The following is a 72,089-nucleotide window of genomic DNA, read 5'->3' as shown; positions in this document are numbered from 1 at the left end:
ACTTATATAATTTTTCGTTTCTACAGAATTTTTTGCTCCGAGTTGTAATTTTACATCTTTTCAAAAACTAGATTTGGTACACCCTTTTAAAGGGGTTCTATTGCTAAGAAACAAAAATCCAACTTCAAGAGAAAAAAGCTCTTGAAAAACTCTAAAAATGAATTCTATAAAAAGGGTGAGTAGAAGAAACCCATGAAAAGCAGAGAATTGAGAAGAAAAGAATCCAATCCCAGACCAACTTCTATTGCAAAGAACAATTACAAAACCCTAAGGAAATTAAATTGGATAAGGAAAATTTTCACCGAAAACTATATTGAGATAACGAAACTACAACATTGAACGCAGCATAGATCTAAATAAAATAAAGAAAGCTTTCGAATTTCGAACAAACAGAAACAGAAAACCAATAAGAAAGAAAGAAAATTGAAATTTTGAGAAGGGAAATGAGTTATGTTAATACATACCTGTAACAAGAGAGCTCAACCAATCAATAACCTGTCGCCGAGATCTGAGCTTGGGAGAATTTTCAAAAGGTATATCAGACGACGGAAATAACGATTTGTCACGAATTGCGTATCGATACCGATACGGGGAAGACGAAGACGTCTTCGTTTTGGAGGCTAATTTCTTCTCTTTGCCGACAACTGCCAAATCGGAAGTCCCATCCCGGCGTTTCAAATAATATCGTACCTCTCTTCTTCCTCTATGATTTGTCGAAAAAACTTCTTCCCAGTTCACAAACGCAGAAGACCTCTCCATCTTAAATCTTCCAAACGAACCCTGGTTTCAATCTATACACATACAAGCTTGGAAAATTTTGATATGGATTAAATAAACCTTTCTCTTTGAAATTTGAAATGAAATTGAAATTGGGGGTTTTCCCAACCCAAACTTTTTATAAATTTCGAAAGCGGTAACGCCTAGAAGAGATCTGAAGGATTTAAAACGGGTATTTATAAGCAAATAAATGGAGAGAGAAAGTTTGGGCTTCCTTATTTTGTTTTTGAATAGACAACCGGGGAAGGCACGAAGGAACAGGAATACAGGATGATAACGGGAAGGTCAACCCATCTTTTTCTCTACATAGCATATATAGATTAAAATCTTAAAAGAAAAAAAAATCCAATTCATATTGAAAAATGCACACACATACATAGATACTATTGTTATGGGATTCGGGTCGTTGAGAGATGGTCGATTTTGAAATGGTGCTCGATAATGTTGGTTGAATGACCATTGAAACAGCACAGAAGATCGTTTATACGGTCAATTTAGTTCGTGAGGAAGATAAGTTGATACGCATACGAACGAGTGTAATAAGTATGAGATTACAGGGAAGTCATACCTTAGTAGATTGTAGATTATGCTATTTATACCTGGGTGAGTGTGTCGTGGTTACGTGTGCTAGTCGTGAGAATGTACGTCCGGCCTTTACTTATGTTCATGTAGCTTTTATCGTACGTATTGTTGTCGTTTTGTCATTAATACTTGATTGGCCGGAGGTACATCAATGCTAGTTGGTAATGGCATATCTATTGTCTTAGCCCAATTCCTCGTTCTGACACCAATAAGTAGCTCGACCCTCATTTAATGTATTTGCATAAGAGATATATAAGGTCAGTCGGACTTGGCTTTGTTTCGATGCTCTCTTACTTGGGTTTGAGTGAAGGATTTTGGGGAGAGGCTATGTTAACATCTAACTATGGTTTGAATCGAGGCTATGTTAACATCTAACTATGGTTTGTATGTGGATGACATGTTGATCTTTAGTACAAACCAAGATCAAGTACATGATAAAAAGATATTGTTGTCATCTAAGTTTTCCATGAAGGACATGGGGGAGGCTGATGTGATCCTTGGGATGAGGATTAAATGGATAAACAAAGGGATTGTTATGACTCAATCACATTATACTGAGAAAAATCTCGATAAGTTTAACTTTGGTGATTGTTCTCCGGTGAGTACCCTTATGGATCTTAGTGTGAAATTGATGTCTAATACCGACAAGCCTATTTCACAATTGAAATACTCCAAGGCATTTAGGAGCTTGATGTATACTATGACAAGTACCAGGCCTGATATTGCTTATGTCATAGGAAGATTAAGTAGATATTCTAGTAATGTTGGATTATGTGTCTAAGCTCATAACTAAAATTGGTATATACTTGAATTGATAGTAGCACAGTCCTTTTGGGTTGCCCTCAAACCTATCAATTGGACATGATGATTTTTGGAGAGTGAGAGAGAGAGAGAGAAAGATTAATTTATTATTAAATAAATGGTTTATTAAAGTGTTATGAAAATAATATATTAATTAAATCATAATATTTAATTAATAATTAATCAGAAATTAATTAGAATTAATTTTGGGATTAATTAGATCAATTAAAAGTACATGAACTGTTTTGTTATTTATTAATAATTGAGAAAGGAAGGCTCTACAACCTCATGAAAGAGGTGGACGAAAATCACTAGGGAAACCCTAGGAGATTTCGTCCAAGGCCCCTTGGACAAGGGGATTGGGTTGCTTGGATACCAAGCAAGGGATCTAGGGTATATCCTTTAAACCCTAACTTTGGCACCAAGTTTCCTCAACTATATAAGGAGTCCCCTAGCCATTGTTTCCGTCCATGTCTTCCCTCCACAAGCCTTGGACAAAATTCTCTCCTCTCTCTTAATTCATTTTCTTGCTAGTTTGGTGTGATTCCATTAGAGGCACGACACTTGTGGTGATTTCTTCCAAGAGATCAACAAAGAAGAATTCTAGTTGCTTGCTATAACAACGAAAAGGTATGTAATCCTAAAACCATTTCATCACAATTTCGAAAAGACCGATTTTTTTTATACTTTATAAAAATCAGAGTACCTCTTTTAATAAAACTGTTGCGGAATTTGTTCCCAGAAAAACATGATAAATACGTTATCAAATCATTTCCGAAAAAAAATATTTTTATCCATTTTAAAACTTTTGGGATGTCATCGTCAATACAGAAACATAAGCATAAACAGAACTTAAATTCATTTACACTAGTGATCTACATCTCTTTTAAATCCCTCGGTGTAAAGTAGCTTCATATCGACACATGTGATACAAATAAGCTTGAGTGGGTCAGGTTAGGAAACCTGGTAGGGTTTTCAACCCACAATAATATAATTATTATGTTAAACATCAAACAATCAACCCAATTACCCATCCCCATTATCTTCTTTACTCTTAAGGATCTACCCTAAGATTCAACTATTCCTCGTTCATTCATTCCTAAGGAGTATCCTAAGGAATCAGCACTAAGTCGGCATAGTCGCCAAGGTTTATCTCGTTTATTGACAGTATCGTTTTCGAGAGTCCACTCGCAATACCTGTCAATGGGTTTTTAGAGTACACCGGGTGAACACATCGTTCACAACACCTACATGTTGCGAGTCTGCTAGTGTTCCACTAGACTGTCTAGAATAGTCTGTGGTTGTCATCCATACTCTGCTAGATGACGGGGCCATCGTTTGGCTCATCGTTTTGGCTCATCGCTTCACACCATATTTTATCACTCATATATCATCGCTCATCATTCATCTCATCTTTCATCGCTCATCATTTTTCTCATTTTTCATCGCTCATCATTTATCTCACCTCTAATCTATCCATGTTTTTCCCAACACATTTTGTAGATATAAAATACATATACAGTTTAGATCATTTAAAACATGTATAAAACGTTTCATCCAGCATAGACAACAAGTATTCAGACAGTATACACACATAGCACGTAATTTATATAAAATACTTCATATCTATGTGTAAGATGAAAGTAACTATGCACTCTCTTGTTAAAGTGATGATTCCCAAACTCGAGCAGCGCTTCGCTTCTAACGATTCTATTTTCCTCCGACGAAACCTAGTATTATTACCACTAGATTTTAGTCTAATATTTACCGTGACTAATTATTAGTCTTAGCATTATTATTATTATATAAGCGCTTAAACAATATTTTCCAACACTATGTACAGACAGGGGCCAGACATAAAACACCGGAGGGCAGGACCATTTTGGCATATAGCACTTCTGAAATCCAACAACCCTATGCGGCCCTTTAAACCAGATTCCCCGTACCGCCAGTGGTTAAAAAGATATTATAACGACACTTATATAACTCATAATAATAGCCCAAATACTCATTAAAAGGTCCTAATAACATTACTATATTAGGACATAAGCTATACTAAAGATGGGTTAGGCATAGCTCACTTACAACGGATTTTCTCGAAAACCGGGCTTCGCTGGAGCAGCGTTCCCGATCCAAAAGGCTCTTTTCTCGGGGCTTCGGGAGCCTCGGGGCTTCCTTCGGGTGCTAGGGGGTTTACCTAGGCTTAGGGGGGGTTTTGGGGGCTAGAGAGAGAGTTTAGAGAGAGAGAAGAGGTTGGAATGGTGTGAAGAATGAGGGAACCTGACACCTCTATTTATAGGCTGGAAAACAGCTCTACTCGTCGAGTAGGAGGTCCTACTCGTCGAGTCCATGCCACATGTCACCTTCTGGTGGCTAGCCTTGGGGAGGAAGCAACGACCAGGATTGCGCCACGTCACCCGATTTCGCACAGCAGCCTCCCGACTTAGAAAAATCATAAATCTCGCATACGAGCCCCGTTTTCGACTTTCATTATATCCACGTGTAGGTAAAAACAAGATCTACAACTTTGATTTAGACTTCGTCGGCTAATTCTCGACCGATCTTAAATTTAACAGTAGGAGGAGATTAGACTGTTAAATGACCGCGAAGAATTTGTAACTCCTTCATACGGACTCCGTTTTTGTCTGTCTTTTTATAGTTGAGTTCCTATTAATGAGATATTCATATCTCATTCAGGTCGCGTAGGCCAAAAATTGCTCGAACTAAAATTCGAGTTTCGGACCGTGCACTGCTATGCCAAATCTTAGAAAATTCATAACTTTCTCATACGAAGTCAGATTTGGGCGTTCTTTTTTTGTATGTTCTCGGTTTAACGTATACTACAACTTTTGTTTAGATTACTAATGCTAAAAACTCCTCTATCATAAATTCACTATTTACGTCTCCTGGTGCCGTGCCGGTTTTGCCGAAAACTTCGGCGGGCCATAACTTTTTCGTTATAACTCGGATTTCGGCGTTCTTTATATGTACGGAACCCTTGTAACATATACTACCACTTGGTTAAGATTATTCCTTATAAATAATCTTCCATCAAAAACTCATTTTTGATGTTCATTGTCTCTAAATTGAGTAGCCCGGATTTACGGGCGTTACAAAAATGATCATCGGGCCCCGTCCGGTAATCATACAAGTACATAACACATGTAAGAGTCATGCAGACATCTAGCACCCTAACATATCATAATCATCGGCCAGAATTGGTGCCTTCGATCCGCTAAACACAGTGAGGAAACTCAACTCGAACTGTTGAATCACACTGACAAATCTCTGGCTGCTGGTCCGAAAAATCCCCGAGCTATCAATACTAAATAACATCCAATTAATAATTGGATTTTCAATCCATAACCATCAGTCCGAAAATAGGGTAAAAGGACCATTTTACCCCTTACCTAGTTTGGTCCAAGACTAAGGCCCAAACATACAATCTAAAAGGCCCAAATACCAAAATAATCATCCAAGGCCCAATCATGGCCCAATTTTCCAAATTGGGCCCAAATCCCTTCCAGGGCCTTTTCCAAGAGAACCCAAAACTTGATGGCCCAACAAGGCCCCAAGCATCTAAGTCCAAAATGGCCCAAACCGAAGCCCAAAACGTCCGCAGCCAAACTGATTGAGTACGTGGGGTGTAGTCAGCTCGTACGCGCAGCGTACTCACCTTAGGGCTTGTACGCCCAACGTACTCCCTCATTCAGCCAACTTTCATTTCCATCTCTTAATCCATAAAGACTTTGCTCCAAAACAAATATTTGACTTCCTTGGGTTGAATTATCACGTAAAGTTGCCAACTTTACGTGCATGCATGGATTAATGAAGTTCTTAAAGCTCAAAAGGACTTAATAGATGACTTAATGCATGCATGAGACCATAAAACCCATAAAGTTTGCACCTTTAAGCATAATGAACCCTCCAAACATCCAAATCTACAAGATTTAGCTATTAAAACGACCTTAACCCATCAAGACCAACCAAAAGGAGACAAAGAAGCATAAAACCATAACATGAAGAGATCTAAGCAATAAGAAGACAAAGGTATGAACTTGATACCTCAAAAGACTTGCAAAATAAGTGATGATTTTGGATCTCTAAGCTTCACACTAAGCAATGCACCTTCAATCTTCTTTAATCCCTTCAAACTGAACAAAATAAGTACCAACTTCTTCTCAAGAGCTCAAAGACACAACAATGGATGCTAAGGGTCGAAATTTAGGGTTTTAGGGCAAAGGAGGCTGGTAAAGAGGCCAGCCCTAGGGAATTAAGGACCTTATATAGGGTGCAACACCCTAAAATTAGGGTTTCTTATCCTCCACATACGCCATGCGTAACCCTCGTATGCCCATCGTACGAGGCCTCACACTCGCGATCAAACTCATCCTTAGTACGTTAGGCGTACCGTGTGGTACGCCCCGCGTACTAACTCCAAGCGCTAATAATGCAAAACCTTAAAATATAAAGGGCAAAAAGGAAACAAACTCATAACAAGCGCTACACGAGTGGTTGGGAATTCTTGCTTGTGGGAAGAATCGTCTCTTGGGCTTACAAGAAGTAAACTTGCATTACAAGCTAGGGTTACACCATGTAAACCCTAATGTGTCATGACTCTTCATTTCCATGACCCATGGGTTTGTAACTCCCATGGAGCATCCATGGAGCATCCTATGGGTGGAACCCAACTTGATAATCCATGAAGCCTCTTAGCCCACTATATAAGATATGGAAGATTTACATAATCTACCCATATATTTAATTAGTTATCTTTTGATCACTTAATTAATTCTTGATCAAACTAATTAAATAATATTATTAATATATTAGAACTTATAATATATTAATAAACCATAAGTGTTATTTCTCTCATTTTAGTTTATCCAATTGCATGGTGCCATGCAACCCAAATGGACCATGCCGGGTCGGGTCAAGTATATACCAGAAATAGTTATGGACTTAGACACCTTATCCAACAGTCTCCCACTTGGATAAGTCTAATAACTATAACTGCAATACTTCAGGAACCGATTGACAATCGTAGCTCTTTCAGGGTCTCTCGGAACTGAGAAGATGATGATACGTCATTTAAGATAAGTGATCATATAATCCTCTGTTCTAGATATCAGCCGGACAAATACATGGAACAGTGTCTTACTTTGTGTCCAGCAGTTTGTTTCCCGATTTCCGATTTGTTTGACAAAGAACTTAATTGAACACATCAACTTAGTTCTGACCGGGCCCGGTACATAGGTCAAAACAAAATCATCGAGGGGCCCAGATATCAGCTTCTAATCCAAGAAGGAACAGATAAACTTCGACTCATATGTTTGTTCTACCACTCATTGAATTATACACAAAAGCACGTTTTATAACATCGAGTTACCAATGCGTTAACGTACAATCAATGCATAACCAACTCATAAGTAACAAATCATATCTCTAGGTTTGAAGACTTATATGATATTACCGTCTCACGATCACTCGAGATAAATTCCATGAAGTGATTCCAGTGAGCGTGGGTTGAGTCCAATGCTCAGAACTTATGAGCACTCATGAGTGTTGTAGCCATGTCCAACAACTTAGACCTCTGCAACCAATCATGACAGTCTTGATTCATACCTACTTCCGACATATGACCGACTGTGGAGGTTCGAATAATATGATATACCAAACATAATTATTCTGGAAGTCAAAACATGCAAAAGAAATATAGTAAACGATCGACAAGAGATAGCAACACTTTACTCATAAATAAAACACCTTTTATTCATCATCTAATGTCAATTACACTTTACAAATTTCAAGGTTATCTAACTACTAAATCTAATATCATCCTTCAGCCCTATGCTCCGAGCATGCTGGATTCTCATCCGATGATACCCTCTTTGCCACGAGGAGTCCTTCTTCTATTCGATGTCTGATGAAATGGTATTTTCTGTCGATGTGTCTGGATCTCCCGTGATCCCTTGGTTCCTTGGCTAAGGCAACTGCACTTTCACTATCACAGAAAATTTCCATTGGCTCTTTAATAGCTGGTACAACTCCAAGGTCTCCAATGAAGTTCTTCAGCCATATCGCCTCCTCTGCTGCCTCGCTAGCTACTATATACTCTGATTCGCAAGTTGAATCAGCTACTGTCTCTTGCTTGGAACTCTTCCAAGAAATTGCTCCTCCATTTAAGGTAAAGACCCAGCATGACTGAGAGCGGAAATTATCCCTATCAGTCTGAAAGCTAGCATCACTATACCCTACAACTCTCAAGTCTTTACTCCCACCGAGGGTAAGGACCCAGTCCTTAGTCCTCCGTAGGTACTTGAGGATATTCTTTACCGCAGTCCAGTGTGCCTTGCCAGGGTTCCCCTGATACCTGCTAACCATGCTCAAAGCAAAGGTTACATCAGGTCGAGTACACGTCATAGCATACATGATCGATCCTACAACCGAAACACAAGGTATTCGACTCATTTCTGCTATCTCAGCCTCAGTACTAGGGCTTTGTGTCTTACTCAATCTGGCATTACTCTGGATGGGTAACTCTCCTTTCTTGGAGTCCTGCATGCCGAATCTCTTCAACACCTTATCCAAGTAAGTACTCTGACTAAGTCCAATTAGTCTTTTACTCCGGTCTCTCAAGATCCTTATCCCTAGAATATAGGCAGCTTCTCCTAGGTCCTTCATAGAGAAACACTTCCCAAGCCAGGACTTAACTTCCTTCAGAGTTGGGATGTCATTTCCTATGAGTAGTATGTCATCCATATACAATACTAAAAAGCTAACTATACTCCTACTAGCCTTGACATATACACAAGATTCATCTTCACTCCTAGAAAAGCCAAATTCTTTGACTTTCTCATCAAAGCAAAGATTCCATCTGCGAGGTGCTTGCTTTAACCCATAAATGGATTTCCCAAGCTTACACACTTTATTAGGGTACTCTGTGTTGACAAAACCCTCTGGCTGACTCATGTAAACATCCTCAGCCAACTTTCCATTAAGGAAAGCGGTTTTGACATCCATTTGCCATATTTCATAGTTATGAAATGCGGCTATGGCTAACAGAACCCTAATAGACTTAATCTTGGCCACTGGAGAAAATGTCTCATCATAATCAACTCCCGGAGTTTGTAAGAAACCCTTTGCAACCAGTCGTGCCTTATAAGTGTGTACATTACCATCCATGTCGGTCTTCTTCTTGAAGATCCATTTGCACCCTACAGTCTTACGACCTGGTACATTCTCAACCAAGTTCCAAACTTGATTGTCATACATGGACTGTATCTCGCTGTCCATTGCCTCTTTCCACTTGGCTGACTCAGGGCCTGCCATGGCTTCCGCGTAACTGTTAGGTTCATCCAGACCTATCAGTGTCTCATCACTGATAAGTGTATCACCTTCCGCAGTAATATGGAATCCATAGTAATGCTCAGGTGCATTCCTAACCCTTGTGGAACGCCTCAGAGGTACAGACTTGTCAATTGGCTCAACAGGAGTTTCCTCCTCAAGTTGAGTGCTAGGGTTTGAAGTTCCTTCACCACTTGACTCTTGAATTTCTTCAAGGTCAACTTGCTTCCCACTGTCTCCTTGGCTTATGAACTCTCTCTCTCTCGAAAGAAATCCCTCCTAGCTACAAAGACCACATTCTCACTAGGTCTGTAGAAGAGGTAACCAAAGGATTTCTATGGGTAGCCGATGAAAATACACCTCTCACTTCGAGGTTCGAGCTTATCATGAGTCTCGCGTCTCACGAAAGCCTCGCAACCCCAAATCTTAATGTGGTCTAGTTTGGGTACTTTACCAGTCCACATCTCATGAGGAGTTTTGGCAACTTTCTTTGTGGGAACTAGATTAAGGATATGGGCGGCAGTCTCTAAGGCATACCCCCAAAATGAGATTGGTAGCGAAGCTCGACTCATCATGGAACGAACCATATCCAACAATGTTCGATTACGCCTCTCAGCTACACCATTCAACTGCGGTGTCCTGGGAGGTGTCAATTATGAGACAATCCCACATTCCCTAAGATAGTCGAGGAACTCTGAACTAAGATACTCACCACCTCGATCGGATCGAAGCATCTTAATGTTCCTGCCCAATTGATTCTCGACTTCCTGTTTAAACTCTTTAAACCTCTCAAAAGTCTCTGACTTATGCTTGATTAAGTAGACATATCCATATCTACTGTAATCATCAGTAAAAGTCAAATAATAACGATTAGCATCCCTTGTGGCATGTTTGAAGGGTCCACACACATCCGTGTGTATAAGATCCAACAAACCTTCACCCCACTCACAAGAACCTGTGAAGGGTGACTTTGTCATTTTTCCAAGTAAGCATGATTCGCAACTATCATCTGACTTTAGGTCAAATGACTCCAAGACTCCATCCTTTTGGAGTTGGCCTATGCGTTTCTTGCTTATATGTCCAAGACGACAATGCCATAATGATGCTTTATCCAAGTTATTATTATTAACAGAATCAATACACAATACATTATTTCCTAAGTTATCAACCACATATACAGTTTCATACACGCCATCACAAGGTAATGCTTTAAAATAAAGAACATTATTAAAGAAAGCATTAATCGAACCAACTTCATTATCAAATGAAAAGGTGAAACCTTGTTTATACAATGCATGAAAGGAAATAATGTTTCTTGCCATTTCTGGCGAATAACAACACTTATTCAAATCTAAACTAAACCCACTACTTAGCAATAAAGTATAAATTCCAATCTTGGTGACAGGTAAAGCTTTCCTATTCCCCATGATTAAGTTTATTCTTCCATGCTCCACATTCTCATTTCTTCTTAGTCCCTGCAAATCAGAACAGATATGAATACCACAACCGGTATCAAGGACCCAAGAGTTAGAATGGGGTGAGTTATTAGATAAGATAGTGTAAATACCTGTATGGTTGGGTTTAACCTTCCCATCCTTCACATCTTGCTGGTATTTTGGCCGTTCCGCTTCCAATGTGATTTTTCATGGCAATAGAAGCATTCAGCCTCTTTTGGGTCAGAAGAAGGAGTGACGAAACCTTTCTTGGTTCCACTTTAAGAAGAGCCATCAAGGGTCCTAGCCTTGGTACCCTTCGAAGAGCTCTTCCTCTTCTTCCCTCTACCTTTCCCGATTGCCAAAACCGGGGCGGAGTTTGGAGTAGGAGTGTTAACAACCGACTTACCCTTAAGACCTGTTTCTGCGGTCTTGAGGAGTCCCTGAAGTTTGCTGAGTGTGACCTCTTCCTTATTCATGTGATATGTCATGCGGAATTGGTCATAGCACGATGGTAAGGAGTGCAAAATGATATCTATTGCAAGCTCCTCAGGGAAGTTCACATTAAGCTTCAGCAACCGATCCACATACCTTTTCATTTTCTGCATGTGGCTCGTGACGGATTCCCCGTCCTTCATCATGGTTGTTATGATAGAGCATATGATTTCATACCTCTCTTGTCGTGCACTTTGATGGTATCTTTCCATCAGATCTTGGTGCATTTCAAAAGGGTAGAAGTCCTCATAGGACTTTTGGAGTTCCGCTGTCATGGTGGCCAACATGATGCATTCCACTTTTGTAGCATCCCTTTCATGTGCCCGGAAGTCAGCGATCTCCTGGGGAGTTGTAGTGGTCTCATCAATCTCCTTAAGCTCCTTGTCAAGGACATATTATTTGTCCTCGTAGCGGGTAATCATCCTGATGTTTCTGATCCATTCATTGAAGTTGGATCCATCAAAAGTGACTTTCCCACACAAGTTCATAAGGGTAAAAGGAGTGACGAAACCTTTCTTGGTTCCACTTTAAGAAGAGCCATCAAGGGTCCTAGCCTTGGTACCCTTCGAAGAGCTCTTCCTCTTCTTCCCTCTACCTTTCCCGATTGCCAAAACCGGGGCGGAGTTTGGAGTAGGAGTGTTAACAACCGACTTACCCTTAAGACCTGTTTCTGCGGTCTTGAGGAGTCCCTGAAGTTTGCTGAGTGTGACCTCTTCCTTATTCATGTGATATGTCATGCGGAATTGGTCATAGCACGATGGTAAGGAGTGCAAAATGATATCTATTGCAAGCTCCTCAGGGAAGTTCACATTAAGCTTCAGCAACCGATCCACATACCTTTTCATTTTCTGCATGTGGCTCGTGACGGATTCCCCGTCCTTCATCATGGTTGTTATGATAGAGCATATGATTTCATACCTCTCTTGTCGTGCACTTTGATGGTATCTTTCCATCAGATCTTGGTGCATTTCAAAAGGGTAGAAGTCCTCATAGGACTTTTGGAGTTCCGCTGTCATGGTGGTCAACATGATGCATTCCACTTTTGTAGCATCCCTTTCATGTGCCCGGAAGTCAGCGATCTCCTGGGGAGTTGTAGTGGTCTCATCAATCTCCTTAAGCTCCTTGTCAAGGACATATTATTTGTCCTCGTAGCGGGTAATCATCCTGATGTTTCTGATCCATTCATTGAAGTTGGATCCATCAAAAGTGACTTTCCCACACAAGTTCATAAGGGTAAAAGAGCCATTAGGATTAGAGTCAGAAGCAGCATTGTTTGAAGACATCTGAAAGAAGAGAACAAGATTAGTTTAGATATTAAGAGAGTCCTTAATAAAACACCCAAATGTAATATTAAGGCTAGGATCCAATCACAATATATTATAACTTAGAAGAGGTATGCCGTAATCCAAGCTATAACATATTTGAAAGGTAGGTGAATGACGATTCACCAATTTCCACCATGAAAAACGAAATATAAATATTAGGTTTTTAATTGGTTCTTAGAAATTCCTAGATTCTTTTGAGATTCAATGAACTTTTCAAAGGCATGTTTCAATCTCGAGTGTGCCTTCCAAGTTTTGTGACTGGGATACCGAGGATCACAAAACGAGGTGTGAAGTAACCATGCAAATCACTTGGTACCCTCAAGGTTTATCACTCAATCGATGTGCCGGTAAACCACACACGCTCCACCGATGCTATGGTAAACCTTAAGTCACCCTTTACCTACCTTGTTAAGTCCAAGTTAGTGTGCCGGTTAACCACACACGCTCCACCAACGACTTAAACAAAGTGTAAAGTGTAATTTCATGGATTAGCACCTTATTCACATTTTCCTAAAGTAACTAAGATTGGGAATTTAATAAAAGCATTTAGTTACTTTATAATATTCATCATACTTTTAATGAGAATTTATAAGTCCTTGTCTTACACGTTCGGCTAACGACCCTCCACCGATCAAGGAAGCGGTGGGTGAGAGTGGACACCCATTACGTTGCCATTTTATAGGCAACAACCTTATACCCCCCTTATAGACCGGCTTCGTGAATGAGGCGTACTAGCGGTAAGACGACTTGACGTTATACATATATATATTAGTAACTTATAATATTATAAAGTATAAGGGTTGAATTTTAACTTTTAAAATTCTAAGGGTTGGAACTAAAGTTTTAATCAAGACTTTATATGTTCCAAAACTTGAGGGCAAGTTTTGTAAACTTCCAAAACTTTTCATTTCTTATAACTTATGAATTAATTGAGTAATAAAAATGAAGACTCTTCATTTTTTATAACTATTGTGTTCTTTTAATGGCTTTAATAAAAGTGAGACTTTTGGTTTTCCATAACTTGAGGACAAGTTATGGACTCCATTAAAACACATTATGATCATGAATTAAACTACCATGAAGGTTACAAACAATTCCTATGATCATCTAATCTTCATAAGTTCAAGAACATGAATATGAACACTTTCAAGAATCAAAAATTACACTTAAAAAAAACTTGTAATTTTAATAATTGCCATTGTAAATGGATTAGCATAAACATTACACCATCTAAAACAAGCTTTAAAACATCAAAACAGTTTAGGGTAATGTTTCTAGTCCATTTCCAACAACAAATGTGCAAACTTTCATACGAGCAGAAAACAGAAAAACGATTTTTTTTTCAAGCTGTTTGCACACAAAAAAAAAAACAACAACAAACAAACCTAGTCTCTGATACCACTGATGGGTTTTGAGCATTCTAACACTTCCTAAGTGTACATGCAACCCTAATAACCTTGGATCTATGTTTGTCTAATAATCATGCAAAGTTGAATTCCAAGGTTATATTCCTATCTAGCATACATGGGGAACATTTTTAACTTGAATGAAAGATAGAATAACTTACCTTGTTGTTGATTATGATCCTTGAAACCTTGTGAGCCTAGCACCCCAAGTGTGATGCCTCAAATGCTTCACACAACACCAAATGCAAAGGAGTAAACTTTGACAGAATCTTACACTTGCAAAATCGGCTCTAGCCCTCTTGTTTCTTAGTGTAGCCTATTTTGGTGGAGAATGGGTTTCTTATATAGTGTTGACACATCTAGGGTTACACCATGTAAACCCTAATGTGTCATGACTGTTCATTTCCATGACCCATGGGTTTGTAACTCCCATGAAGCATCCATGGAGCATCCTATGGGTGGAACCCAACTTGATAATCCATGAAGCCTCTTAGCCCACTATATAAGATATGGAAGATTTACATAATCTACCCATATATTTAATTAGTTATCTTTTGATCACTTAATTAATTCTAAATTAATTCTTGATCAAACTAATTAAATAATATTGTTAATATATTAGAACTTATAATATATTAATAAACCATAAGTGTTATTTCTCTCATTTTAGTTTATCCAATTGCATGGTGCCATGCAACCCAAATGGACCATGCCGGGTCGGGTCAAGTATATACCAGAAATAGTTATGGACTTAGACACCTTATCCAACAATTGCCACCTTGGCTAAGACCTATATCCAATTGTATAATGGCAAGTCTAGACAGTTGGGAGTTAAACATAACATGATTAGAGAATTAATCATGAAATGTGTAGTTTCGGTTGAGTTTTTGAGAACACAATGAAACTTGGCAGATCATTTGACTAAAAGTCTAGCAAGATACTTAGTGCACAAGTCTGTTATTGGCATGGGTTTAAAGTCTATTTAATTCTATAATGGTGAGGCACCCAATTCCCTTATAATACAACATTAGACTCTGAATTCAATGTGAAAAGCTCACACTTGTATATTAGAACACATAATGAATCATCCCAGGTATATGTTAGGTATTGCAGTAGGTAAGGTTGAAGTTTAACTTCTTAATAATTCCTTTGAAAAAGTGTATTGTAGGTACATGATATAAAGGAATTACCTACGTGATTCCGAAGTGTAGTCGCGCTTCAAAAGGTTGTGGACTTGGCCTTTATACATTCATGAAAGGATTAGGACACACAGTTTAATAATAGTGTCAGGTCATTTTGACTAGCCAGTGATTATAAATTTATATGTAGTTTATCTTCATGTATTAAAATGGGTTGACGGGTTCAATCCTTAGGACACCCCAATTCTTGAATATTTGAAATGTGTAAAATATTAATATGAAAATTCAATTGATTTGATATTTTATTTATGTGCAAGTTTTGGTGTGTTTAATTGCTTTTTGTTTAATTCCATGATTACGCTAAAACGGGGGAGGATTATTGGTGATTTTAGTGTCACCAGTTCATCTTATGTAATGGGATTTATGCACGTTTCAAAAGGGATTATATCTTAGTTTTTGTACAAGGTTGAAGGTGCGGAGTGCACACTTGTATTAGTATTGATTGATCTCGGTACAACCAAAAGAACGAGGGTGAAGGGGGTCGTGCCCATTGACGGTTGTCCCGCTGCCCGGTCAGCGGGTTAGACCTTAATATAAATTATTGAATTTTCGATGGTTCTAATGTAATTTTTTTTAATATAAATGTTTCCTTTCGTGCTTAAATTTGAATCTCCGGTTAATTAGTGATCATAATACAATGAGTGAGAAGGCAATCGGACAACAAGTTACGTCGACAAACCTTTATGTATGATGAAGCCAATTCTTTTGAAGACTACATCCATAGATCTAGGGGACATAACATTGTTATGCATGATCCATTGTATTCTATTAAGAAGCTCCGTTGCATTCTACGCAAGGAAACCAAACGTATCAAACACAAATGGCATGAACACGTGTTGATTTTCCATGCACGATTTCTCATGTTTTGTGACTTTGCATGTAATAGCTTTTAAAGCAGCCTACCCCGCCTTGAAATCCACAACCCTCAAATCCACAAGAGGGGATACTTCTGTAAGGTCAACACAAACGAACACCCGAATCACTTAGACTATAATACCCACATCCAAAAAGGGCCAAATCCTTTCTTCCCCAAGGCCCAAAACCTTGTGATGACTGATGAACGGGGCACGGCCCCGAACAATGAAACAATTGAAACCGAGTGTTACACCTTTAGTGGTTCCAACCACTTGTGCCCCTAAAATTGCGACTTTGGAAACTTTCGTGGGTATTCACCATGTTGTCAATGCTCTTGATCATGAGATATTTGTAACATTCAGTTCAGGTGAGAAATTGTCAAGTTTAAAATTTCAAAGGTTTTAACTCTATTCACGACGTGAGGTATGTATGTAACATCGTGAGGAGATTAGTACAATCGCGCATCACCTTTGGGCTCACGACGTGAGACCATCCTAAGAGGAAATCCTAATTTTAGGGGTTTTATTCTGTATTTAAAGGAAGTGAGGGCTAGGATTAGCCCACCCCAGCCTCCATCACCTCCTTGCACTCCCCTTTGAAACCCTAACATCCATATTTTATCTTGAGATTATTTGTGGTGATTCTAGCCAAGTAGAAGAAGAGGAAGAGCATCTAGTCCATCATTTCTGCATTCAAGTCTCAGTGTCTCACCATCAAGCATTTTCACACCTTCTAGACCTTTTGTGAGTTTCAAGTTCATTGCTTTATGACTCCATAAGCTTAGATCTAGATTTTTATGCTTTATCCTTCATATACAAGATGATGTAGTGGTTGAAATCCATAAGGTTTCCAACTTTATGGATCTCCAATGTCCCTTGAGTAGTATAAATGCCAGATCTGGAATATATATGGTTGAGTTTTAAGACTCTTGCATGAGTTTTGATGTCATTTCCTCTTTTTGTGCCCTAGTTAGTGCTTGGGACATGAATTGGACATGCATGTAACGCCCGTAGATCCGGGCTAGTCAATTTAGAGATAATAGGGGTCGAAAACGACTTTCCGACAAAAGATTATTTAGAATAAATAATCTTAACAAAGTTTTAGAATATGTCTCAAGGGTTCCGTACATATAAAGAACGCCGAAATCCGAGTTATAACGAAGAAGTTATGGCCCGTCGAAGTTTCGCGACGGAACCGGCACGGCACCGGGAAGCATAAATAGTGAATTTACGATAGAGCGACTTTTATCCTTAGCGACCAAAATGAAAGTCGTAGTATACGTTAAACCGAGAGTGTCCATAAAAAGAACGCCCAAATCTGACTTCGTATGAGGAAGTTATGATTTTTCGAAGTTTCGGCTTAGCAGTGCACGACCCGAAACTCGAATTTTAGTTCGAGCAGTTTTTGGCTTACGCTACCTAAATGAGAGTTGAAGATCTCATTAATAGGAACTCAACGATAAAAAGACAGACGAAAACGGAGTCTGTATGAAGGAGTTACGAATTCTTCGCGGTCATTTAACAATCTAATCTCCTCCTACTGTTAAATTTACGATCGGTCGAGAACTAGCCGACGGAGTCGAAATGAAAGTTGTAGATCTTATTTTTACCTATGCGTGGATATAAAGAACGTCGAAAACGGAGCTTGTATGCGAAAGTTATGAATTTTTGAAAATCGGCTGATTTCCACCCTGTGTGCGATGCCACGTGTCAGCACCAGGCTTTGCCTTGGTGCCCAAGTTGGCTCACGACGTGAATATTAAAAATTCACGACGTGAGTGACCTTCCAGCCTCCTATAAATAAGAAGTGAAGCCATCTTCATTCCTCACACCTCCCATCACTTCCCCCTCTCTTTAGAACTTCTCTCTAGCCCCGAAACCCCCCGAAAAGCCTAGGGAACCTCCCTAGCACGAGGCGGAAGCCCCGGAGCGCCCGACGGCTCCGAGAAGAAGAGCCTTTCGGCTCGGGAACGCTGCTCCAGCGAAGCCCGGTTTTGAGAAAAACCCATTGTAAGTAAGCTACGTCTACCCTATCTTTAGTATAACTTATGTTTTAATATAGTAACATTATTAGGACCTTAAAATAATTATTTGGGCTATTATTATGAGTTATATAGAGTGTTGTTTAAACGCTTATATAATAATAATAATAGCTAGACTATTAATTAGTCGCGGTTAACGTTAGAGTAAACCCTAGTGGTATTGATATTAGGTTTTGCCAAGGGAAAATTGTTTTGAGATAACGTAGTGTTGTCCGAGTACTGAGTCACCACCTAATCAAGTGAGTGCATAGTCCCTTTCATGAACATGATTTTAATACAAGTATTGATTAAAGTATTAATTATATGTTTATGTGCGAGTTAATTGATGTTGCGTGAAATACGTGTTAAAGAACGTACCTGATTATATATGATGATTTAGGATAAAGAGTAAACCTAAACTAATTATGAGGAATATTGGGTAGTATTTTCTTACGAGTACGAGTGAGTTATACTCAGAGAATAGAACTTTAGTATATGTCATTGATCCGGGAGAATGGATTAGACATAGTCATTGTCCCTAGTCCGAGAGTATGGATTGGACATAGTCAATCGTCCTTAGTCTGGGAGTATGGATTAAGACCTAGTCAATCATCCTCAGTCCGGGAGTATGGATAGGACATAGTCATTCGTCGTTAATCCGGGAGAATGGATTTACACATAGACACTTGTCCCTAATCCGAGAGTATGGAATGGGCACAATTATTGATCCGAGAGCATGGATTAGATCCGAGAGTATGGATTAAATAAGAGGTAAAATTTAAGGTCTGGGAGTATAGATAGTCTCGTTGTGAGGATTAACGGGGTGGGGTAAGAGTTGCTATTATATATATGGTAAAATTGTATATTTTTGTGAGTTCTAAATTGATATATGATATGATATTGTGGGATTGAAAACCCTATGTACTCACCATGTTTCCCAACCTGACCCACTCAGTTTATTTGTATCACAGGTGTCGATATGAAGTTACATTACACTGAGAGATTAAGGAGATATAAATCACTAGTGATAATGAATGTAAGTTCTGTTTATGCTTATTTTTCTGTATTGACGATGACATCCCAAATGTTTTAAAATGAATAAAAATACATTTCTTCAGAAATGCTTTGATAACGTATTTATCATGTTTTACTGGGAACAAATTCCGTAACATTTTTATTAAAAGAGGTACTCTGATTTTTATAAAGCATAAACAAAATCGGTCTTTTCTGGCCGTGAAAATGGGGATATCACAATGCATGTCCAAAAATCCATGATTTTTATGATGTTCTAGAGTAAATAAGACACTATGGAGGATTTGGTTGCTTGGCCAAAAAGGGATTAAGAGCTTCATTCAACATTTCTGTACAGAGCGTCCTTACGACGTGAGGATGATGTTCCTCGACTGTTTTGACTTATTAGGTCACGACGTTACAAGTGGTTGTGGGACTTTCGAGTGTGGATTTGATTTTGACTTTGACCAGGGTTTGACCAAGTTTGACCAAAGGGTATTTTGGGTTGTATTTGAGATTGGCCACTATCTAATGAATAGGTGGTCGGTAGAGCTGATATTCAGAGTTTCTTTGTGCTGAAGGCCAAGATACCCGGGGCGGTTCGGATATGTTGTAGGCCCTGCGAGGCGGTCCAGTCAGGCTGAAGCCCCGAAGAGCGGTGTAGATAGGCTGTAGGCCCTACGAGGTGGTTCAATCAGGCTGAAGGCTCATATTTGCATGTTGTTGTTTGTTATGTTGTGTGGTGGTACTTTGGACGAACTCACTAATCTTTGGCTTATGGTTTAAGTTTATGTTTCAAGTACTTCAGATGATCGGGGCAAGGAGAAGGCGTGATCGTGCACATCTTCCTATTTTTATGATATTAGTTCTTGGGATACTGTGATTATGATTATATTTTTGAAACAATGAGTTTTTTCGTAAACACTTTATGGTTAATGGGTTGTTTTTGAAAAATTTAAATTTCTATGATTTTTCGGATGTTACAATATTTGGTTGCATGATTTCTCTTACTGATAAGAGTGAATTGATGAGTTATAACTTTGACGACACTACTTTTCATCCTATTATAACTAAGAAATTATTGTTGTATTTATCCCTTGATGATTATGTCGGGGATATCATTCAGCCTGTTAGCTAGGATTTGAAGATCAATGTTCTTGTGCATGTATTGGAATATGATGTTGTATTTGCTCATAATCATGTTTCGTAGAAGTATAAGGATGATGTCATATTGTCATCGTTCATGAAGTTTCATATGGCGAGGGTGTTCATTCTAACAGAGTAGAAATAGTTGATCCTGACATTTCCGATGTTTGGTCCTATATTCTGACCGCAGATGATAAGGGTTCTAAACTACAATGGGAGTAAAAAGAGTTGATCCTGACATTTTTCCGATGATTGATCCTATATTCCGGCCGTAGATGATAAGGGTTCTAAACTACAATGGGATGTTCCTTGTCTAATGGTTAATGCTTGTGAAAGTAGTTTATTTTCTATGTTAATGAATATGGAGTGGGCCTATTGAATCTCAAACGGTTTTAGCATCATTGCTTGGAGGGCCCTCCTAATTCGATCCTGTCATATGAGCTTCCCAGGAGAGGATCTACACTATGGGGAGTATGGGCCCCACACAAAATTAATAATAATGTTAGAAATTTCATAAATTTTACTAATAAGTTTGCAAATTGTCCCCTTAAAATTTAAGGTTTTATGTAGAAAAGTCTCATTATTTTGGGAAAAATTTTAATAAAGTCCTAAATTTTTTTTTTAAACATAAAAGTCTCATTATTTTGAGAAAATCACATAATCTATTATTTCATGTTGAAATATAGAAAATGACTTTTTCGTTAATTTTGGCAAAATGTAAAATAATCGGGACTTTTATGTTAAAAAAAAAGAGTTAAGACTTTATAAAAAATTTCCCAAAAATAATTAGATTTTTTTGCATAAAACACTAAAATTTATTAAAGATAGAAATAAAATATTTAAACTTCGAAGTGTATACTTATGACCCTCTTAAAATTTATTAAAGATAGAAATAAAATATTTAAACTTCGAAGTGTATACTTATGACCCTCTTATAATCCTCACCAAACATACAAGATTTTGAGTATCGGTCGATGTGAGAAGTAAGAATCATTGAATCTACATAAATTCCTTTAGTTCCATTTGTAAACTAAAAACATTTACAAACCAGTTTATCCACTTGCATGTGGGAGATTTTTTTTTTCTCTCCATGCTCTTCTGTTTAAGTAGACTAAAGATTGTAGATAATATATAGTTTTTTTTTTTTTTTTTTAAATTTAATAAAAATGAATAGTTTAAATGTATATCAATAAATATTTGGTCCCAAAAATTATCTATCTGCTCAAATAAAATTGTCCCCATCAAAAAATATTCTAAAATCTACTCTAAATCTGAAGCTCAAATAAAATTGCTCCTATCAAATAAAAACGAAACATTCTTTATCATAAGTTCCGGAGTAATGAAACATAATTCGGGTTCTTTTGGTAAGTTTCGATCATGAATACTGAAGTAACAATAAAAGACTTATAAAAATTCCGTCACATCAAATCATATAACGAATTTTTTGAGATAAACTTATTAGTTAATAGTAGTTAAGAATTTTTATTTGTATATAAAAGGGAAGATATTTTGTTAAGAACAAAAGAGAAAGGATGAAAGTGCGTGCTTCAAGTCAAAAGAAACGATGGGAACACGACAAACAAGAACAGCTGGCCGGGGCGGGGCCACAGCCGTATTCCGTCGGTCAAATAAGGCTATTATTATATGTGGCCGCCTTCAATGTTCTTACCCTACACCCTGTCTTGTTGTGCTCACACGTCGTTGTTCTTGGAGTTTTCAAAGATAAATATCATATTTTGTAGGTTGCGATAAACACATTGTAGTATGTTATCTTTTTTTTTTTTTTTTTTTATTTTTTTTTATTTTTTAATAGATAAAAAGACAATTGAGGTAAATTTTATAAGCTTGTTAAGAGTTAAGACTCAAATTACCATTATTTTTGTAGCAACTTTTGAAAATATCAAAACCGTTACGAAAACATAAAAAAACGTCAGTTTTTTTCATTTTTATATGGTTTTTGGTATTTTCGCAAAAATGAAGACACCCACAATTTTCATATATAAAAACTTTAATTTTCATATTTTAACTTTATTTGAAAAAAAAAACAAACTTAAAACTATATGAGTCCATTATCAAATAATTAGATGAGAGACTTAACCCAAACATAGATGTATGTTCAAAATTCATATTTGAAGTCTTTAATTCCTAGTTCATACATTGTGCTTAATAATTAATATGTTGCGACAAAATAATGAAATCAAAAACAAAATAAAACAAATAATCAAAAGAAACACATGCGAAAGAATGCCTAAGAAAATACCATATTTTTGGCAAGAAATATATGTTTTCTCATGATTATCTAACAAAATACCATATTTTTCTCAGGAAAAAACAAATAAAACACCATGTATATTCAAAGGAAAATATGGAGTTTTACCTTTTTTTTTCGAAAATGTTATGCAAATCTTAAATCCATGCAAAAATAGATGAAAAATGAGAACTTTTCCGGAGCCTATTTTGTAGGGATGTAAATGAGAAAACTAATCGAGTCAGACTGGTTTAAAGTTATTGAAGCTCGAACTCGTTAAAAGTCTGGAGGCAGGGGCGGAACACAAACATTAGAACTAGGGGGCCGAATACAACTTTCAAAACAAAACTATATAGAAAGTAAACAATGTTATAACCTTAACAAGAAGTAGTAACTAATACCAACCATAGCAAACATTAACAATAGAAAGTAAGATCACTTTTTTAGTTTAATACAACCTTATTACTGTAGTTAGAGCTTGCTCCTATTCTTTGGTAGATCATCATAGTAACGTTTGTGGATAGTACTACAAAGGACTAACAAGTGACCATAAGAGACTGAGCATAGACAGCTAGAAGAAAAACGTACAAGTAGACAGTGCAAAAGTAACAACATAACTGTGTGTGAGAATATCGAAGCATCCAACCTATTTATTTCCTACTTTCAAGATATCCATATGTGAAAGAAAGCATGCAGAAACACCACATGATGGAACGCATTTAACCAAACACAACTATTAAATTGAATTAAATTATGAAGCTCATTATTCATCTGGTAACTAATAAGACACATTTATGAGGATAAGACACCACATGTAACAAATAATAGATAAATTCCCATAACACATCATCTACCGACTACAATTCTTGAAACCCCTTTTCCATTATTTTTAGAACTTAAAGGATTTTAATCCTTAAATCATATATTAAACCTATAAAAAACCATGCTGGCGAACCAATATGAAACAGATTCAATAAAGTAAACGGAACAAAAAGTATAATGTAAAGTATCGTCAAAAGATCAAATAGCCTTCATTATTACTGATTGATAAATTTGATTATTGAATCTCAAAATACACATTCATGTTCATATTCAAATCAAAATATTATGAGTACGAAATATAATTTCAAATTCAAAATCGATGTTAACAATGTAAATGCAAATAAATTTGTATCAAAACTGGGTTGCAAAACCCTAAAGAATGTACAAGAAAATGACAATTCTGGAAAACGAAAGAATTAAAGAGGAGAATGAGAAGGAAGCATACTAATTAATTAGGGTAGATTGCCATAAAAGGGAGCGATTTAGAAGAATCGTCGGAGCAAAGAGGGGTTGAGTATGAATGACGGCAGGAATGTTTTTCAAATATCCTCTGAAGGTCCTACGTCTCGCCAATCCTCACATATAGGAGCCCAAACAACGGGGATGCCACATCCTCATCGACCCTAATAGATCCACTCATACGTCAATAACCCTTGAGTATTCGTACTTGGTAGGCTAAAAAACGGAGGGGCCATGGCCCCCTCTGGCCCCTTAAAGCATTCGCCCCTGTCTGGAGGCTCGAGATCGTGAAACATATATGAAGCTCGGAATTGGTTCCTTAAGGCTCGTTTGTTCATAAAGCTTGTCAAAGATCGGGATCGACTTATTATTATTATTATTTTCATATTTTATTAATAAAAGTAATAGATAATAATATATTAAACAAAAGTTCGTTTAAGCTCGCAAGCTTAAACAAGCCCACAATGTAGGCTAGAGATTGGACACGTTTATTAAATAAGCTATAATTTTTTTTTTGAACCGGCAAATTTAATCTACTCCTAAGCTAACAACACATATTCCACCTATGTCCACGATGAGACTTGAACCCTCGACCTCAAAGAGGGAGGGCACCACCTGATACCGCTGAGCTACAAGCCCTTTGGTATTAAATAAGCTATAATCGAAGCTCGGGCTCAGATTCAGCTTATTTTAAACTTTTAACAATCCGATCCCACATAAATTGCGAGTTTACATCCCCAGTTTTTTGGTTCCAACGCAAAGTAGAAAGGAAAATGGGAGTATTTTTATTTTTTATTTTTGGTGGAAATTGGTAAGGAGGGTCCATTTGTCAATGATTTTAGCCCATGTCCCAGCCTTTTAGCGGCGGTGAGGCTGCGAAAATTAGATTATTGTGGTCTTTTGGGTAACTTTTTTGAATGTTAGTATAAACTTATAAGATATGTTTAAATTCGTCTATTTTTCTATTTTTTATTATATGTTGTTTTATCTTTAATTATATTATATATACGCTTTTTTTTTGTGAAGTTATTAATTATTACTTTTAGTTCTTTCACTAAAACAAATGATTAAAAAAGTATTTACTTATAAGATTACGATGGTGCTATTAAGATGATAATGCTATAATTTGACATAAAACAATAGTATAATAACAAGAATTAGATATTACGAGGAAGAAAGCTCGCCTATGGTGATAATGCTAAACAACCTTTTTTTTGGACTATTGAATGTAGCTGATTTGAACATGTGTCAATGATAATGATAAGTGAGGCACATGTTCCACATGCCTTATCAAATGAACCATTAGGCTAAAACATGTTAGTTTCCTACAATTAACCCTACAAAATATTGAAGATAACATATAGAGCAAGTGTTTCTCTAAATTAGTAAAATATTTTTAAAAAAATAAAGAATTCAGTCACTATATATATATATATATATATATATATATATATATATATATATATATATATATATATATATATATATATATATTGAGATAAGTATATATAGGGAGGAAGAAGAAATTGTAGAGTTTTTGGCAGAAGAAACGTATGAATTAAGTCGGAGATTATTGATTAAATGTTTACATGCATGCATGGAAGCAAATTAATTTTGAGATTGTGTACATACATATATAATAATGTGATAATAATCTAAATACAAAATTAAATCATCCATCACCAATCTAACTCTATGTTCCTAGAAATATAATGATTATCAATGTTTTTTATAACTTCATGTGCCGCCTTTATGTACCTCCTCATTTCTTTCTCCGCTGATTTATCTACAAGCAACAAGCAACAAAATCGAGATCAGATAATATTTATTTATTTATCAATTTTTGTTTTTTGTTTTTAAATTAGTAAAAACTAGTTAATTACCAGTTTCATTTATTTTAAGCAAGAGTTGTTCCCTAGTTGGAAGAGTACACATCCCAGCAGAAACAGCAGCCCTGACTGCCCACGTGTGATATGGTGCACAGACTTGTTGATATGCTTGTGTCGCTGCTTTTTTAAGTGAATGGTTCCTACGAATATATATATTATAATTATAATTTATTTATTATTATTTATTATTAATTGCGTGGGATATAATATATATATATATATATATATATATATATATATATATATATATATATATATATATATATATATATATAAGTGCATACTCGTCTGATATGAAATTCTGAAACAATTCTTTAATGAGATCAAGACCCTGGCGAACTCTGCGAAGGTTACGGGTATGGCTTCCAGGTGATTTTACCGTCTTATTTCTCAAGTCAAACTCAACCACACTGCTTAATGTAGCGAACTGCTTTGATGCTTCAAGAAGATCACGCACCTGCAATCAAAACCATCATTCAACAACTCACTTTTTACTTTTTTTTTTTTTTGTTCTGAAAAAGGACATGTTAAAAGAAGAGATTTACATATCTCGAAAAAAAAAAAAACTATGGGATGCGGAAAAAACAATACAGATGTTCCTTCAAGGTTACATGTTAATCATAATGCTAGGCATGTTGGTTAAAGTGAATGGGTGAACCGAGTGGCGGGTTTAGTTCAGGAGGAGTGGAGTGCAGACCCCCACTTAAAAATGGGTGTTACCAGAAATATATATAAAAAAAAAATAATTGATTGTTCTCTTGTTTCACACGCTTTCTTTTTTTCTCAAAATTCCTTTCAACCTTCTGTTGAAATTATCACCACTCGTAACATCTTGTTGATCTTTCAATTCTTCTTCTCCATGAACGAAGCTTGAAGAAGACTTCATCATTTTGCTTATATCATTGTGTGTTCCAGCTGTAAACATAACTCGTTTTCTTACACCACCCCACGTTAGCGTACCCTTTCGCCTGTTCCTTTTCCAATCTGATTTCTTCCGTTGTCGACTTAATAGTATGACCCAACCTGACTTGAGAGTTTAGAATTTTTTGAACTGAAATTTGTTGGAAAAGCACTTTGTCGTTAACGTTACTTCCATCGGATTGAGGAAGAAGTGGGAAGATAGTTGTAGGTTGAACATGAAAAAGTTAGCACTTTCTAGGACATGAACTCAAATAGAAGGGGAGTGGAAACATAAAATCACCGTACAATTTCTAGAAAACTAAGATGAACTCATATGAAAAAGTTAGCATCTTATGTTCTTTAAAATTAGTTTTTTCTAGTAGAAAACTGATAGGTTTTTTTATATTTTTTAAGATTTTTTAGAAAATTTATATTCTTGTTTTTTTTCATGTTATTTTTAATATTCTTTCAATGTTTTAAGACTATAATTATTAAAATTTCGGTGTTAGAAAATTATTTTCAATTTATAAAATCAGTTTATTTAAATTTCAGTTTATTGCAGCAGCATGCATATGTTAAAAAACAAACAAACTTCTTATCGCATGCTACAACCGTTTGGTCCATCTATTCTGCTGTAAAGGGTTGTAGAGGTGGTCCACAGACTTTATGAACTTTCGCTTCAAAAAAACAAACAGTACTTAAGTTTTGCCTACAAATATGTCTTTCGCTTCCATCCTTTTATGGGGTCCTTAGTGTTACACTCTTTAGCGGGCCTTAATTCATTGTATTTTTTAATGGGTTTTTTTTATTAACTAGCCATAATTGGTTGTTCTCTTGTTTCACTTTTTTTTTTTTCAATTTTTTTTTCAACCTTCTATCAAGATTATCACTACTATTAGCATCTTGTTGAACTTTCAATTCTTCTTACAATACCCAACGTTAGTGTGCCCTCTTTTGCGTGTTCTCTTGCCAATCCGATTTCTTTCATTGTCGACTTAACAATACGACCATTGGCGAGGCTATATGTAACCAAGGTGGGTCACTTGACCCACCTATGTTTTTTTTATTCTTTTATAACAAGTTATATAAAATTAAATATGTATCATACGTTAATTCTTTTACAGCGAACCACCATAATATTTTTGGTAAAATAAAAATATGTAGTTTGTATTCGATATCTTAGAAGCCCATTTTTTTAAGGTATAATCCAATATGATTAGCCCAATACAAGTTAAAAAAAACAATAATCATGAATCATTATTTAGTCAAGTGTCAGTTTCTTTCAAGCCTCAATTATTTCTTCACAAATCACAATCGCCGATCACTATCTGGTGCATGCATCTTCCACAATGAAATTGGTAAAGACGGACGTACCAACAAAATGAACGATCAATTTTTAAGTGATAGTTTAATGTCATATATTGAAAAAAAAAATGTTTTAGAAAGTAATAGTAATGACATAATTGTGAAAATCTATTAAGATATGAGATCTCGTTAGAGGTACAATTGTAAGAACGTTCAATCTATTTTTACTTATACGACTTAATCGATCCAGACCTGCAACTAATATTTTTTTGATGTTTCTTCATTTTCTATCGGTTTCATTTAAATAGTGAACCATGTGGTTTTATGTTATAGACTCGCCATTGTACGACCCCACCCGACTTAAGAGTTTGGAAATACTTAGAACTGGAATTTGCTAGAAAAGTACTTTGTCGTAAACGTTACTTTCATCGAAGAAGACCGTAAAGAGGGTGGAGTGTGTTTACAAGGGGAGGAGGAGAGGTCAATGGAGGAGGAAGTGGGAAGATAGTTTTAGGATGAACATGAAAAAGTTGGCACTTTCTAAGGACATGAACTCAAATGGGAAGGAATGGAAACATAAATTAAGGGTACAACTTCTAGAAGACTAAGATGAACTTAGATAGGAGGGCCCTAAGTATTTTTTGTCCGTCTAAACCTAAAATGGCTACCTGGTGATAAGACTAAAGAGCTACAAAGGTAAAAGCGGGAGAAATATCTGGAGACGGAGCTTAGTCTTCTAGAAATTACGAAGTAGATGAATGCGATGACCGATACTCCGATTAAGAGAGGCGCACTGCCGAAGCTCGAAAGAGGATACATGACACTAGTGGTCTATTTGACACAATACTGAAAGACGAGTTTGAGAAGGAGGCGCCAGGTCGCCTCTTTGTCAACCATGTCTTTCTGTATAGTATCTGTAGACCAATGTCATGTATCCTCGCTCGAGCTTCGGCAATGCGTCTCTTTTAATCAGAGTCTCAATCACCTCTTTCATCGCCTTCATAACTTCTAGAAGATTAAGCTCCGCCTCCACATATTTCTCTCACTTCCATCTTTGTGGGGTCTTCAGTCGTACACTAAACGCCTTAATTCCTTGCAATTCTTCATGAGTTTTTTTATTAACTAGCCATAATTGGTTGTTCTCTTGTTTCTTAAGCTTTCTTTTTCTCAAATTTCCTTTCAACCTTCTATAAAGATTAATACCACTGTTAACATCTTGTTGATCTTTCAGTTCTTCTTCGCCATGAACGCAACTTGAAGAAAACTGCGTCGTTTTGCTCATATATGTGTGTCTTCCAGCTCTAAACATAACTCGTTTTCATATAGTACCCCACGCTAGCATGTTCTTTTTCGTCTATTCCCTCGCCAATCCATTTTCTTTCATTGTCGACTTAATAGTACAACCCAACCCGACTTAAGAGTTTGGAAATTCTTGAATTGGAATTTGCTACTGGCAAAGCACTTTGTCGTTGGCGTTACATCGAAGAAGATTGCAAGAAGGGTGGGGTGTGTCACAAGTCCACAAGGGGAGGAGGAGTGGTCGATTGAGGAGGAAGTGGGAAGATTGTTTTAGGTTGAACATGAAAAAGTTGGCATTTTCTAAGGACATGAACTCGGATAGGAGGGAGTGGAAACATAAAATCAAGGTACAACTGATCATAGGCTTAGCTAGTATTATTTATCTTCTAAGTGTGTTGTAGTATTTATCAACTTAGTTATTCCTTTTTACTATTAGTTCTATTTTTAACATTGGTATTCATCACAACCCCAAACCAAAAACACATACTCCTTGGTAAGAATTTCTTAAGGTTTTGATAGGTTTGTTGGTGTTTATTATTATTTCTAAACAAAAAGATAAAATGGTAATTTTCTCTGTTCAACACATTTATTCATCAACTTTACCAAACAACATATTATCATGCAAAGCATTTGAATACTTCAGAGGTTATTCAGATGTTAAGTTTAACTGTTTTTCAGGAAAAAGGGGTAAGGGGTCTCAAATGTTCACTATATGTTATTCAGATGTTATAAGTGTTCAAAGAAAGTTAGTTAAATGACATGGATGGAAAAGGGTTTTGGTATCGCACTGCAGTTATCTAATAAATTTATTTATGGACACCACAATAAGAAGAAAAGAGCTCCAGTTTCATGATGTAATTAAATCTTGTATTTTGGACTATCCAAACAACATGAGATTAAGTAACATTCATCGTCACATATTGCTGTTAAAAAAAAAGTAACATTCATCATCTATAACTCATTCCTTGATATAAGTCTGAAATCTACAGCCTGCTGCTTCTATTGGCATAAATTATAATCATATTTTAGTGTTCTAGACAGTTTTGATTGAATGAAAACACAGTTTTGTTTTGTTTTGTTTTTTTTTTCTTTCACGGATCACATATAGAAACACCCTGCTATCAGGATATCAAAAATAGTTTAAAGAAACGCTATATATAGGTATACTATACCAATGATCTATGTGGAAATATATCGCAAAATTGGGGATATGGTTAAAGCTTCATCATCATTCAGATTTCAAAAGAAAAAACAAACCTTTGAGGTGTATTCCATCTCTGCGAATCTGAAAGCAATGCCGAGACAACCAAAAAGCACAGACACCAAAGTACACGCTTCACAAAACGGCTTCAAACGCAAATCAACCGAACCCTCACTTTTGTTCCCCTTTTTAATCAAATCCGCAATTTCCTCAAACGCCTGTGCGATCGAAGCAAGAGGGGTTCCTGTTCTATTAGCATCTTTGTTGTCATCATCGTCATTATTCATCTTCCGGATCCTAACACTTCACGGATTAACATAAACAATGAATAAAAATACAGTCCCCGTTGAGATCATCTAAAACCTAAAAAAACCGAGAAACAAAAATCTGAAAATTTTGAAAAAAAGAAAGAAATAGAAAGTGAAATTAAGGAAGGAAGCGCATACTTCTCTCGACCCCTGTCCCTGTTAGAGGCGAAGTATGAAAGGAGAGCCATTGAATTTGTGTCTGAATCTCTACAGTTGCGGCATGCCCTAAAAAACCGGCGATTTTGTGTGTTTGATTTTTGGACAATTGGACGGACGAAGGTGGTTTTGTTTCGCGCCTTCACGGAATGTGCAAGTTTGCGTATGTATTACTCAACTCTGATTTGAATTTCCAACGGTTGGACCTTCTACTTTATCATAATATTCGCAATGGTCCCTTTTAAAGAATCAACATATTTTTCCATTTAAATTAAAAATTAATATCCATAAAACTCAATATTCTTCCACCTTTAAGCTTTTGTCTAAAAATGTACCCAAACTACTTTTTTTTATAATGATTTTTATGGGAAAAAAAATTTGTGAATTTATGCAGATTTTTTAAATAAGCTCCCTAATTTTTTTAGATTAAATTATAAAAATGGTCCTATGTTTGTTAAAAAACTTCATTCCAAGTCCAATTTTCTCTCCCCATCATTTTAGTCCTATGATTATAATCATTATATTTTGTTGCACAGGTCTTCCGTTAATTTCTGTTAGATTTCAGCTATTGCCCATGAAAACATACCTCTCACATGAGGACTTAATGGTCATTTCCCTCGTATCTTAACGAAAGTTATATATATATATATATATATATATATATATATATATATATATATATATATATATAAAATAGAATATGCATCCCACCATCCGCCCTACCCAAACTCTCACTAGTCACTTCATCTTTTTTTAGCTCTCCCCCTCCCAACACATTTTCACCAACGCCACCTCCAACAACACCGTCTCGGTTAATTAAACATTATTGCTATCGATCATATCGCTTGCCATAATCTATGAGTCGCGAGCTTGTTTTTGGCTTGGCTTTGACATCTGACATCCCCATCTTTTCAACCAACACCCTTAAAGCAACTTCAATGGGAAAACGAACAACTTTAAAAGCACAACCATCATAATAAATTCAAACAGCATTACAAACAACAAATATTTCAACAACTTGTAAAATAACGTCCACATTGAAACAACTCCATTCGACAATACAACCGTCTTTAGGGTCTTAGATTGTTCCTTCCACATGAAACATCCTAGGAGCATTTGTTTTCATTCCAAACGTGAAAATCTATGACACAAACATCAGAGTGGGGGTTTGCATGCATGTTTTAGGGGGTGTTTGATAGACTCTTAACGAGACCATTCAACGACAACCTCTAAATTATTCAATCGTTAAGATTGTTTGGTTTGTCAAGTTCGAGCCTCTAAATCGGTCATATGCATCTAAATAGTTCAGCTGGAAGGATGAGTCTTAAACATTCGGATGTGAGAAATTACATCCATTATCCTTCTCTCTTTAAACAACACTTATCCTCAAATTCTTTCTACAAACCCTAGAAACATTAAGCATCAGCCGCGACCCTCACCTTCAACATTGTAAGTCGTTGCCCTCACCACCACTATCATCACATGTCGCCCTTACCACCACCACCATTGGTCGTCCCCCTCACCAACTCCACCATCAGCCTTCGTAGTCGCGCGCACACACACATACACATAGAGAGAGAGAGAGAGAGAGAGTGCCCTCACCACCATTAGTATGTTTGTTGCATTAATGTAAGAGATAAACTAATATGGGCTTAAAGTGCCGATTCCCTGAAAGATGAAGGTAGGAAGCACTTAAGGACAAAGCCGGCCCAAGACATGTTTAGAAGGTGCATCTGAACAGGGCCTAAAAAATCAGAGGGCCCAAAATTTTTATAGCAATTCATGTTACCTATGTTAAGTTGGCCCAAAACAAATAAACAAATTAGGTTAATTCAGCAACGCATCAGTCGACTATCATCATGTAAGAAGGAGCGGGAAAAGAGGAAATTTATAGAAAAGGGGAAAAAAAATGCTTCGATTTCTTCTTATGCATGGGGTAGGAATTAAATCAGTGACTTCAAAGGCTATGAACAATCCTCCTTATTTCATCTTTCTTCACGAAATTCTGAAGCAAAGTTACAAACAATCCTACAATCTTTCTAAAAAATCAGAAACCATGTTCTTCACTTCTCTCTTCTTGAAAATCAGAAGCTTCAGATTTCATGTTGTGGACTAGTAGTTTCGAAATCAAAAGGAGAAAGTAGGGATTAACTGATTAAGACATTTCTGGTTTTTTTTCCTGGTTCTAAATCACAAGGAGAAATCTGGTTATTTTTTGTATTTCTAACTCTAAAGGAACAAAATTTGAGTTTTGAAAATCAGATTAAGAGGAACAAGAACTCAAAGGCATTGAGGAAATCGATTTTTGAGTTTTAAAGGTACAAGAAAATCAAGTTCCTCTTTTTTTCTTTTTCCGTTTCTGATAAGTTTTGAACAATCACATTAGCATATGTTTTGTTTCTTCGTTTCTGATCAAGTTCTAAGATGTAAATCAATTTCTTTTTTCTTCATTCTTTATGACTATCTAATCAGTGACTATAATCTAACTTGATGAATTTCTGATAAGTTTTAGATTGGTTTCTGATTTGATTTGTATTTTTTTTTACAGATTTAATGCTCTATTTTTGCTGATTTGAAGTGAAGAAAATCAGAAGGTATTTTTTTGATTTCTAAATTTTTTTTAATAGAAGCATATATATTCGTTTTTTATTAGTTTAATAGTTTTTGATTTGATTTCTAACCATCTTTTAATTTGTTTCTGATTTTTTTACAGTTTTTATATCATTTATTGCTTGAGTTTCAACACATAGTACCAAGACAAGATGAAATCTACAAATATTAGAAGGATGAGCCAAAAAAAATTTTATGTATTATTTTGAATGAAATCTGAATTTTATTTATGTGCAATAAAAAATTAATATTTATAATTTTTTTGCTTAAAATTTTAGATCTTTCAAATTTTAGGGCTTATTTTTGTTAAATCGCACAGGGTCTCCAAGATCTCGGGGCCGGCCCTGCTTAAGGACTCGGAATGCAAAAAAAAAAAATCAAGGATCAAAGTAGTATCAAACTTAATACTTGGTTGGCCAAAAATGAGATTAACCCCAAGTATTAACATACTTCTTTACACTAATTCTAATCAAAATGACCCCATTATACATCAATGATCACTACAAAAGAAAAAGAAAAACATCACGTGTTCTCTTTGATTTCATTTACAATCACAGCAAATATCTCCTCGGGTTGCCTCTTCCACAAGTAATTTGCGGCTTCTAACCACTTCGGTTGAACCAAAAACTTGTTTTGTTGAGCTGCCCAACGACACCTCTCATGTCCACCATCTATGGAAATGACGTGTGTCACTGACATGTCGACATCTGTCACACATTTAGCTCCTAATCTCTCTGCCATGTTCCATAACCGATGAAATTCTGTTGCCAACACACGACAGAAAAAAATCTTACACCCCTTCAAGATTTCACCACGAACTCTCCTCAACACCTGCAACAGTATATATTACAAAAATGGTCCCTATCCTTTTTGATTTTTATCATATTTAGTCTAAAAATAGAAATGTTTTCAATTTTCGTCTTTATTTTAAGGTTTCGTATACATTCAGGTCTTTCTGATATTGTGGGTTCTTATTTCAAACTTAAGGACCATATTTGCAAGTAATCCCTCATAAGGACCAATCTGGTACGTTTTGCCAAGTACAGGGACAATTTATGTAACTTTGTCTAAAAATTAAATTCTCACCTGTCTTACATCTCGGCCTGTGAAATTATCTCCAAGTTCCTAAAATGGAAAGTAAAATCATCAATTAAACGCAATTTTTGAACATATTTTTAGGTTGTATATATTGATAGATTCATAGAAGAATATATACCAAATCAAAGAACATATGATGGATTCGCTTGAGGACTTGTAAAATTCTTGCAAGAGCTCCATCAACTTCACTTTCATCCAATTTCAGTTCAGATAATGATTTATAACCTCTGCATCTTAATTCTTTACAACTTGAAGCAAAAAAATGATATCTTTCCATCAAAATAAGATTCTCCTTGTCCTTCTTCCCCCACACCTAAATATTCAAAGTAACCACCTTTTTAATTAAATTACAAAAATGGTCCCTATGCTTTCTGATCTTTAACATGTTTACTCCAAAATTGAAACTTTTTTTTATTACAATTCTGGTCCTTATTTCAAACTGAATGTAGTGTAAAAGTGCTTACTCTTTCTGTATCATCAAGAATTAGAACAGCAGTTTCTTGAACAAGTACCACATCAAGGGTTTTGTGATGCTTTTTAGGGCAATCAGTTAGAGCAATCACTCTTGAATCAAAGTAAACCTTTTTAGGGTCAATCAGATTAACCATTTCTAGAGCATAAGCTCTTCCTCCCCTCGTGTAAATGTACATCTCAAAGAGTTCACTTGCTTCTTTCAAGAAAGTGTGAACAAAAGGTCTTAACTTTGTTAACATTTGAATGGAGTCTAGTTTGAAGAGACTCTCTCTTAATGCATCTGTCAAAAAACATTTCAAAGGTGATTTAACTTTACTACTTTCACTTATAACTCAAGAAACATAAATTTAACATAAGGGAATAGTAATAATACCTTGTGTATGTTCACTTTGGTTCATTAAATATCCTTCTTCTTGGGTTAAATCTGTAATTTGAGTTGAGTGAAGTAAGGTGTGATCTAAATCAAGAACCAAGCATAGCTTTTTTTGGCCAAAAAGATTCTTTAAATCTCTTTCACGCAAACGAGTGATCTCATCCTTAGTAAGCCTTAGACCCTTCAAATTGAGATATGATTATATAAGTTTTTTTAGAAATATGCAATTGAAAATTTATTTGGTTTTATGAAAGAAGAGAATAACCTTGTGTATGTACCTAAATGCAACACCGATTTTTTTATCCATTTTTTCTCCACACTTGAAGCACATTCCTACAATAGTACCAGGATGTGTGCATATGTCCTTCTTCATTGATGTTTCTACATTTTCTAACACATCATCGATCTTTTGCCTTTTTGTCCTACAGAATAAAATCTATTAAAAGTGGAAAAAAGAATCACAACTGAAACATTCAAGACACTTGATTATACCTTGTCTCACATGCAAAAAAAATAGATGCATTAAAGATGGAAACTTAGTTGCTGCATATCTAATTCTTTTTGAGTGAAACAATTTCAATAGGCACCTATTTATATCCATATGATCATATGTCTCATTGGCATCTTCTTTTTGTTCAGGAGAGGTATCAGATGTGGAATCCAACTCTGTATCCAGAACTGCAGCAAAATCATCACTGCTGTATGAGTTCACCTGTGAATCATCACACATCACACTCATCTAAAATGCCACCTATAAAAAAGAAACATACACCAAAAAGGGTTTCATTAATTGTCACATTTGGTATTTAAGATGAGAAAATAGAGATAATAGAAAGGGATTTATGTTTTAAGAAAACTGTTGAACAATAGATCAGTCAATGCTGCATGGGGTGAGCCACATCCCCAAAACGTTAACAACCTGCTTCCGAGCCCTGATATGATCAGAGATCATTGAGCCTCAAATTCGCTCTTAGTAGTCGATTAATAGTTTAATACGCATGCAAGATTTGGTTTCTAAACAATTCTTGATACAGAGGTTGTGTTAAATCACGATAATAATCAAACAAACAACTCTAGATTATCACTCAAAGAGATGACGATTTTAGATATGATTGATTTGACCAATTTGAATTCTTTTAGAACATCCATCAAACACTTGAAAGCATAAAACCTAGGGAATATATTGTGTTTACTATCCTCAAACACTTTCGCCAATATGTTGTAAGCTCAGAACACTAGTTAACAAATTCATCATCAAAATCAATGATATACTATTGATATGATATTTCTTGGGAAAAGAAACAAATACTAAAACTTCAAGAAACCCAAATCAAAGAACTATTGCCTGAGAAGGGCTCTGCGTCGCTGAAGTAGAATGGTCCGTCGCCGCCGGAGGTTGGCTCGACCGAACAAAGTACGGAGAATGGGTGCGTAAAGGGGAGCCCCAAATCGATTCGTCTAGACTCTAGACCCTAAACCCTCGAAATCAATTGCAGGTTGTATTTGGTAATCACGAACGAGGATCTTCCCATGCAACCGTTATAAATAATAAATATCGTATAAAAGGACCGACCCGACCCATAATTTATCAAATTACGCCCTTCAAATATTTTTTTATGAAGAGAAAATAACCATAGCCAAGGTTTTTTTTTCTTTTTTTCATAAAATAACCCAAATAGCAACCTTTTATGAAGAGAGCATGAATCTTTTACTTTCAATATTCGTTTATTTTTTATTTTCTTCAAGTGATTTAACTATATCGAACCTTTTATGAAGAGAGCATGAATCTTTTACTTTCAATATTCGTTTATTTTTTATTTTCTTCAAGTGATTTAACTATATCGACGGGCCAATCATCTTTCTATGTTTACTGTCACACCCCCAAACCAGAATGACGGAAACATTCGGGGGTGGATGACTTCATGTAGTATCATAACAGTTGAATAAGAAAATAAACACAACCATTATAAATATAATTTAAAAGTTACATTGTTGAATATAATACATGTTTCAAAATAAATTACAATATGATGATTTAATAAGTTTTAAGACTGACGTCTTAGCGTCCCTTCTCCAAAAGCTGATGATTTACCTGTATTACTGAATCCCTGAGAAATACAAGTAGTTTTGAAAAAGTGTCAACAATTAAGTTAGTGAGTTCATAAGCGTTTTTGTATAAGAATAGTATCATTTTCAGTGTAAAATAATTGAGTTTGTTCCTAGAAAATCCAATATTTTCTATAAGAGAGTGGTGTTTTTAGAAGTTCCAAAAGACTGAATGTATAAGTGTTTTCCATACTTGAAATAGTATAAGTAGATTTATATAAGTATATATACTCACTAAGGCGTTTAACATCCCCGTAAACCGAGATGTATTGATGTTCCATGTGAGTTTTTATAACTGTGCTATTGACCCAGACTGCCTGTAACAACGTTCTTCAAGCGTTGGAATGATATGACGTTTGTCACCCCAGACCTGCCGGTCTAACTGTAGCTAACAGTTTAGGTGCGGGATTGTCAGTCCCATATAGATCTATACACAAATATCACGCTCTCCCTACAAGAGATTATGACTTATAAAACAGGACTTAATCTGCGAACTGAACGGTTCGATGAATTCAGATATCTCACAAAATTTGGTATCAACAGGTTTACGTATGAAAAGTCCATTTTTCTTGTGAATATAAGTATTTCCTCTTTTGTTTATAGTATGTAAAAATATCATGAATATCTCGCAACTATACTTATTATAGTTTTAAAAAAAAAAGTGTTCCGTTAGAATGAAAAACCTTGGTGTATTACCAACCTTGCATGAAAAGTATGTCTTTAACGTTAGTAGTTACGTTATTTTATGTATTTAACATTTATACATAAGATGTAGGTAAAACATTTGAAACCATATGTAACGATGCGTATTTTAACATAAGTTTTTCTTGTGTTTCACTTGTATTCCCCCCCCCCCCCTAAAACATGAAAAAGACGTGAAAATGTAGGGGTGTGAACTCACTTGATAAGTGGTGAATAGGGCAGTGTGTCGTTTCTAGGAATGATCTTTCTTTACGAAACCGCGGGTTTCTGGTGAAGAAACGAGCTTCACGCGGGCAGCACTTCGACTGGAAAGAATGTTTTTCTCGGGAACTTCGGGGCGTCGGGACTCGCGTCGTGTTTTAGGGGTATTACCGGGGCTTCGGGGGTACTTTAAGAGGGCTAGATAGGGTATCGGGAGTGAGAGAGTGAAGGAATTAGCAGCTAAACCCGACTGCCTTCGATTTCTATTTATAGGGCTGATTTCTTGAAATTCACGTCGTGAACAGTAATCCCACGTCGTGGGCTTGATCGTCATTGCATGCGTCATCACAAGTTGGGTCTGGCAGACTCCAGGAGGCGTCAGAAGACATTTCACGTCGTGAACACTGATTTCACGTCGTGGTCTCTGACAGTTTTGGGGTTTCGCGCCCCGAACTTCAGAAATTCATAACTTTCGCATACGACCTCCGTTTTCGACGTTCTTTATATCCACACGTAGGTGAGATTATGCTCTACAACTCTCGTTTAGACTTCGTCGGCTAATTTTGATTCTAATTTTTATTATATTATTTTTAGTAGGCCGGGACATGAAAACTCCGTTATAAACTCATAACTTCTTCATCCGACGTCCGCTTTCGTCTGTCTTTTTACCGTTGAACTACTATCGACGAGATCTTCGATTCTCGTTTAGATTGTTTCGGCTAGAAATCCCTCGATCTCATATTCGAACTTCGGGCTGCATACTGCTAAGCTGAAACTTAGAAAAATCATAACTTCCTCATACGAAGTCAGATTTGGACGTTCTTTTTATGTATGTTTACGGTTTAATGAGATCTACGACTTTCATTTAGATACCTAAGGCCAAAAAGTATTTTATTGAGATTTCGCTTTTTACGCTTAACATTGTTTTACCAGTTTTGATGCGGATCTTTGATTAGTCATAACTTCTTCGTTATAACTCGGATTTGAGTGTTCTTTATATTTCTGAAAACCTTGACACGATATCTATCATTTTATGCAACCCAATTGAGACTTTTGAACATTTCATTTTTGACGCTATATTTATTATATCAAAAATAGATTACCATACTTGACTTTAGGTCATTATATTGACTTGAAATATCGGGTTGTCACACTTACTGCCAAGTCATCTGCTAAACATGTATATCATCGATTTCCCTATTTAAAGCTTGACAATGAGAGGGCTATGAGAAGGTGTTGGAAAATTTTCATTGTTTTAAAAAACAGATGTTGCGTTACATATACAGGGCCGGTCCTGAGGAATTAAATATTCTCAAAGGCCCAGGACGAGCCAGCAAAAAAGGTCCCTTATCGTTATTATAAGTTTTTATTTTTAAATAAAAATATATAATAAAAAAAGTTGGCTCCTGTGCAACTGTCTACTTTGCCCCCTTAACGTCCCTCATGTAGATATACAAACACCACTTGCCCATATTATTATGGCAGATATTCATGCATTTCACTCTTATGTGTCTGACCACCCGTTGCTACTATCAGACCACATGTTTTTGGATGACGATACAAACTCTTTCATATATTCTTCTAAACAATTTAATGTTTTTATGTAATATTGTTACTTGTAAGATTGAGTATTTTTGTTTGGCAATTGTAAGAAAAAAAGATTATCTAATATTTTTTTAGGAAAACTGTTGTTTGTTAAAATAAAAAATATGAATCTCCTTCACGAATGGTTCAAGGGATACATATTGTTATGATGTGATTGTTTTTTTTATCAAATATCTTCCTAATAAATACATAAGTATTCCAAGTTCCTTCTCTCATTCTATTGTATCATCTTTATCTTCCTATTTCTTTGAACCATTTATGTATAAAGGATAGTATTATAGTATCTTTTTGTAATAGAGGGGAGTGAGAGAATGTTAATGGCGTTTTGGAGTACATCCCAATAAATGTTATATAATCTCACTTTGAATTTGCATTTGGGTATAACCATATTGGGTTGATTGATTTAGTGGCTAGAAAAATATGTGCAGTGAATAATCAAATCAAGTTATATTATAAATATCCCACGATCACCACTATTATCTATATAAATGAAAATGGGGAGTTAAAGGACTATTTATATATTTATGTGTATCCACATATAATTATGTTGTATGCTGTCAATATTTGTGCATATCGTCCAAATGACAATGGGCCTGATGGAAATCGATCAAGTGGAAGGGGACCGAAAAGTGGAAGAAATGAAGTTGCAACTATGATGGTTTCAAATTCTGATGCTTCAAGTATGTTACCCAACATAAATGTAAGAATGCTATTGTTGATGAACCTACATATGATATTGGTGCATATAGGATTGTTGGTGGAGATCATATCCTTTTTGGTCAATGATTTGTAACACTTTGTTTTGAGTCGTTTCTTAATTCGGGGCAGTGACCCTGTACATCCTGGTTCTGTCATTTTTTACTTCAGGGTCGTGGGCCGGAAGTCGATTGTGTAAAGGCTTTGGGCCTTGAGGAGGTAATGTTTAGACCCTTTTGGAAGGAGGCAATGATGGTTACGAGACCTTGACCTTTGAATTGCGTTCTGGGCCGAATGGTAGAAAAGGGAAAGTCATATGCCATGGTCTTGCATGAAATATGTATTTTTGTTCGAGAAGTTTTTAGTCCAAGATATCTAGATAATATTGTGGGGCTCTTCAATACCTTTATGTGGATATAAAGATCGTCGAAAACAGAGTTGGAACGAAGAAGTTATGACTGTTAGAAGTTAGGAGGGTTTTGGGTTTAGCCTAGTATACTGGGTGTACATGGTGTACGCTGGGCGTACTAGGCAAGGATGATCACGAAGATTCAACTACTAGGAGTACACTGGGCGTACGCGATCAGAACCCAAACCCTAATTTTAGGGTTTTGAGCCCTATTTAAGCTCCTTAACTTCCCCAAACCCTTTCCATTCTCAGCCTCCACTTCTCCAATGTCCTCCCTTGAAACCCTAACCCTAGTTTGAGCCTTATGAGCAAAATAAGGTGTTTTTTTAAGTGCTTTGGAGTGTTCTTAGTACACCTTGGAGAAGAAGGAGCTCATCGGAGAAGTGTTGGTTGTATTGGAGCTTGTAGATCCAGACCTTGTTCATCTTGATCTTTCTTTTGGAGGCATAAAGCTTGAATATTGATGATGCATTTGTTAGATCTTGCTAGTTTTAGGTGTTATGAGCTTTTGGTCACTTTAGTGCATAAAGTTTAGATCTTAAAAGTTTGTGACCTTGTTATGGATAAAGTTGGAAACTTTATCCATCTAAACATCATATTGATTCAGATCTGAAGGTTGGAGACTTAGACTTAATGGATTAAGTTGAGAGAGATGTACTTTTGGTCCCTTTGAGACTTAAAGAGTAGATCTTGGTTGTTGGGGGCCATCCTAATGGATAAAGTTGGAAACTTTATCCATTATGGAGCTATTAGGAACCATAAAAATGTGATCTTGGTCCTTCTATCCCTTCCATGCATGAGTTATGATGTCTTAATGGATTAATAAGTCAGGGTTTTAGCTTTTGGACCTTTTCTAGCCATGGAAAGTCATAAAGGTGGAAACTCTATGACTCAAGTTGATGTTTTGAGTCTAGATTTGAGCTCTGGACAAAAGGCCTTAATGGATAAAGTGCTTAATGGAGGAGTGAGGACAAGTCTCTTACGTTGGGCGTACTCAACAGCCTTGGACTTTGACTTTTGTTGACTTCCGTTGACCGTTGACTTTTTGACCAAGTTTGACTTTGGGTCAAACTTGAGGATTTTGGATTGTTGATTAAGGTTTTACCTGCTTGTGATAATTAGCGGATTCACGGGAGCAAGCAGTGCGAAAGGGATCGTATCGCAGTTTTTCAGAGTTCTTCAATTTAAGTAAGTCTCCTTACTGTACCCGTAGGTCGAAGACACCAATGCCGACCCACTAGGATATGTTATGTAGGATGCTAATTGTCTTTGTGATACTTGAATGGAAGACGAGGATCTGGCCCATGGCAATTTGTATGTAAAACCAGGATTTGACCCTCGGCATTGCAAGGAAAAACCATAATTTGGCCCATGGCAGAAAGTGATAGTAAGACTATGATTCGACCCATAGTATTCCACACCAAATTTTGATTTAATAATGACCAAAAAATCAAAATTTTAAGAGTATTTTATAAAATAATCATATGTTAATTCGGTGAATTTATCTTTTTATCTTTTACATTGTATATGCAATATCCATTTTTGGTTAAATATTAATAACATAAGCAACTTTAACACTTGGAATTACATATACGCCCTTTTAATTTTAGTCACTACATACACCTTCTAATGCATCGTAGTTCGTACTTCAACAAAAGGAAGTGCATATCAACAATGGGGATTCATTTAGACATTCATTACTAGCTCAACCCCATCACCTTTACCATTAGTATCATCTTCATCAACCCTACGACTATGAGCAACCTCAATAGGCTTCAAAGTATAGAATTTCGCACAAAACAAGTAGTAAACCAGGTTAAGAGCTTGAAGCAATGTTATCAACCAGTAAAAATATTCCAACCTTCCTTTATTCAGATTATCATCCGGCAGCCAGTTTGATCCATCGTGACCTGCACTCAATTTATGCACCATGGTGACGAGAAGGGTACTTAGGTAATTTCCAGCAGCAATCGCCATCCAAAACACTCCGATTGCAGTGCTTCTCATGCTCTCCGGAGCCTGATCGTAGAAAAATTCCAGATGGCCAATTGACATAAAAGCTTCAGCGATACCATGAAGGGAGTACTGAGGTACTAACCAGAAAACAGAAATTGGAATCGTTTCATGAGGTTTGTCTATCAACCCATGATCAAAAGCTGCATTTTTGCGCTTTATTTCAATGAATCCGGCGACCAATGTGGCAAGAACCGATATACAGAATCCGATTGCCATTCTGCTAAGAAACGAAATCCCCCGTTCTAGCCCTGTGAGTTTACGTGCGATGGGGACGAAAACACGATCGTAGAAGACGATTGTGGTTAGCATTGAGGTTAAGGTAAAAACAGTCATGGATCCTGCTGGGATTTGGAAGGATTTTGTTAGGGTTCTGTTCATTGTTTTGGCTTGTTGGAGGGAGAAAGTGTTTTGTTGTGCGTAAGCTGTGATTAGAAGAATCCCAGCTGCCCAAATTGGCCCCATTCTGATCAGTGACTTTAGTTCTTCCACTCGATGGACTGTGTTCAATCGCCATAAGTTAGGTTTTGATTGCCCTTTTGCATTGTCTTCTTTGGTCACAATCGCAGCTTTGTCTAGGAATCTGAAATGTTAAAAGGGCAAAATGGTCATTTGAATTAAGTTCCAATCTTGATTTTGTGCACAAAAGTTACAGTTTGACTTTTTTGGTCAAACAGTTTGACTCCAAAAGTCAAAATGCAACTTTTATTTCTTGAAACTTTAGAAAAGAAGAAAAGGTAGAAGAAACACGTGACATATGCTTATCAATGGGTAACTAACAAAAGAGATCCATACATAAGGCTTTGTGTTAATCCACATTATACCCCTAACATTGTTCATAAAGACTTGATAATCAAAGGATATAATTGTCATTTCAAATTCATAAAGTTGCATAATACCCATCATGTGCTTAGTTAACACATGTGTTTTACCTAAATCACTGATTAAGAGATGGCCTAATACTTTCAATGTCATTTTACCTTTTTTCTTTAAAGAATCCCATTTAGAATATTCTTGATTCCAAAACAATCAATATAAAGAAAAAAAAAAGAACACTCCCTTGCCAAAAATAGCAAACAAATTTATCTTTCATTGGTGCCGATTGTTCTTTGTTCCTTATTTTGTTAACTTGTTTTTTAAATTTTCAAAAATATGTGGTTGTTTTTTTTAAATAAAGAGACTCCATCACACTATTTATTTTTTACTTAATAGACATAATCGAGTTGAGTAAGGTCCTGTTTGATAGTTTCTGTCTGGAAAAGTGCTGTCTGGGAAAGTTTTCTGACTGGGAAAGAAACTATGATGTTTGATTGTACATCTGATTGACTGTGCTGAATGATGAAAAAAATTAATAATTCAATAAAAAATAAATTAAAAAAAAGTTATTTAAAAAAATTAATAATCCAATAAAGAAAGAAAGAGGCGGAGTTTGGTGTATAATTGTCTTTCCAGCCCATTCAGCCAGAAAAATATGATTTTGGGGCTTTCTGGGAAAGACAAATCTTACCGGGAAAGACCCCTTCTTTTATGGAAATCAAACAGTCTTTCCGGTCCATTCAACCAGAAAGATCTGTTTGGACCTGGAAAGATGCGTATCAAACGGGGCCTAAGTTATATATAAGTGTCCACTGGACTATTTATTATAATTAATCCAGTAAGGTATATACGTGTCTATTTTATTTTATTTTATTTTTTTATTTTGTGAATATAATCCAGTAAGCTATATATAAATGTCTTTTTTACCTAATACTTAATAACGACTTGATATAGAAAGTGAATGACATACACACACTTCTTCATTTCATATAAATTTACCCTAAAGGTGAGGCCATTTTTTAAATATTTCTTCATCATTAATTTATAAACAAAACTTAATTAAAAAGAAAAGGAAACATGAACATGGCTTACTTCATTTGTTTAGTGTGAAGAAGCTTCCCAGAAACCGAAATGGAGGCATCAAGTTCTTCATTCTCATAAAGCAAATCATCAGAAACCATATCCAAGTTTCTCTTTCTATAAGCAGCAACACACACTTGTATCAACCGGGTAAACGGGCTACCCGCAGGAACCATATTCCTATACAGCGGATACCCGATCACAAAAGTAGTAATCGAAAACACCATAGCCATGGAAGGAATCCCAAGACCCCAACCCCACCCAACATTATCTTGAATATAAACAATCACAGTCACAGCCACTAACATCGACGCCCCCATGCAGAAATAATACCAGTTAAAAAACTTCCACGTGTTCGTCTTCTGTTTCTCATCCGTTTCATCAAACTGATCCGCCCCAAACGCCACCACACACGGCCGGATTCCGCCTGACCCAACCGCCGTTAAGAAAAGCGATATGTAAAGAATCGCGAGTTGACCCGTGTTGGGTTCTTCACAGTTTTCACCGGTTTTACATGGCGGCGGTTTTAACTTGGGTAACACCGCTGATAATGTCAAAGATATCATTCCCTATATTATATATAACAAGAAAAAAAAAAGTCGTCGAATAAGATCTAATAATTTAGGATAAGTAGTTAAATACAACGATCGACCTTATTGGGCTTAATTACGTACTATTTGGTAAATGATGGAGGCGACGGTGATGGTCCAAAAGCGGCCGGCGAAAGAATCCGCCATGAAAGCTCCGAGCAACGGTGTCAAACTTCCGGTGCCGCTAAAGTTGGTGAGAGTGTTGGCGGCTTTAGTCATCGGCATATGAAGTTGTTGTGTTAAGTAGCTAATCATGTTTGTTTGAAATCCAACCACGGCTAACTTCTCGCCAACCTCGTTTGCTACGAAAAATAAAAGTAATTATAAATTGAAAAAGAAAAGTATATTTATTATATAAAGAAAATTGGATAACATGAAATGAACGTACCGAAGATGAAGGGCATGGTGATGATACCACCCTTGACTCTTTGACCATGGCGTCGTGTTTTGGAATTCGTGTCTTCCATATTTTGTTTAGTGTGTGGTTTTTTGATTGGTGATATGAAGTTTCTTTATATAGAGTAAAGGGTATACCAGACTTACTATTATGATTATCTACTACTTGTTGTAACTTTTCTTTTTCGTACTATTTTGTTGTAACATATGGACAGAAATAATAGGGTTAGAACTTAGAAACCTAGAATTACTGTGATTGGTAGAAGTTAAAAGATAGTAAAATGCTATATGATTAGATTCTTAGTACGGATTGCACATGGTGTGTAGAGATTTTCATATGATTTTTTTTTGGTAACATTAATGGTGTTTCTAACTTTTTTAACCGGATGGTATTACAAAAAGAAAGAAAAAAATTATGAAAGAAAGACATAAAAACTGTAATTCTAACCATAATTAACCGTTTAGTATCATGTGGTAGAAAAAGTAACTCTACATAACTTTTAAAAAGTTAATAAACTACTTCTGAACTTTAAAATCAAGATTAATTATTTTGTTATTTACAAAAATAAAAATGAACACATCTCTATTCATGTTCTAAATCGTTGTTTCGGATTTATTGAAAGTACGTCTATTTGGTGCATCATCTTGTGGGGTTGCGCATGGACCTGGTAAAAGACTTTAAAAAAAAAAAAAAAATTATAAACAAAAGGAATACTTAATTAATCAAATTATAAATTAAGATTTTTAACAAACTGAATAATTAAAGTTAAAAACTTTAATTACATAAAGTGCATCATTTATGTTGATTATTAGAATAAACAAATTGGATACCAAATTTAAAATCATATGAATTACAATTTTTATAAAAATTACAAATAATTATTAAAATATAATGAATACACATAATAATTGAATATTTAAATTCAAAATTATAGTCAAAGAAAAATACTTTTGTTGTAAAACAACAACAAAATTGATGCGTATTTGGACCTCAAACACGACTTTTGCAGCGGAACAAAGAACACTTGAACCAAAGATAAGAACCAGTAACGAAAAATGATAGATTTGAAGTCCAAACTAGACCTATAGTTTGAATCTTGGGTGAAAACAAAATTAGAAGAAATTGAGGACAAGTCCCCCTAATTGCTTTTTGGTTCAAGTTGATCCAAAAATTATGATCCAAACCAAGAAGACAAAAAGGATTTTTCATGTCTTCCGGATATTAGGGTTCACTTTTTTCAACCGGGGGTGTTAATTAGAACTAGGTTCCAGAGCATACAGACCTAATTTTTGATAGCCAAAGTGGCAAACCAAGTGTATCTATTTGGACCCATTCTTTTGTACATTAACAATGTGTGGCAATAATGTATTTTGGAGCTATTACAAGTGCTTCAAAAAACACAATTAATTTTTTTTGTCCAAAAGTGCAGGTAGGAAAGGTAGTAGTAGTGTAGTACATACATGTACTGATGGATGGGTCCATAATTTTTCATACATTCAGAGTATTATTTACAACATGACTAGTATCAATTGGAAATGTTAGTTTGACTAGACACTCATCTTTTTGAGGTAAAAGTTATTATTATTATTATTATTATTATTATATAAGTAATCAATCATATAAAATCTAAATTGCAACAAGCCTAGGTAAAGTTTTTCTTTTTTGTTTCTTGATTATCATATTAATGAATGTGGTCCGCAAATTTATCTTTATTCTTGATTATTATAAAGCTTTTTAGACATTAAACCATTAACATTTTTCACCTATCTTGTGGCCAATTTGTAGGCGTAAAGGAATTAAAGCAATGTATGTGTATGAATTAGGCATTCTTCAAAAAGATGAGTTTTAATGTCTAACATATCAAATGACAACCCTACAACATAAAGAGCCGAGCCACAATAATGCACTTTGTTAAATCTTTTTGCCCTTGTCTATTCATGATTCTTGAATGTCAAATCCAATTTTTTCGTATTCAGAATTGGCCTTTCGACTCATTATATTCTAATTATGGAAATTTCAAATTCAAAAACTTCATGGGGAAAAACTTCATGAGAGCTAGTGGCATTTACATAAAGCTTTGTTTCTTGATGAAGTAGTGAGATGACACCACAAGCTTTTGTCGGTTTCAACTCCAAAAACATGTGTGATATAGACGACATTGGGTAGCCAAGAAATGTTCATGTTCATATTGATAATGATACGACACCCACGTGCCAAACATCGTGTATTCTATCTATTAGTATGTAGTCAATCCGTTTGGACCTTCTCTGGTCCACCATTTTTTAAGATAAAGACTGTTTACAGACAGAGTACTAGCTGCCATCTCCTCGATCATGATCATGCACGCAACCTGTTTGTGTTTATGTCTAAAAGAAAAGAAAAGAAAAGAAAATGGTGGTGTGGGCCAAAGAGTCAAGAGTATGAGTATGAGTGGTGTTGAGATTATGAGGTGGGTTTTTTACTTTTAAGCCAACTGCCCCATGAATAACAGACGGTTTCTAAACATGTTTGTTATTGATAACTGCATAGACTAAGTGCATTAACACCATTATAAAAGATAAACACTTTGGCAATTGTATAGTCAACTACTAGTCGAATAGAAAAAGTACGTATAAGATGCACTAATCATCATTCTATTATAGGTAAAAGAAAATATTCATTTGATTTTGATTTTGATTTTGATGAGGGAATATTCTACTCTTTTTGGTATGCAACATGCGTCTTCATCCCCTCATGTGTATCGCATGACTACTTTTACCACAAATTCCAATACAATATTCATGGGGATATGATTTCATATTAGGTAAAGTCAAACAAAGAATATATATCATTCAAAACATAAATCCACATATATATAATATCAAATTAAATGGTCAAATATGTGTGTTATATTTCCTTGAATTGATGATTTTTTTTTTTCATAACTTTGGTCTCTTTCGCACAAAGTTTATATTTTATTTTATTTTTCATGTATACAGTAAGTTGCTTATACAAAACATAGTTAAGGGGCTAAATATAATTGGGCTAGCTATACAATACATGGGCCAAACATCAATGCAAAACTAATACATCACACACACATACATACAGCTAACAACAATATGAAAGATAACACAAAATTAGGTAATCAAAATTTCCCACGCTTCGTAAAAGCATAACATTTCACAAAGTATTCGACAAAACATATAGTTACACTTGAATAATCAAAGATGTCAGAATATTTTTTAGAACCATTTCCAAAATGACATTTTATCATAATATCCAACAGGAACACAAATACAAAAGTAACAAGAAAAAAGACTATCTTATTTACACTTCAATTTTAGTCTCCCATGCATATTCACCAAAACATACACACTAAAAGTTGAAAAGATAACAGCCAAGTGCTATATAGTATATACACTTCAATCAATCAAGAAAAAAGGACCAATTTTTCCACATTACTATTCTTCAATGTTCAAACTCATTCATGTGGTCCAGCAGGTAATTGGCAACCACCTCTTCACTCTTATCGCAAGCCAAAAACACATCACATACCACCGACCTGTTAAATCCCATTGCTTCAAGCTGAAAACACACACACACACACACACGCACAAATAAATAAATCCATTTCCTACATTTTTCCAAAATATATGCATGAAATTTGCAGTTCATTAATGGGTGGAATTGAAGTACTTACACGGTCAATTGCGTCCATGTTCTCACTTGTAAGTGTAAAAGACTCAGATACCCCTGACGCCGGATGTCCCCATCCCAATTCATCCCTGATATATAATTATAATATTTTGGGATAAAAATAGTTACGTAATTATTAGTAAAAAACAAAGACTAAAAAGAAGAAGGTGATGAGATCGAGGGGTAAAACAGTAAAAACACATACTCTCCTCCTTCAACAGATTCAAAGATCATGCTAATGATATCAGCTTGGCGCTCATGAAGTAGTCCAGCCAGCTCCGGATTTTGGCTCCTCAATTCTTGGAGCATCGGCTATCAAGAATAGCAATCGTACTTTTAGATAAGGAACACCAAGAAATAACAAAAAATATATATTATTATATTAATTAATTAATTAAAATTAATTACCTGTAAGATTTGTGGATCAGCTAGCACCCTTGATCGCAACGCTTGAAAATTTGGACAGTCGCGCAGGAAATCAAGATTTCCACCTGCACCTGCACCACCGGGAAGACCTTGAGGGAAGAGATTCAACGAATTTGCATTTGATCCAGTTGGTGGTGGTGGGTTTACAGCTGGCGGTGGTGGAGCTCCGGCACCGGCGACTAGAGGAAGATCTGGTGAGTCGGGTATGCCGGAATAGAGATATTCAACGGCTCTTTCTGGGTTGTTGAAAGCAGCATGAAGGGCACGGACGACTGTGATTCTGTCCCATGAACCTCCACCCATTTGAAGAATCCGGTGGATTGTGCCTGGTACATTGATTCCTTCAACCATATGTGATGCTGCTTCGTTGTATAGAATCTCAGATGGAGGCGGATTTGTGTTTGTGGTGGATGACGGCGGCTGAGGGGGTGGCGCCGCTGCCGCCACCGGAGTGGGAAGAGGATCAGCCGCGGAGCTCTTGTTCTGCATTCAGTTAAATCATTGAGTAAACGTGAATTAATAGAGGTGTAACAATGGAAGTTTACCTTCGACAACATGATGACCATAAAACTGTTTTCAGAAACTTTGTTTTCTTCCATGGTGGTGCTATCTTCCAACACTTTTCCCTGATGGATAAGCATCTGTTGTGCAGCTGGATATACATCTGATCCCTGAACACTTTCTATATTTTTCTTCACATCATCAACCTGCTACAACAAAATTAGTTTTCAATCAACATACATGGAATTTGAAAAGAATTGAAAACTCCAAATCCATTTGTTCGATTGCCTTTATTCCACAGAATTTTCCTTAATTCATTCCCCAAATTAGATTGATCAAATCAGAACATATAACTAAATGTACAATTCAAAAAGCAAGATCACATGCATCAGAACCGGTTTCACATTCATTTTCAATGAGATGACAGCCATTTACGATAGAACTAGGTCTGTAATTACAGTGATTGAGACTAACGGCATTGTAATTTAAACATGCTCAAGCATGATCGATCGACTGCAATTCCCAATCAGTAAACTGAGATTTTCAAGGATAGAAACACAACGTAGTTACGAACTCTCCAATTCAAGCCCAAACAACACTAAATGTTGCGATCCAATACGCAAGAAACATAAATTAAGCTTTCTCGAGTTAAGTTTCTGATCAAATGCAAGCTTAAATCCCTAAAATCTGACCAATCACGTATAGAATTTGACAAAATTAAACAAAACGTACCGTGTCTTCGAGTTTCACTTCGATTTCAAAGTGAGTCCCCTTCAATGTTTTTACGAAAACTTTCATCTTCATTCAATGTGCCGTCTACACTCTACAGTTGCAACTCCGTAGATATACGATATTGATCAGAATGACGAAAGAACTTGTGGTTAAGATAATCGGAAACATGGAAGTTGGAGAAAGAGTTATGAATAACAGAATGAATCGCAATCCCACGACTTCGTCTTCTTTGAGTCAGTTTGGAGTGTAATGAGTGGAGTTGTTGTCACGCGCGTAGAGTATTGTGCGGAATACACGCGGTAAGATTTAAAGTGAAGCGAGGCGCGTGTAGTGACGAAGTGGCGTGGGGTTGAAGTTATAATAACGGACTGGGTTTTAATTAGGCCGGTTTATAACTATGGAGTGGGTTGGGTTACTATTTTAAACATCTAATCATTGAATGATTTGATTCTTATGTTTTATAGCATTATTCTCTTGAGGAATTTTTCAACAAACTATTTCAATAATGAAATTTTTTTGTCACATGTTATATTCTTATTGATTTTGGTACATGTTATTTTCTGGTTATTTTCAATTAAAATTTTTTTATATGGCATTTTATGGTTTTTTTATTTTATTAACACATAATTTTTAAATGTAATAATTATAATAAAGAAAAAGAGGCACCACCCCCTCAGCCACATAATATTTAAATGGTTTTTTGGGCCCACTAATTCTTATTGAAATTAGTTTCTTTTGTTTATTTATCTAAATTATTTGGTTTAAATTTAAAAAAGAAATAAAACACATTAATTTCAATATTTCAATATTTTTCTAATTTTCTTATAAATTCAAACTTTTAAATGTTTAAAATTTCATATTTAATTTTTTTCTTTTAAATGAACTCATGTAATACATGAGTTTTACACCTAGTTTATTAATATGGCAAAAGGTTTACAGATCACATTTTATTGTTCTATGTCGATGACATTATTGTGACAGCTTCCCCTAAAATTAGCCCTGAAATGCTAATGCATCACCTGTTTATCACCTCATTATCCATTAAGTATGCAATAACCGATTTTGGATTATTACATAATTTTTGTTACGTACTTACTCACCTAAAAGTTTTTTTCCTATCATAGTCTCAATATGCAAAGGAGAAACTCGTGCAAGAAAATAGGTCCACATGTAGTCCTCATTAAATCTGGTTTAGAAGGGAAAAAAAATCAGAAGAATCAAAATGCTTCAAAAAACTTTAGATCGATTGAAATCAAAATTATATCAAACTTTGGGGTCCAAAAAATAATACATCCATTACAGCTGTTTGAAAATTGATTCCCCATGTGCTATATGTTGCCCTGGATTGTGGCCCAGGTACCCAGGTAGCCTTACGTTTGGGCCGGCCCAGTCAGTGGGCCCAAAACCTTTTGTTATTATACTCCTGTTCGTAATGTATGTTTATAGTGTCCAAACATATGGACTATCAACTTTTTTGTTGTCTTGTGGGTAACATATTTGTTGGTTTTGTTAGGCATATTTAACTCCTCGTTTTCTACAACTAGTAACTTAATTTCCTAAGATGTAGCAAAAAAAAAAAAAAAAAAAAAAAAAAACACACACACACACACAAAATGTCATTGATACCAACGAACTAATGACTAAACTATTTCGTTACATTTGGCAATGTTTTTGTTAAGTATTTGACTAATTAGTGATATGTCTAACACTTCTCTTGCTAATGTCATAGAGTTGTTAACAAAGCATATTTTTCACAAGGGATCCATATCAAGTAAATATAATTAACCCCTTTGTATTTTTAAATAATTATATACTTTTTACTGAGTTTTAATCATTTTGTACTAATAGTTTAAGTAGTCATCGACAAAATCATTGCATATAAATTATAATATACCATTTCAATTTTTCCATAAAAACTAAAAAAAAAAAAATGGAAGAGCTTTACAATATTCCAGCGGATATAACTCAAAACCCTAACTATTCACTGAGACGGCATAGTTTCCGGCTGCGGTGGCAGTTCCAGTTCTGACGATCTAAAACCTACATCTGTATAATCAAAAAGCCCGTCTAACGCTACATATTCGCCGCCGTTGTAGGCGGCACTAACAGTAGCATCTCCGCCGGCGTAACCAAATCCATACTCGAACGAGTCGTAGCTAGATATCTGATCCCATACTTCACCAACTTCAACAGAAACTCCGATCTTCTCCGACTCAACCGGGGTTAGGTCAGTAGGAGGTAATCCGAGTTCGTCATCCGACGCCTCGAAAAGAAATCCGAGATCCGGCCGGGACTCGCCGGACAAGGAATCACAGTCGGCGAAAGATTCCGGAAGTTTAGATATTTCGTTTTCGAAGCTCTTCATGAACGACTCAAGGTCTGAATCTGAATCGTCGAGAACGTCGAGAAGATCGTCTCTGGTTCTCTGCGCCTTGACGGAGTTGCATTCGGACTCGTCCGAGTCGAACCAAACTCGTTTCTTGCTACTCAACGATTCCATTTAAACAAAAATCTTGGCTAGGGTTTATGAAATTGGAATTTGGAAGGGTACTTTTGGAATTATAAAAAATAGTTTTCGAGGATGTAGCCGAAGGTGGTAAATGGCAAAGGTGGAAACGATGGGCTTATATAGGAAGGGAAACTTTGAGGGACTGGAAGTGAAATTCTAGGAAAATTGTTCCTTTATGTTTTTTCATGCTTCCAAAGGAGAAAACATAAAAATAAAAGTATTTAAGTTGTTTTAAAAAGGAAAAAATATAGGACGTGTTTGTCACACATGTTTAGCAGTCTCTACTTATCAGCAAAACGTTCTAGCTTAAACAAAAAGATTTGGTTTATAGTACGCAGGGTCGGTCCAAATGTATATGGGGCCTGGGGCAAAAAAAAATGGCCCCTAAAAAACAAATATAATAAAGATTAAAAAAAATATTATTTATTCTTTATTATAGACGTATTCAATTAGCAATAACAATCAATCCAAATTATTTATCTTTTGAGCTAATTTGAGTTTGAACAAACTTTAGGCCCTAACAATCATTTATGAAATAATATATATATATATATATATATATATATATATATATATATATATATATACCATAAAATTTGGGCCCGCTAGAGACGTGGGCCCTAAGCGATCATCTGGGTTGCCCACCGTCTGGACCGGCCCTGACAGTACGAGTCTTTAACAAAACGCTATCGAGCTTTTTAAATCAATTTCCAAAATTGGCCTTAAAAATATATTTATATATTTATTTTTTTTAAAAACAATTGTCTTTTTACATAATTTTATATACTTCAAAAGCTTCTACTACTTTTGCCAACTATCTGCTACGAGCTACAAGCTAGCAACTAATAATTACTTTTACCAAACATGTCCATGGTTATTTTTATTAAGGTTAAGGATCCAAGAATCAATAGATTTTGGTTTTTGTCCATATTTAAGTAATCAAAATTTATATGTACACACTTGACGAATAAACTTGTTTGACCTGTTTAAAATAGGATAATATTATTGATAATTATTGGTGATATCACCTATTATGAACATGTCAAACAAGTTTAATAGCCAAACGTGTAAAAAGAACATATTTACCTAAATGTAGACAAAAACCGAAGTTCGTTACCCAAAGAGTTATTATGGAATATGTGTGGTTTATATATATTTTATTTTTCGTTTTTATTTTGTTAATATGTTATTTATGGATAATGATTTTAGGTCCATTGACATGACTTAAACCGCATGTCATTACTGCATGACAGCACAATATGACAACACCGCATAATAGCACCGCCCGACAATATTTTCTGGTAACACAACCTAGCCCCTAACTAATTGGGCCTGAACTGGTTTGGCTATGCAATGATGTCGTTTTGTATTGTCATGCAATGTTGTCACAGCGTGCTCTCATGCGGTGTTGCCAAGCAGTGTCGTCATGATGTTTAGATCATGTTAATGGACCTAACATTATCACTCATACAACATACAAAGAACATAAAAATAAAATAAAAATTACAGGCCTCTAACGCGTACATATTGCATAATAGTTCTTTGGGTAACGAACTTTGGTTTTTGTTCAAATTTAGGTAACCATGTTGTACTCGTACACATTTGACCAGTTAACTTGTTTGACATGTTCGTAATAGAGTAATATCACCGGTAATTACCAGTAATATTACCTTATTTTGAACAGACCAAACAAGTTTACTGGTCAAATGTGTACGAAAAAAACATGGTTACCTAATTTGGACAAAACTCAAAGTTCGTTATCCTCTTAGGTCATTACTTTAGGTGGTGTTTTGTGTTTTTGTATAATTTTTATTTGTCTATTTTGTTTATAGACACGCAAAAACGTTTTGAACAATGTTTTTAGAAGACTATATCTCAAAGCGTTTGCACGTCTTTTTTTTCTCTAAAAAATTTGAAAAATCATTTGTGAGGATTTCTAAGGTTTGCAATTAAAAAAATGAGTTCTAATCTATTTTTCTTTAAAATCTAATTATAATTAAAACAAAAACTTGATAAGTACTAAAATATTACTACGAGTATTAAGTCTTGTATCATACTTTCTTCCTTTTTGTCCTAGTCCTAAGCTTGGTCTAAGTTAGATTCTTGTTTTAACCTATTAAACTTAAATAATCAATAAAAATAGAGGAAATTATATAGTGATATATAAAGGGAAAACTGCAATAAAGTCCTTACATATTGGTCTCATAATCGATTTAGTACTTATATATTTTTTTTATTCAATTAAGTCTCAAATACCGGTAATCGTATTCAATTTAACCCTTTGACCCGGTCAACAGGTCATCCAACTTTCAAAAATTATATTTTTGGCCCAGATTTCAAAATTTATTACAAATTTGAAAATTTAGACTTTTGGCCTAGATTTTAAATTTTGTTATAAATTTGGTCCAAAATTTACCATTTTTGCCCAAATTTTAGAATTGTATTATGAAAGCATCCTAACTTTAGTTTTTTTACAACTTTTTTTCTCAAAAATTTGTTTCTAATATGTTTTTTCTTTATAAACTCATATTTATACAAAAAAACGTATTTTCACATAAAAATCTTATATGAAATATCTGCTTACAAAATAGCTTTGGATTATTTGTGTGATTTCTCGTCAAAAATCAATTAAGAAATTAAAAGTAACCCTAAATTATACTATTAAATTATAGTTTGTCAAAAACTAGTTACACTCATTTTAATATTATTTGTTCTTTATCACATTTATAGGACAAATAATGTCAGTTCTTAACTGTAGTTCATAGAAAAAAAAAACCATTTTATTAAAAACTTTCGACATTAAAAAAGAAAGGAAATACAAGATTATAAACAATCCAAGTAAGAAGAGGTTGATTGGCAATAAAAAATCACAACCTAGATCGGACACGTGCCATGAATGGATATGTTTTATTTAGATAATATATTTATTAAAAAGTTATAAAAAATATATCAAAGTTATGATTTTAACTTTTTTCTTAAAAAAACTCTTACTAATAAAATATAATATTAATATTATATATATATATATATATATATATATATATATATATATATATATATATTAACTTTCATATATAATGTAATTTTAGTTTTTAGGTTGTTAATAAATGGTAAAACAAATTTTATTTAATTCAAAACAAATAAAACGGTTAAAGGATATATGATGTAATGAAACATATTTATTGTTAATTGAATATCTACAAACTCCACATTCTTAGGAATAAAATGTAAATTTCTATGAACTACAATTAAGAACTCACATTATTTGTCCCATAAATGTGATTAAAGAACAAATAAATAGTATTAAAACGAGTGTAACTAGTTTTTGACAAACTATAATTTAATAGTATAATTTAGGGTTATTTTTAATTTTTTAATTGATTTTTTAAGAGAAATCACACAAATAATCCAAACCTATTTTTATAAGTAGATATTTCATATAAGATTTTTATGTGAAATATGTTTTTTTTTTGTATAAATATGAGTTTATAAAGAAAGAACATATTAGAAACAATTTTTTTAGAAAAGAAGTTGTAAAAAAACTAAAGTTAAGATGAATTCGTAATAAAATTCTAAAATTTGGGCAAAAATGGTAAATTTTGGACCAAATTTGTAACAAAATTTAAAATCTGGGCCAAAAGTGTAAATTTTGGACCAAATTTGTAATAAATTTTGAAATCTGGGCTAAAAATGTAATTTTTGAAAGTTGGATGACCTGTTGACCGGGTCAAATGGTTAAATTTAATATGATTACCGGTATTTGAGACTTAATTGAATAAAAAAAAATATATAATGACTAAATCGATAATGATGCCAATATGTAAGGATTTTATTGCAGCTTTCCCATATATAAACCGCCAAACAACAAAAAAATGATATATATGAAATAAGGAATTGTGGTTTGCAGTAAAAGGGATATACAACTATCATTTTTTAAAATGTCAAATGATATATATATATATATATATATATATATATATATATATATATATATATATATATAAAAAGAAACATAGATAATTTTTTTTATTTTTTCCAATAAATCTGAACATTATTTAATTCAAAACAATTACAATATTTTGAAATAAACATTATTTTAGTAATATCGTTCAATAAGAATGAAATATCTAGACTAGTGAATAAAGAAAATAACGTTTCATGGGCATAACCTGGTCTGAGTTTTACAATACTTTAAAAAAATAGTTTTTAAAATTATGCAGTCAGAAGATTTTAAAAAACAAACATTTTTTTTTTTGCAAACTGTAAACGTTTAGTGCACCTCTTTTTCTCTATAGATGTGGTTCGTAGACTACAAACATTTTACTTCTTCAAAACCAAACAACACTTCAGTGATTTTTTCTTATATTATTTAAAATTAAAGAAAATAATGCAAAATCTGATTCCGTAGTGCAAAACGAGTCCTTCATATATAAGACTTCTTTTTTTAAAGGTAAAATGACATTGTAGTCCTACAAAATCTTGGGTTTTTTAAATGTTCCTTGTTTTTTTTACTAATCTAGGGACATGTTAAAAAAACCATTATCGAGAAAGTGAAAGGATGAATCGGTTATCTTTTGGATAGTCAGACAACGTTGTTTATCAAACACATACACAAACTCTTAACATCGTCAATTAACTTTTTTTTTCTTTCAATCACCCTCTATTTCTCGTTGTTTTGGTATGACTCTACTCGTGAAAGCAATTCACCAAGTTATAGCAGATCGGTTGTTGGTGTTCACTACATTCAAAGAAGAATCGTAATCAGAAGACAGATACCTCTTCAGTTTAACAATCTTATTCTCACTAGTCACTACTACTGAATTGTTATCCAAATCGGGATCAAGATCGACATCAAAATTGATAGCTAAAAGGAAAACGAGAGTTAATATGACAATTCCTTCAAAGTATAGAGACTATGTTCTTCAGTCATTGACCCTTAAACGACGCACGAAGACATCATCCTCGGTTAAGATCATCGATTAATGATTCTAATTTTTATCACTTTTTCTTTTTTATACTTTACTATTTGTTACTACAGATCTGTTCTGCTACAAGAGCAACACCCTTTTCTCGAGTTTTTTTAGGAGGAAAAAGGGAGGGGAAGGAAAGAGAAGGAAAGGAAAGGTTACTAACCTTTCCTTTCCTTCCCCTTCATTTCCTTCTCTTTCCTTTCTCTTCCTTTCCCTCCTAATCATTCCAAAAGTGGGAGGAAAGAAATCTTAGAAAATAAGCCCTTTCTCCCCTTCCAATCCCTTCATTTCCTTCCCTTTCCTTTCTTAAATGAAATCGAGAACACCCCTCATTTCCTTTCCTTCCCTCATTTCCTTTCTTAAAAGAAAGTCAAGAACACCCCTTATTGACATAAAAACCCTCAAATTTACACCAAATGTTCGGTTTTGTCCCATGTCCATTTTTTGGTGCGTTAATACCCTAACAAACCGAAAAATTGGTTCACTTTTTCGCTTTACCCGATTTTTACCTCTTGCAGCCGGTTACATTCCCCACCCACCGTTCCTTTCTTCCCAGACCTCTTCTTCTTCTTTCTTCCAATGATTGTTCATCACCATCTCATTCACTTCTCTACTCTCTAAAACATGGATCAGAGCAAACCCTAAACCCCTTCAACTGTTCAACGTCTTCTCCAGCTGCTGCTTATCGATTATCATACATGCATGAAATCAATTCCTTTTGAAGAACCTACCTGAAATTGATTAAACAAGGGGAAATAAGGGGTGGGGTTTGGTGCTCGATTGAAGAAGGGGTGTGATTTATATTCATGTTCAAGCTCTTGGTGCGTTAACAACTTCCTTAACTAGTGTTTTGAGCATATCTCCAGTTTAAGAGAAATCACAGGCTCCTTATTCCCAAATGTTTTTGCACATGTTCAAAGAAACAAATCGTCATCAGATATTATCACCGATTAAACCATCCAAACAAGTCTCCAAGGGAAAATGATAATTTCTGAGCTCTCAACCTCGTATTCGGCTACACAAATTGATTTCATCACAGTCACAAAGAAGTTTCTGAATTTATAACTCTCACCTCCCCTGTTTCTACTTATAATCGACTTTAGTGACAATATTATCAACCGATTATTAGTTCGTTACTTATTTTAAATGGCAAAAATCAAACCCAACTTATGGAGTTGCCCCTGTTACAATCTAATGTCCTTAAAGCACTTTTTATTTCACTTTGTCTGGTTTGAATGGTCTTGAATTCGCATCTGTTTTTAAGCAGTCAAAGAGTCTTTGATTGTGCCTATTGTGAAGTTATGTGTTCAGTCATGGTACCTAAAACGGGTTAGAAAAGGGGGAGAAGAACAGTGCACTGAAGGTGCTCGATGAAATGCCTGAAAAAAAAAACACTTCCACGATCTCATATTATGAAGCGATTTAGTTACATTTGTTTGCTTCTACTTCACATATCTAGATCGAGTGAAATAGCTACAAAGGAGATGTGTTTCTACTCGAATGAAGTTGGCGGTAAATGGTGGTTGACGGTGGTGGGATGGTGTTGATTAATGGTGGTGGGATGATAGTGATGAGGGTAGTGTGATGATGATAGTGCTGAATAATTTGGTGACCTGCTGTAAGAGGTAAAAATTGGGTAAAGGGAAAAAGCGAACCAATTCTCCGATTTGTTAGGGTATTAACACACCAAAAAATAGACATGGGCCGAACATTTGGTGTAAAATTGGGGCTTTTATATCAATAACCCTTAAAAAACTCAAGAACACATCTTTCCTCTCATTTCCCTCATTTCCTCTCCTTAAAAAAAAACTCAAGAACACACATTTCCTCTCATTTTCTTCTTTAAAAAATGTCGAGAACAGGGTGCAAATGATTAATTCTATTATAATATGATATTGTTACTTCACCCGTCAAAATCAATGAAAAAATTGAATTTCATGGATAAGATCAATGCCTTCGGAACAACTAATTTCAAAAACCATGATCGAAATTGGAACAAAGCCAATTACGTTTTAGACTTGAATTTTACATCTATAAGGGAAACAATTTTATGATTCGTATAATCATTTTGAGTTTTTTGGAACTTTGACTAACTCAAACTTTCGATTTTGAAGTTGTGTAAAACAAAAAGAAATAAGAACTAATAGAAGAAGAATAAGAAGAGGTATCATGAAGAATAACTAATGAAGCAACATTTGGTATGGAGGTTTGTGAAGGAGGAAAACTTTTCCTTATTTTGATGTTGAGGTTTGACCTGTATCTTTGCCTAGTTGGATGAAAAACACATACATGGGAATGAAACTTGTTATTTTCAGTAATGTAACTAATTTAATTGGTTAAATTGAACTTTAAGTTCCTAGACTAGTAAAAAATAAAAACCGACCTTTTAAAACAAAAGCCAAAACTTTGTAAGGCTACCATGTCTTTTTTTTTTAATTTATTAATTTAACCCCAGTTTTTTGTAAAATTTCTTGTAAACTAAAATTTTGTTTGAAAGATATAAAACCATATTTAGCTTAAAAATGGTATTTGAAAATCTATACTACAAAAAATTTCAAATAGTGTTTTCTTTACAAGATATCATGATTTTCGTAAAAAATATCTAATCAGTTGTAGGTTTTTTTTCGCAGTACAATGTTTTTTTTTAAAATATATTCTTCGAAATAAAATAGGTTTAAGCGTTTTGCAGTGTTCATTTCTATTTGGCAGTAGACACTACAAAATTGATAATTGTATATAGGGATTTTTCTTAATTTGGGTTTATTATTTATTATTTTTTAAAATAACTTTTACCATTTGGGATATCTCCAGAAAAGTCCCAATATTTTGGGAAATTTTTTTAATAAAGTCATAAATTTTATTTTTTGAACAAAAAAATTATGACTTTTTCACTTTTTGAATAGAAAAGCCCTAGAAACCAGCTAATTTATTCACTTTAGTCCTTTTTGACCTGTTCAGCAAGTCATGGGACCAAATTGTTAATTTTCCGAAAATAATGAGACTTTTTTTGCAGATTTGTTCAAAATTTTTATATAATGTATAAACATATTTTTTACATATCTATATCTATTTTTACGTATTTGTGTATTTTTTAAGTTTTTATATGTATATATATTTACGTATTTTTATGTATTTTAAATATATAAACATATTTTTTTTACTTATTTATATGTATTTTTAATTATTTTACATATTTTTATGTATTTTTATGTGTTATTTTTTATGTATTATGTATTTATATGTATTTTTATGTATTTTTATGTATCTTTGCGTATTTATGTATTTTTTAAAGCTTTTTATATAGATGTTTATGTATTTTAAAGGTATAAACATATTTTTTACGTATTTATATCTATTTTTAAGTATTTTACATAATTTTTTATGTATTACGTATTTATATATTTTTTTAAAGTTTTTTATATAGATGTTTTTGTGTATTTATGTATTTTAAATGTATAAACATACTGTTTTACGTATTTATATGTATTTTTTTTTAAGTATTTTACATATTTTTGTATGTTTTTGTGTGTTTTTGTATGTATTATGTATTATGTACTTATATAAATACATAATACATAAAAAAAACACATAAAAAATAGATAATTACGCAAAATTTCTTATAGGGAAATTCCATATAAATACATAATACATAAACATCTATATAAGAAAATTAAAAAAATACATAAATACGCAAAATTTCATATAAATACATAATACATAAAAAAACACATAAAAACACACAAAAAATATGTAAAATACTTAAAAAAAATACATATAAATACGTAAGACAATAAATTTATACATTTAAAATACATAAATATACAAAAACATCTATATAAAAAAACTTTAAAAAAATACATAAATACATAATACATAAAAAATATGTAAAATACTTACAAAATAGATATAAATATGTAAAAAATAAGTTTATACATTTAAAATACATAAACATCTATATAAAAAGCTTAAAAAATACATAAATACATAAAAATACATAATACATAAAAAATAACACATAAAAATACATAAAAAAATATGTAAAATGGTTAAAAAAAACATATAAATAAGTAAAAAAATACGTTTATATATTTAAAAAACATAAAAATACGTAAATATATACATATAAAAGCTTAGAAAATACACAAATACGTAAAAATAAATACATATATGTAAAAAATATGTTTATACATAATATAAAAATTTTGACGAAATCTGTAAAAAAATCTCATTATTTTCGAAAAATTAACAATTTGGTCCCATGACCTGCTGAACAGGTCAAAAATGACTAAAGTGAATAAATTAGCTGGTTTCTTGGGTTTGTCTATTAAAAAAATGGAAAAAGTCGGGATTTGTTATTCAAAAAATAAAATTTAGAACTTTATTAAAAAATTTCCCAAAATATTTGGACTTTTCTGGAGATATCCCTTACCATTTGGGCTATCTTGATCTTGTTCTCCTGTTTAAAATTGTAATATTTCCTAAAGCGCCAATTTTTAATCATATCTCAGTAAGACATATTATAGAAGTATTTGAAATTATTTACTTAAAACAATTTGTTTTTTTTCATAAAAGTTATTATAAGTTTATAGAGTTTTTTTTCAAAATGATCGAATTAGTTCTTTTTTTAATTTCAATATAATATATTTCTAAACTACTCATGAATCCACATGTCTCATAGAACTTGAACCCCGATCTCAAGAATGAAAGACAAAACGTGATATTACTGAGTTAGAAGCACTTTGTTGTGATTGAATTAATTATAGTTATGTGATATCAAAATATAACAAAATGAATATGTTATATTTAATTTTTGACAAAAAAAAAATTCTTATATATTTCAAAGAACCAAAATAAAAGGCCAATAAAAATAAAATGGTGTGATTTTTAGGGTCATAAGATAAAATTGATTAATTTGTTTACCGGATAACAAACACTATTAAATAAAGTGAAAATAAATAACTTGTCAAATATTATTTATTTAAGTTAATAATCAAATATTTATCATATTTTTATTCAATAACTTACAAAACAATGACTAACTATACTAAACCATAATAAAATAGTAAGCAATGTTAATCAAGGTTCTAAATAACGTTAGACGTGATTTAATGCGGTAATTTTTGTTTATAATTAATAATTTTTAATATATTTTTTACTATTATTCATTTATATATATATATATATATATATATATATATATATATATATAGAAAGAGAGAGAGAGAGAGAGAGAGATAGGTTCATGTGTTTAAAGTATTTATTGTGTTATTGTATGCATAAATGTGGGTCAATCAAAATTAAATAAAAAATTAAATAATTAAATAAATAAATAAGGGTAATTTAGTCATTTGTTTAATAACTTCCAAAAATAATCCCTATAATCATGGTATCTCTCCAGTTTAAATCTCGTTCCCCTCTTTATCTAAAAACCGATTCTGAAAACCCTAAATTGAACAAATCTACACCAGCAACCCTTTGTGGGGTTGCCCTTCATCGTCTTCTTCATAAGTGTGTTGTTTGGCATATCACGTTTCCTTAATTCAATAGCCGCCCCGGCTCGTGTACTCGGCGGCGCATCGTCAAACGCCACCATTCCGTATCAAACTCTCTACAGGTTCATAATCTTGTGCTTGTGTGTGTGTGTGTGTTTTGCCAAATTTTGTTCTTCTATTGATGGTTTTCTGTGAGTTTCAGGCCTTATGTTAATTCATTCTCTCGTTTCTATTCTTCTAATTACGGCGTTGAATCCCTAGATTTCGATTTGTCTAACGAAGAAAGCAAGTGAAGATTAACTAACAGGTTTGATTTTTCATATCCCTATTTGACTTCCAGAAGCGTGATTCATTTCTGATTTGTGACTTTTGTTGTAAATTGGAGTAGGTTGTTGTAAAGAAGCAAACAAAGGGGTTTTCTGAAGCTGGACTTAGTTCTAGAAAGTTGGGTGAGAGGATGGGATGATTTCAAGAAAGGTCGTGATAACCCTGATGTTGGGAATCAGTAGTGTTCTTGTGCTTCTATAACTCACTTGCTGCTGCTTAGTAAGTTTACTTATATTAAAAAAAATTATTAAGAATAAAGGTGTTATGACATAATGATGATGGTGGTGATCTTCTAATCTATAGTGGACTTCATCTTTTATCTTTTCTCTTTTCCTTTTTTTTGTTCCAGCAGTCTCTAGTTGTTCTTGTTTGGGTTGATTTGAAAGAAACATAGGTAGGAAGGGATGGTTGGAAGGTGGTTCGGTGGAGGCAGGGAAGAAGAACCGAAATCAGATGGGTGTTTGGATTGAGGCTGTGAAATCAATGGGCAAGCAGAAGAAGAAACAAATGGTTGTTGTTGGCTGGATAATCACAGGTTTCTATAATCTTCTTTCTTATTTTGATTGATTTACTAGTAAATCAATGAAGTTTAATCGATAGGTTTAGATGAGTTTTTGGGTTTGATTGGTTGAACACAAATCATGGTTGTTTTGGTTGCTTATTTGACAGATGAATGCTTCAACTGAATTGAAAGTTGTTTTCATACACACCAAGCGCTCGCTAAAATGCTTCAACTGAATGGTATTTCTTCGTTTATAGCATTCTATCAGAAAAGAATGTTTTTTTATGATAATCATGAACATATTCTGTTAGAATTCCCCGAATTAATATAATTATTGGTAAATGAATTCCAATTCTATCAGAATGGAATCACGAATTCCAATTATGTTGGAATGGAGTATGAATATTTTCTCACTAATGTATTAATTGGATTTGTTTCTACAGAAGCTGATGCTTGAAGAACGAACCACGAAATTTGAACGACGCCTCTTAGCAACATTATTCTTTTAGAATGTATTAGTGTTTTTGTTAGATTTTGATGTTTTTTTTTCCAGATTTGAAAGTTTTTTTAGTTTTATTCTTTAAAAATAAATGTAATTCCTAGCAATTGTTACATGTATTCTATAAGAATTAATGTAATTTTTGTTTTAATTCTTCAATTGATGGTTCGGGAATTTTGTTATTCTACAAGAAATTTTTAAAGTCATGAACAAGAAATATGTTCAAGAATATTTTTATTATTTTATGGTTCAAGAATATTTTTATTTTTGATCATACTCAAACATATTCTGTCAGAATGTCCGAACTAAAAATCTTATAATTTGTAAAATCGGATTTTTAAAATTAATAGAATCTTTGATCCCTTAAAATATGCAAATTTCCTTTATTAAATCTATGTTAACTGACTAAAATACCCTTCTAGTTAAATTAGATGATATTTTTCAATTATATTTAATGAAATAATATGTATTAACCACTTTCTTAAAATAAGTAAAATGATTGGCCCACATTTATGCATACAATAACACAATAATTACTTTGAATAAAATAAAATAATATATATATATATATATATATATATATATATATATATATATATATATATATATGACTTAAGACGACATGTTGTTAAAACTTGGCACCGGGTACAAGTCTTCAAGCTATAGCGTCATGGCGATTGCGAGCTTTTTAGAACCTCGACTTCAATAAATAATGTCAATTTTCAAAATATTTTATATAGAAAAACTCTCAAAATAATCATATTGTCGGTGTTCTAAAAAGTTTTATATATCCATTTAAAAGTATTTTGAATTCTTAACGATATGATTTTATATCTCTGTTTCAAAAGTAATAGTTTAAATTTCATATAAACTATGATATATTAAAAAGTTAATATTTATTTAAATAGTTTATTAACATTAAGTCATGTGGTATACTTTTAATAAGACGTTCGTATGTCTATATGGCATATGTTATAACAAGGGCACACGAGTGAACACCCGTTTGGTAATTGGTATGTCATGACTTAATATACGGTGGAGCGCAACATTGTGAAAATGGGTAAAGAATCCTCCTTTATTTTATTTTATTTTTTTTATAACCGGAGGATTTAGTATATGTTAGACTCGGGTCCGCAAAACGGGCAGCCGGAAATTGCCTCCCTTTCCGCCCCCCTATTTTTCACCACTTTGATCCGAACAAGGCCCGAACCCACCACCTCTGAAGAGAAAACCCTCTAAGGAGAAAAACTTGGATGCATCTTACCACAAAGGCGTGTGGGGTAATTACCACAAAATTTTCTGCACTTTTGTTTTCTATCATAAGGCTTCTTGGAGTGGTGCCGAGACTGCCGAGGCCACCACCCCCTTCCATGTCATCTTCTTCAGTTGCCAGAGAGAGACTCGGTGAAGAGTCATCGAGTTCCACAGAAAACCTCGGCATGCCAAAGTGAGGGGGCGTCAAGGCGGTGTTTCCCGAGTTGTCGAACTCCACGTCACCCTCCACATCACTCTTACCGAGCCATTCTTCTTCCCACACCCACAGTATCTTTTATAATTAGTAGGTTTCGCATAGTCATTTCAAACAAAAAAAAATCTTATGAATTAAATATGGGATGATAAAAAATTTAAATTTATTTTAAAAACAAAAGAAGTAAATTTCTTTATGTAGTGTAAAGAGAAGGCAAACTAAAATTTAAATTTATTTTAAAAACAAAAAAAAAGTAAATTTCTCGAGAAGGTAGGCAAAGGCGCGTGGGGGTAATTACCACGAAATTTTCTGCACTTTGTTTTCTATCCTAAAAAATATCTTTTTTAATTAGTAGGTTTTCACGTAGTCATTTCCACCAAAAAAAAATCTTATGAATTAAATATGGGATGATAAAAAAATTAATATATATATATATATATATATATATATATATATATATATATATATATATATATATATATATATAGTTAGGTTAATGTGAGACAGCTTAATTTTGTAAAACCGTAAGACCATTTTTTTCTACTGAAATATTCTAATATTCTAATGTTTATAAAAATTAAATATGTAATTTTCTAATATTCTAAAACAATAATTTAAACATATTTTACATTGAAATATTCTAAAACATATAATGTTAGAATATATTACATATTCGATTTTTACAAACAATAAAATATTAGAATATTTCATTAAAAAAATTTGGTCTCACGATCTCACAAAATTATGTTCGTTTCAAATGAACTCTTACCTATGTGTGTGTGTGTATATATATATATATATATATATATATATATATATATATATATATATATATATATACACACACACACACACACACAGAGAGAGAGAGAGAGAGAAAGAAAAAGAAAGACGTAGGTTCCATTAAAATTACGAAAAAATAGAGATTTTGAGATTTAACACCGCTCACATATTTTTCATCTGCTGCTCCAGCGTTCCGACGTACCGGCACGGCGGGAGATTTATATTCATAAATAATTATGCAGCGCCGCCCGTTACTTTTCCCCCGCCACCTTACCCACCACCACAACTGCCAACGCCGCCACCACCACCACTAGCACCTCTGTCACCTCTGTTGTCGCTACCTCTACCAACACCACCTCCTCCGCCACCAACCAATATAATCATATATGATTAATTAGTTTGTGAACAAAAATATATGTATAATCATTTATGAATAGACATATAGAAGTAGAAACTCAAAAATTGGTAGGAAAACGTGAAGACTAAGCTGAACCTTTAATTTTGAAAATTCCAAGGCTAGGATAAATTTAACATTTTTCTTTTTTCTTAAAATCTGGTAATCGCAGTTGATGTAATTATTTCAAAAAAATCAAATTTTCTGGAAAATGGTGAAAGATGGTGGGTTAAAAATGTAAAACATAAAAGGAAGCAATCAAGGAAACGCGCGCATATACTCTCATCCTCTATCCATCACCCTTGCTGACACTTGGCACATCTCCGTTGGCTGTGATTTATTTATATTTTTCCACTCATTTAATCATTTGGCTATAACTGTTTTTTTTTTTGAAAAAGAAAAGGTTTGAAAAAATCAAATTCTTAAAATTTTATTCTGTACAAAAGAATGATGGTCAAGAAAATTAGAAAAAAAATATTCTTTAAATTTTTAATATTTAAAAAAAAACTGAGAAAAAAAAATCTCCAAAAATTATAAAAATTTAAGAAATACATCTACTCACTATACTACTAATTTTGTAAAAGATTTTTTTTTAAATAAGATGTTTTAGACATCAAACTTGATTTTAAAAGATTAAAAGTTTTTAATTTTTTTTAAACATAATATGATCCAAAATGAGATGATTTAAAATATTTATCATTCAAAAATATTATGATTCAATATGTTTATGATACTTAATTTGTTATGATATAAAATATTTTGATTCAAATATTTTATGATTCTTAATTATTATATCTTTTATAATTTAAAATTAAATGATTTAAAAAATATAATGATTTAAATGTTGTATTGAACAAAAACTTTATTTAATTCAATATATTATGATCCAAAATCATCTGATTCATAAATGATATGATCCAAATTACTATGATTCAAAATGATATAATAAAAAAATTCTATGATCCAAAAACACAAAAAAAAGGTGAAAAAAAACATAAGAAGCTTCAAAGACGTAGTAAAAATGAAAAAAAAGGAAAAAAACACAAAAATAATAAAAAAAAATTAAAATTAAAAATAACTGAGTATATATTGATATATAAAAATAAATAATAAATAATAATAACAAGCAAAAAAATATAAAAAAAACGAAAAAAAAAGTATAAAAACAACCAACCCGAGTATATATGCCTCTAAACAGTATTTTATATATATATATATATATATATATATATATATATATATATATATATATATATATATATATATATTAAAAAAAAAACGAAAAAGAAAAGAAAACTCATTTAAATGACGTTCGTGACACATGATTATTTCCTCAAGTCTGTATTACGTTCCACGGACGTGCGTCGTATGTGAACGCGTCACAAACTAGTAATTGTGTTTGATGTTTGTGCTCTTGACGAAATGGGTGGTGGAGAATTATCTTTGCGGTTCCTACCGTTTTTTGGGTTCCTACCGGATCCGGACCCTAGGCATATATATGTGTAACTATGTATAATCAATTGTGATTATATCTCTTCGTCATATAATCACTTATGATTATGCATATCCCCCACGTCAGTTGTAACGTCCCAAAAATCATGATAAAAATTTTCATTTTTGAAAAACATTTTCAAATTTAAAATTCATACAAAACATTGTTCCAAAACATAGTCATCAATCAAATATCAAATCTCTCAAAACATATATCAGCAGAAGGATGTGTATGATCACACATTTGCCTTTCCCTGATTAGCTGAAGTACGTGAAACATTAAAATCCACAACTATAAGCCAAAGCTTGGTGAGTTTCCCCCAATATACCACACACAACCAAGCAAATAACATCATGCATGTACGAGCCTTCAGCCTGCCTGGACTGCCTCATAAGGCCTACAGTATGTCTAGACCGCTCTACGTGTAATGTTCTAAAAATCAAGACAAAAATTTATTAATAAAACCATTATCATAAAACCATCGTGGAACCAGAGTATATCAAATAACATCCAAGTACAATCAGAGTCATATAACATGCGGAACAACGTGGTGTGTGCACTGCAATCATCTTGAGCTCTTCCCCTTCGAACCAGAAGTACCTGAAACATAAACTGAAAACCGTAAGCACAAAGCTTAGTGAGTTCCCCAAAATACCACATACCATATCAAACATATAATGGGCCCCGCTCGGAACAGATCTGTCAGTCATCAAGCCTCGCCTGGCATCGGGCCCCGCCCAATATACACATAAACATATAAACACATGCAAAAATCACAAAGATAAATAGCATACAATAATATAATCATCAGGCCCCGTCCGGCATTGATCCCCGCATTGTAAACATATCAGAAAAACATACATGCAGGGTTATGCAGACATCTAGCATCATAATCATAATAAACCATGGGCCGGCATTGGTGCCTTCGACCCGCTAAACACAGTGAGGAAACTCACCTCAGTCTGCTGAATCTCTATGATAAAAGCTCGGACTGATGATCTGAAAGAATCTCGCACTAACATCATCAATATTACCCAATTAATAGTTGGGTCTTAATCCAAAATAAAGAATCTAGATCACTTGTCCAACATTCGGGGTAAAAGACCATTTTACCCCTTTTACCTACTTGGCCTAAAACAAACCCAACCCATTTGCTCCTTAAAGGCCCAATTTCCTAAATGGTACCCAAAGCCCAATATGGACCAATCTAAGAAAGCCCAAAGTCCAGAAATTATCCATAAGAGTTAAGGGGTCAAGCCCAAACGAAACATATCCCAAAGACCCAAGCCCACAACTCCTTTGGCCCACAGTCTAGCCTACGCTCGACGTACCAGGCTCGTACGCCCTGCGTACGTGATCGATTCGGAAACGGCCGGATCCCAAACCTTTGGCCAAACGACTTAATCACTTCAGAACTTATCATCCAATCCACAAAATATCATCATATTAAGATCCTAATCCATAAAGTCGGAGGCTTTAAGCCTTTGCATGGCTAAAAACACCCCAATGTCTAATTTTAGCATTTTATCCCCATTAAGTGAAACATAAACTTTGCATGGATGCACAAAACCCATCAAGGTGACATTTTTATTCATTAAGTACCTCTAAAACGTCCAGATCTAGATACTAAGTTCCTGGAGTACCTTTTACTCACAAGGACAAACCAAAGGAACTAGAATAAGCCATGAATCACCCCAAACTAGGTCTATCCAAAGAGATGTCAAGCTAAGAACTTTTTACCTTCAATAGCTTGCAAAAGAGGTGACAACTCTGGATCTCTAAGCTTCACTCCAAGCAATGAATCTTCAATAAGCTTCTAAATCTTCAAATAGCACAATAAAACACTAATATCCTTCACAATAGCTCAAGAATACTAAAATGGTGGCTAAGGGTCGAGATTAGGGTTTAGGAGACATGGAGGCTGATAAGAGGCAAGGCTCAAGGGACATAATGAGCTTATGTAGGGGTAAAGCCCTAAAGATTAGGGTTTCAAATAGGCTGGAGTACGCCCCGTATTCTCCCACGTACGCCCAACTTACATGGGTGCATCCGCGATCCGTCAATGGGCTAGTACGCTAAGTGTACTCATAAAGTACGCTCCGCATACTAGCTAGGGACTAAAAATGAAGGAAATTGTGTTAAGGGTTAAAAGGAGCATACCA

General features: G+C 34.2%; 5 protein-coding genes and 1 long non-coding RNA gene across 7 annotated transcripts in view; 1 reads left to right on the top strand and 5 right to left on the bottom strand.

Moving 5' to 3' along the window:
• LOC145103872 (uncharacterized) overlaps positions 1-947 on the bottom strand; it is a 3,436-nt gene extending 2,489 nt beyond the window's left edge. Inside the window, exon 1 of the mRNA XM_079041143.1 lies at positions 465-947. Within this exon, the coding sequence (XP_078897269.1) occupies positions 465-759 (295 nt within the window). The 5' untranslated portion in view covers positions 760-947. The remainder of the gene's footprint in view (positions 1-464) is intronic.
• A 24,533-nt stretch (positions 948-25,480) lies between these two features.
• On the bottom strand, positions 25,481-31,166 carry LOC145103870 (ACD11 homolog protein-like). 2 transcript variants are annotated; one of them, XM_079041142.1, is made up of 5 exons: positions 30,967-31,166; positions 30,577-30,883; positions 26,100-26,272; positions 25,810-25,955; positions 25,481-25,712 (listed from the first exon to the last, which is right to left on the bottom strand). In XM_079041142.1, the coding sequence occupies exons 2-5, from the start codon at positions 30,805-30,807 to the stop codon at positions 25,606-25,608; spliced, it is 657 nt and encodes a 218-aa protein (XP_078897268.1). In that variant the 5' UTR covers positions 30,808-30,883; positions 30,967-31,166; the 3' UTR covers positions 25,481-25,605. The 2 variants fall into 2 exon arrangements, with proteins under 2 accessions (XP_078897268.1, XP_078897267.1); XM_079041141.1 differs by having other exon boundaries at positions 30,577-30,823.
• Positions 31,167-34,116: 2,950 nt separating this feature from the next.
• LOC145109689 (RNA polymerase II C-terminal domain phosphatase-like 4) lies at positions 34,117-35,918 on the bottom strand. The gene is made up of 6 exons (XM_079046882.1): positions 35,805-35,918; positions 35,540-35,720; positions 35,157-35,446; positions 34,811-35,005; positions 34,681-34,719; positions 34,117-34,425 (listed from the first exon to the last, which is right to left on the bottom strand). The coding sequence occupies exons 1-6, from the start codon at positions 35,910-35,912 to the stop codon at positions 34,117-34,119; spliced, it is 1,122 nt and encodes a 373-aa protein (XP_078903008.1). The 5' UTR covers positions 35,913-35,918.
• Positions 35,919-42,723: 6,805 nt separating this feature from the next.
• LOC145103869 (protein NRT1/ PTR FAMILY 3.1-like) lies at positions 42,724-46,253 on the bottom strand. Its single transcript, XM_079041140.1, has 4 exons — positions 46,146-46,253; positions 45,842-46,059; positions 45,180-45,736; positions 42,724-43,854 (listed from the first exon to the last, which is right to left on the bottom strand). The coding sequence occupies exons 1-4, from the start codon at positions 46,222-46,224 to the stop codon at positions 42,945-42,947; spliced, it is 1,764 nt and encodes a 587-aa protein (XP_078897266.1). The 5' UTR covers positions 46,225-46,253; the 3' UTR covers positions 42,724-42,944.
• Positions 46,254-49,354: 3,101 nt separating this feature from the next.
• Positions 49,355-51,750, bottom strand: LOC145109668 (ubiquitin receptor RAD23c-like). Its single transcript, XM_079046863.1, has 6 exons — positions 51,492-51,750; positions 50,804-50,965; positions 50,241-50,741; positions 50,038-50,144; positions 49,837-49,921; positions 49,355-49,721 (listed from the first exon to the last, which is right to left on the bottom strand). Exons 1-6 carry the CDS (start codon positions 51,561-51,563, stop codon positions 49,605-49,607), a joined length of 1,044 nt encoding a protein of 347 aa, XP_078902989.1. The 5' UTR covers positions 51,564-51,750; the 3' UTR covers positions 49,355-49,604.
• A 13,548-nt stretch (positions 51,751-65,298) lies between these two features.
• LOC145103853 (uncharacterized) lies at positions 65,299-65,754 on the top strand. The gene is made up of 3 exons (XR_013706898.1): positions 65,299-65,324; positions 65,459-65,530; positions 65,735-65,754. It is a non-coding gene; the product is annotated as an uncharacterized LOC145103853 (long non-coding RNA).
• Positions 65,755-72,089: the final 6,335 nt, after the last annotated feature.

The sequence above is a fragment of the Lactuca virosa genome, chromosome 4 (genome assembly GCF_052849685.1).
Source record: "Lactuca virosa cultivar CGN04683 chromosome 4, Lactuca_virosa_CGN04683_v6, whole genome shotgun sequence".
Lineage (NCBI taxonomy): Eukaryota > Viridiplantae > Streptophyta > Magnoliopsida > Asterales > Asteraceae > Lactuca > Lactuca virosa.
This window is presented reverse-complemented; position numbering and strand designations above follow the sequence as displayed.

Bases quoted from the DNA above. Each gene is read 5' to 3' on its own strand.
- LOC145103870 (XM_079041141.1), bottom strand. From the start codon at position 31,016: ATGGCTCTCCTTTCATACTTCGCCTCTAACAGGGACAGGGGTCGAGAG. The intron at 26,273-30,576 runs GTTTGTTTTTTC...TTTTGATTGCAG, and splicing joins AGATGGAATACACCTCAAAG to GTGCGTGATCTTCTTGAAGC. The intron at 25,713-25,809 runs GTAATTAACTAG...TGTTGCTTGTAG, and splicing joins GCTTAAAATAAATGAAACTG to ATAAATCAGCGGAGAAAGAA.
- LOC145109689 (XM_079046882.1), bottom strand. From the start codon at position 35,912: ATGAAGAAGGACATATGCACACATCCTGGTACTATTGTAGGAATGTGC. The intron at 35,721-35,804 runs GTTATTCTCTTC...CTCAATTTGAAG, and splicing joins CATTTAGGTACATACACAAG to GGTCTAAGGCTTACTAAGGA. The intron at 34,426-34,680 runs GTGAGAATTTAA...ATACTGTTGCAG, and splicing joins CAGGCCGAGATGTAAGACAG to GTGTTGAGGAGAGTTCGTGG.
- LOC145103869 (XM_079041140.1), bottom strand. From the start codon at position 46,224: ATGGAAGACACGAATTCCAAAACACGACGCCATGGTCAAAGAGTCAAG. The intron at 46,060-46,145 runs GTACGTTCATTT...TATTTTTCGTAG, and splicing joins CACCATGCCCTTCATCTTCG to CAAACGAGGTTGGCGAGAAG. The intron at 45,737-45,841 runs GTACGTAATTAA...TATATAATATAG, and splicing joins CCTCCATCATTTACCAAATA to GGAATGATATCTTTGACATT.
- LOC145109668 (XM_079046863.1), bottom strand. From the start codon at position 51,563: ATGAAGATGAAAGTTTTCGTAAAAACATTGAAGGGGACTCACTTTGAA. The intron at 50,145-50,240 runs GTAATTAATTTT...TATTCTTGATAG, and splicing joins CTGATCCACAAATCTTACAG to CCGATGCTCCAAGAATTGAG. The intron at 49,722-49,836 runs GTAAGTACTTCA...GTGTGTTTTCAG, and splicing joins ACATGGACGCAATTGACCGT to CTTGAAGCAATGGGATTTAA.